Below are 72,089 nucleotides of genomic sequence, written 5' to 3'. Positions count from 1 at the left end.
TTTGGGGTTTTTTTTTAGGCAGTTGGGGTTAAGTGACTTGCCCAGGGTCACACAGCTAGTAAGTGTCAAGTATTTGGTCTGAGGCCAGATTTGAACTCAGGTACTCCTGACTTCAGGGCCGGTGCTCTGCTGTGGCCACTAGCTGCCCCAGACAGTCAGTTGTCAAAGAAAGAAATTGTAAGCTATCAACAAATATTTCAAATCACTAATAATAAGATAAATGAAAATGTTAGCAAATCTGAGGTCCTGTCTCACACCCAGAATGCTAGAAAAGATAATAAAGAGAAATATGACAAATGTTGAAGGAGCTATGGAAAATAGGCACATTAGTCCCCTGGTGGTTGAGCTGTTAATTGTTCTAGCCATTCTGGAAAGCAATTTAGAACTATGCCCATTAAGTATCAAATTGTTCATACCCTTTGATCCAGCTATATGACTACTTGGCCTATATCTCCCAAAGAAATCAAAGAAAGAGGGAAAGGAGATATACAGATATAGATATAGACATAGACATAGACATAGACGTAGACGTAGACGTAGACGTAGACATAGACGTAGACGTAGATATAGATATAGATACATGTTTATAGCAGCTCTTTTCATAGTAACCAAAAATTGGAAAATAATACCCCATTGAGGTATCCTCTAATTAGGGAATGGTTAAATAAATTGTGATATATGACTATAGTGAAATATTATTGTGCCATAATAAATTATTGAATGGACAATTTAAGAGGAAAGTGAGAAGATCTTTATGAATTGATGCAGAACAAATGAATAGAACTAGGAGTACAATTTGCCAAATGATGAAAATATAGAGAAAAATAACTTTAGAAGATTTTAGAACTCTGATCAGTGCAATAGTAAGCCATGAGTCCAAAAGAATGAAGATAAAACATGCCACTCATCTCCTGACAGAGAGACAATTAACTTAAAATGCAGAAAAAGACACACATTTTAAGATGTGGCCACTATGGGAATTTGTTTTACCAGACTTAACGGCTGTGTGTTGAGGGAATTATTTTTTAAAAATTTGCTCATTTCAAGGCAGGTAGTGGGAGGGCCAAATTTTTTTAAAGAAAAGAAAAAACCGGGGTGAAACAAGGATGTCCTTTATCACCACTGTTGTTCAATATGGTACTGGAAATGTTAGCTTTAGCAATAAGAGAAGAAAAAGAAATGAAGGTATTAAAAAAGGCAAAGAAGAAAAAAAGCTATCACTCTTTGCAGATGATAGGATGATATACTTAGAGAATCCTAGAGAATCAAGTAAAAAACTGCTTGAAATAATAAACAACTTTAGCAAAGTTGCAGGCTATAAAATGAACCCACATAAGTCATTGGCATTTCTATATACTACCAACAAAGCCCAACAGCAAGAGGTAGAAAGAGAAATTCCATTTAAAATTACTATAGACATTATAAAATATTTAGGAGTCTACCTACCGAAACAAACACAGGAACTATATGAACACAATTACAAAACACTTTTCACACAAATAAATAATTGGAAAAACATCATTTGCTCATGGGTAGGCCGAGCCAATATAATAAAAATGACAGATCTACCTGAGCTAATTTACTTATTTGGTGCCATATCAATCAAAATACCAAAAAATTATTTTATGGAATTAGAAAAAATAATAGCAAGATTCACTTGGAAGAACAAAAGGTCCAGAATATCAAAGGAACTAATAAAAAGAAATGCAGGGAAAGGTGGCCTAGCCATTCCAGATCTTAAATTGTATTATAAAGCAGCAATCATCAAAACTACTTGGTAGTGGCTAAGAAATAGAGTGGTGGATCAGTGGAATAGTACAGTATGCAAGACACCATAGTCAATGACTATAGTAATCTACTATTTAATAAACCTAAAAACCCCAGCTTCTGAGAAAAGAACTCACTATTTGACAAAAACTGTTGGGAAAACTGTTAAAAAAGTATGGCAGAAACTAGGCATAGACCAAAATCTCACACCATATACCAAAATAAAGTCAAAATGGCTTCACGATTTAGATATAAAGGCTGGTACTATAAGCAAACTGGGAGAGCAAGAAATAGTTTACCTGTCAGATTTATGGAGAACAGAAGAATTCATGACTAAACAGGAGATAGAGAACATTATGAAATGCAAAATAGGTCATTTTGATTACGTTAAATTGAAAAGGTTTTGCACAAAGACAACGCAATCAAGATTAGGAGGGAAGTACGAAAATGGGAAAGAATTTTTACAACCAGTGTTTCTGATGAGGGCCTCATTTCTAAAAAATAGAGAGAATTAAGTCAAATTTAAAATTATAAAGAATACAAGTCATTCCTCAATTGATAAATGGTCAAAGGACATGAACAGGCAGTTCTCAGATGAAGAAATTAAAGCCATCTATAGTCATATGAAAAAATGCTCTAAATCACTATTGATTAGAGAAATGCAAATCAAAATAACTCTGAAGTACCACATCACACCTATCAGATTGGCCAACATGACAAAACAGGAAAATGATAATGTTGGAGAAGATGTGGGAAAATTGGAATACTAATGTATTGTTGTTGGAGTTATGAAATGATCCAACCATTTTGGAGAGCAATTTGGAACTATGCCCAAAGGGCTATAAAAATGTGCATACCTTTTGACCCAGCAATAGCACTTCGAGGGCTGTATCTCTAAGAGATCATACAAATGGGAAAAGGACCCACATGTACAAAAATATTTATAGTAGCTCTTTGTGTGGTGGCAAAGAATTGGAAATTGAGTGGATGCTCATCAATTGGGGAATGGCTGAACAAGTTGTGGTATATGAATGTAATGGAATACTATTGTGCTATAAGAAATAATGAGCAGGCAGACTTCAGAAAAACCTGATGCTGAGTGAAGTGAGCAGAACCAGGAGAACATTGTACATAGTAACAGCCACGTTGTGTGATGACTAACATTGATAGACTTAGCCCTTTTCAATATTGCAGGGAACTAAGTTATCTCCAAAGGTCTCATGACGGAAATTGCTATCCACATCCACAGAAAGAACTATGGAGTTTAAATGCAGATTGAAGCATACTATTTGCTATTTTTTTCTTCTGTTTTGTTTTATTTCCTCTTTCTGGTGGTTCCTTCTATTGGTTCTAATTCTTCCTTACAACATGGCTAATGTGAAAGTGTTTAATAGGAATGTGTATGCATAGCCTATATCAAATTGCGAGCCATCTTAGGGAGGGAGGGCGGAGGGAAGGGGAGAAAAATTTAAAACTCAAACCTTATAAAAGTGATTGTTGATAAATCAAAATAAGTTAATAAAACCTTTTTCAAAAAAAAAGAAAAGAAAAAACCCATAGGTTATTTATGCTATGATATGCTCCATTTATTTCAATATAATTTATTGCTGTGCAGTGACATTGTTCTGAATTAAAACTCAGGCATGGAACCACATTATCAAAGAGGAATGGAAAAAATACATGGCACCATCCTGCTTCGGTATTTTTTTAACTGCATTGGTAAGACACATATGTTGTATAATAAAATAAAACGTTTTTTAAATAGAGTTGCCTGGGACACTGAGAGGTTACATAATTTGCAATTATGTGTCATATTATGTCATAATATGTCCTATTATATATTATAAGCGGGACTTGAACCTAGGACTTCCTGACTATAATTCTGAGGCTATCTACTGCATCATATTGTTTCTAATACATATATCTAGCAACAGAAAATAGTCTTCATAAGAAGTCAAGTGCATTTATATGTTCTAATGAAAGCTCAATGCTGCCAATGGAGCTTTGAAACATGCAGTAGGCCCAATTTTCAAACCTTACCTAAGGTATATAAATACTTTGTCCTGTCTCTACGTACACTTACTTTCCAGACAACACCCTTGGATCTGGAGCCTTCTCTGCCTGAGCATATATTAACATATAGTCAATTGAAATAAAGTATAGACTTCATTATTTCAGAAGTTTGTTTCCATTAATGTTTAGTCCCAGATTATCATATTCTGAAGAACACTCACGAGGCAACAATGAATAGTCCCTTTCTCCCATCCTTACATGACTAAATCCAAATCATGGAACTCTCTCCTGTAAGTTTTCTGGGCCAGTAAGACAACAAAAAACCATTGTGAGAATGTTGAAAATAACTTGACGACACAAACCAGTAGAAATGCACATCTTGGCCCAGCTACCTTGGCCTGTATTCATATCTCTAAATCTTGACACAGTTCTGAGGGAGGTTAGGAGGGTCAACATAAGGAGAGAAAGTCATTTTGACACAGTATGTCAGAATACTCGTGGGAGTCATTGTACCTATACCACAGCAGTTGCCTGACATGCACCTAAATGGATTAAAAGGAGCTAGTCAATTTTTGTCCCTGGAGGGTGATTGAATATGGCACAATATTTAATATCACTAACAGCCAGCCAAGACTTTGGAGCCAGTCTCAAGCCCATACCTCTGTAGCCATCCAGAACAACTTTCCCTTTTGTCCCCAGTGACACTAATCCTACTTTTTACAGCAAGTTTAGATGTTTTTCCCCTCCAGCACTCACTCTAATTTATGGAGCATATAAAACCCTCACAAAAAAGGTGAGTTTCAGGAAATAACTTTTCCATTTGAAGCTATAATGCACACCTTTGAAAAAGAAAAAGCAGCTACCCTCTGTCAAGGACCCGGAGTCTGCTCTTCTACATACACTATATCTATTACAATAATAAGATGTGGCACCATATACAATAGTTAAGCTCCCAAAAATTGCCATGTAGGATAGTCATTGTGACTTTCCCCTCTGTATATGGAGTTCTCCAAGTAGCTAGATGCAGGGCAGAAGGGGATGATCCAACTGCGTCCCTTGGACAGGTTACTTTCTCTCTCTAGGACTCAGGGTCTTTATATGACAAAAAAGATCTCTGTGGCTCCTTAACATAACATTATACTATTTGATGAGTTCATAGGCCCAGAAATCTGTGTCTTCCAACTTCTATGTCTAACATAATGGTTGCAACCTTAGGAAAACACTTGTTATCTCAATTTTCTCCATCTTACCTCAAAACGTCAAAGATCTGAGGTTCAATGTGGGAACAACCTCCTTTGACAGATCAGCAACCCGTTTATAACTTCTAGAGTTGCTTAAGGCTCAGAGAAATGAAGAGGTTTGCCTATGGCTACAGAGGTTTCAGAGGTAGTATTTAAACGGCCTCTTTTTTTCCTATCCATGGAATGGGAATATTAGTTCAAGTGCCCAGGAAATCCATTGCAGGCTTAGAGGATGCTTCCAGAGGGAGATTTTCTTTGTCCAGTGAAGTATAGATCTTGGGGAACAGAGGAAAGACATGATAGAAATGATTGCCATGTCAATTATGAATAATAGAATAATTGGACACAATCACTTAATGAACTAATCAATCAACAAGCATTTATGAAGCACCTGCTATGGAAGGCACTTTGCTAGGCATGGAGCATACAAATATAAAAATTAAACAGTCCCTGATATCAATTAATTTAAATTCTATCGGAGAAGAATACACATGCATTTATAGTTTTAATACAGTTGTCCCATGAGGCTGGGGATCCCTCTCCAACTAAAGGGCCATGGCTCTGAGCTTGTGTGGAATAGGTTCAGTCCTGGGGAAGTCTAGCCTCAAATTGGGACTCTTCTGATATTCTCCAGCTCTGCAAATTCAACCTTCAGAGCCCCGGGAAGATCACTTAAAACTTAGCTTTGGCTCAATTCTAGAGACTCCTGAAAAGGGATTGACTGAGTCTCTTCTAGAAGCTGTATTAAAGTATATTAGTTATAGGACAGCTATTCTATTTCCTCCACAAATAAATCCTTGAAACACAGAAGACTCATAAATGTACATTGATAAAGGCTTAAAAATACAATAACTAGTAATTCCTATTATACTCTTCCAGGATGCAGACACTTAAATATTAAAACAAGAAATATCCTATGGGACCATTTCAAGCATTTCATTTTCACTTTGGTTCTGCACTGTCTGTAACAAGATCCATGTCTTTTGTCAAGCCAAGGCATGGCTTGGATTTATACCCTTGTCAGTGGTTGTAATCATTGTATTAAGAAACACCTTCAATTGCCAGTCCCCTGGACTCCTCAGTGACCACAATCCTCTGAAGTCCACAAGGTAGTGACCAAGTCTAGAAACATCAATCTCAGGATTGCTGTTAAGGAGTCACCTGTGCTCAAGGAGAGAAATGCAAAGCAGAAGAGGTAGCTAAGGTTTTGAGAGCCAGCCTCAGGCTTACCTAACTTGGCCCAGAACCCATGTTTGCTGCCACTTACAGGCAGTCACCACTACTGCTAAGGATGGGGAGGGGAAGAACAAATCCCCTCCCCACCCAACCACAGGCAGTCCAAGTCCCAAGCCACTTATTCAGAAGTGAGGAAGAGATGAACAAGAGTCAAGTTGTATCTCTTTAACATCTATTGAGTGGGCAACTCTTGTACCTCAATGGCCAATTCTCTTTGGCAGAGTTCCATTCCTTACCCCTACCACTATCACAGAGACCATAATACCAATAAAGGGATTACTTCATCATCCCAAAATACGAGTCCTTCAGCACTAAGCCAAATATACTACCAGAAATGGCCAGGGGAGCTCAATTCACCTCCATGAGATGGCCCATCATAACATCTCCCCAACTTCATGGGAAGGGGAATAAAATTTCATGGGGAAGGAGGAAGGGGAGATGATAGAGCAGACCAAACTGAAGGCACTGGACCTGGTGATTTCCAATATTCTCTACCCCCACACTCCCAGCCTATGGTTCTCAGAGTTCCAAAATCTTGGACAAGACCCATAATTTCTCTGAGTCTCAGCTTCATCGTCCATAAAGTAGAACTAATGAATATATGAATATGAATATATATATATATATACATATATATATATATATGTATATATATATATAGTATGAATGTAGATTCACATTATATACCTCACAAGGCCATTTTGAGAATCAAATGGCAACGTGGAAGAGAATTGCTTCAGAACTATCTGATGTACTGCAAAAATGTCAGCTCTTATAATCCATCTAATTTGTCTCACAAGAAACAAAAGCTAGCATTTGAGGACTGAATCACATCAGAAGTACTTAAACATACATCTTTTAACATCTTTGACAATTTTCTGAGTATGAGATGAAAACTCAGATTTCTTCTGATTTCTTTTTTCATCATTAATACCAATTTGGAATATTCTTTCAAATAGCCACTAACAGTTTTAAATCCTTCTTTTGAAAATCCTTCATTTATATTCTTTGAACATTTACTTATGGTCTGGGTTTTATATTTTTCTATTAGTTGTCAATTATATGTATTGAATATCAGTCCCTTATTGAAGATATTTGATGCAAAGATTTTCCCAGTCTTTTTTAACCTAATTTCACTAACTTGTTGATGCAAAAGCATTTTAATTTTATGTAACCTAAATTATTTCTTTTGTGCTTTATAACTGTCTCTATCCTTTGGTTAAGAATTCACCTTCTAGCCATAATAATAATAATAGCTAACATTTGTATAGAGCTTACTATGTGCCAAGCATTGTGCTGTTTTATAATTATTATCTCATGTGATCCTCACAAAAACCCTGGGAAGTAGGTGCTATTGTTATATTCATTTTACAGATGAAGAAACTGAGACAAACAGAGGTTGAGTGACTTGCCCAGGGTCACTCAACTGGTAGGATGTCTGGAGATGGATTTGAATTCAGGTCTTCCTAACTCCTGGCCTGGACTTCTTTCTACCTACTGCATTATCTAGCTACAATGTAGTTTGCTAATGTTAATTTTCTCTCAATAAAACAAATGTACTTAAAAAATAATAATACATCCTAAAAACCTGCTAGGAATTAGTCAAGTTCACTGGTCCATAACTTAGAGATTCCATTATTCCATTCCCTTCCCTTCCTCCTTTCCTCACCTTCCTTCCTTTCTCTCTCTCTCTCTCTCTCTCTCTCTCTCTCTCTCTCTCCTCTCTCTCTCTTTCCTTCTCTTTCTCTCTGTCTGTTTCTCTATCTCTTCTCTCTTGAGTCTCTCTTCTCTCTCCCTGTCCCTATCTCTGTCTATCTGTCTCTTCTCTATCTCTCTTCTCTTTGTCTCTTTCTGTTTTTCTGTCTCTTCTCTTTTGCTTCTCCTCTGTCTCTCTCTCTCTCTCTTTCTCTCTCTCTCTCTCTCTCTCTCTCTCTCTCTCTCTCTCTCTCTCTGTCCCTGCCTCTCTCTGTCTTTATCACTCTGACTCTGTCTCTCTGTCTGTCTCTTTTTCTGTCTCTCCCTCCCTCTCTCTCCCTTCCTCCTTCCTTCTTTCTCTTCCCTTCTTTCTCTTTCTCAACACTGAGACATTTACTCTCCTTCCTATAAACTAGTGTGGCCAAACTGGCCGTTTTACTGTTACTCACACATGATAGTCTATATCTTGTCTTTATGCCTTTACACTGGTCATTCCTTGTGCCTAGAATGTACCCCCTACACACTTCTGCCTTATAGAATCCCTTACTTCTTTCAATAGTTCAAGCACTAGCTTCTACAGAAAGCCTTTCTTGATTCTCTCCTACTGCAAGTCTCCCCTTCTCTAAGCTATGTTTTCTTTATTTTTATATTCATTCTGCATGTACTTATTTGTAAAGATCCACTGGCTCAGGGGGCTGAGGTACCCTCCCCAATAAAGGGCCCAAACTCTGGGATCCTACCATCAGACTGAGTCCCCAAGGAGAGGATTCAGAATCTTCTCACCCTCTCGGATTCCATATACTCTCACTCTGGTGCCCCAGGAGAAATCATTTAAAGATTAGGACTGTCTCAAGTCTGAAGTCTCACCAAAAGGGATCAGCAGGTTCTCTTCTAGAAAGGTAGAGTAGATAGATGTAGAAATTACTCAAGGTATATCAGATATAGAACAACTATTTCTTTCTTCCCAACAAAATAAATGTTTAAAACCCAAAAGATTCATGTTCCTCAGTGACGAGGACTTAGAATACTACACAATAACTTTTAACTCTTACTATACTACACTAACAGGACAATATTGAAAACATGAAAGACTTTGTAGAACTGCTTAAGAGTTACTTCACCCTCACCTGAGCTTCTTGTTGTTCACTTCCTCAATGCCTATATTTCCTGGCAAGCCAACACACGGCTTGGGCTCATCCTTCTGCTGATAGCCATCTTCCCTGAGAAGGGTGTAGTTAAATTGTTTCCAGTTATCACTAGAACTTGAGCTCCTGAGGTAACCACGACTGGACTCAAAAAGTCCTTAGCTCATAACTAATGTTCGGTCACCTGTGCTCAGGAAAAGAGACAAAGCGGAAGAAGCAGCCAGAGGTTTGAGGTCCAGGCTCAGACCATGTAGTGCCACACTTTGTGCTCACTGTCACGTGTGAGTTGTGGCTATTGCTATTGTTGGTTGGGGGAGGGGAAAGAAGGAAAGGAGAACTTCCCCAACTGATGGCAAGTTGGAAAGAGAGTTCTCAGAGTCCCAAGCTACATATTTAAAAGAGAGAAAGAAGAGAGTGAGAGCAGAAGTCCCTTCCTTTAAATTCTACTAAGTGGGTAGTTCTTGCTGATCAATGGCCAATCCTCTCTGGAGCAGGATCTAACCATCACCACCACCACCACCACCACCACCACTGTCACAGTGACCAAGAAAAAAAAATAAATAAGGATATTGCTCAATCATCCCAAAGTCTAAATCCTTCAGAGCTGAACCACACATTTCACAAGACATGGCCAAGGAGCCAGCTCAGCTCCACACATGCTTCTTGGAGTGTTCTCTAACCAGAGAAAATCAGTTGGGCTCTCCCAATTACCACCATTACAATAAGATGAAGGAAATTGTGCTCACAAAGGTAAAGTGATTTGCCCAAGGATAATGATGATGATGATGAAGATAACAATAGCTAGCATTTATATAGCATTTTAAGGTTTGCAAACTGCTTTACATTATCTTATTAGATACAAATAACCTTGGAAGGTAGATGTTATTATTAGTGCCATTTTACAGAGAAGAAGATGGAGGAAGGCAGGTTAAGTGACTTGCCCAATGTCAAACATAATCATAATAGCTAGCATTTATATAGCACTTCAAGGTTTGAAAATATATTATATAAAATATCACATATGAATATAAAATATATAACTATATTAATATGTTAAATTATTGGTTTATTTTATGTTTGTTGATAGCCATTAAATTAAAATGTATTGTTACCATATTAAATAAATATATTAATAAACAAAATATAATGATTATATGTTATCTTATTTGATCCTCACAATAACCCTGGAAGGTAGTTGTCATTAGCCCCATTTTACAGATGAGGAAACAAGAGGCAGGCAGGTTAAATGACTTATCTAGGGTAATACAGCTAGTTAATGTCTGAGGAAGCATTTGAATTCAAGTTTTCTCTCCTCCAAGTCTAACACTCTATGCACTATACTGCCTAGAGATATTGAGGTCTATGAGCAGAGGGAAATGAGTAGGGACATCAAAAGCTGAGCTGGAAAGCATCTGCATAGCACTGGTAATCAGCAAAAAGAAAAAGAGAAAGTAGGACTGAGTTGTGGGAGAGAAGAGAGAGAGAAAGATGAGCCTCCAGCCCTACCAGGTACCTTGGAGCAGAAGACCGTGGGCTGACCCCACCACTTGTACCCACCTCCCCAAGGACCAAAGGAAGTTCCAAGAAAAGATCTCTTTTTCTCTCAGCTTTTCCTTCCTGTCTATTAAAAGATACTGTAGTACACTCTGCTGTTTTCTTTGCCCAAATTTTTCCAGTAACCTGAATTAAATCTTAATCACAAAGAGACCAGGAGTTAGATAGAGATAAATGTAAATGTAAATTAAGGCAGAGAGCCAAACCTCTGCCTAAATATTAGGAACTTTTCTAACTGAGGGTTCAGAGTGTTTGTGGGTTCATTTCTAAACTTTTTGTTTAATATAAACTCCCTGAAGCAGCAGAACAAAGAATCATATGAAACTAAGGCGCCATTATAATGCCCCTTTTCTTAAAAAAAAATTATTGTAACTTGATGTTACAAGTGTTATAGGACCATGTAACTACTATTACAACCATAGCATTAAGTAGCAAATCCTCAAAGTAGCAAAGACTCAAACTCAGATCTTCTCTGCCCTTATCCAATGATCTCTCTAACATTCCATGCTGCCTCTCATCAATTCAATTCAACAAATGGCTAATGTACACTTAACTTGTGAAAAGTATTGTTCTAGGTTCTAAAGGGGATGAAAAGTTTAATTAAAGGTAATTCTGTTGCTGTAAGAGGCTAGAGTAGACAACAGTTTCTAGCCAATGTGCTGTTTGCCAACGCTACATATATCCAGGGATTCTAGAATCAATTTCCCTAACCTTCAACTCTGGGAATTCCAGGCCTTGAAAGGCACCACCTCCCCACCCCACCTCCCTTCAATTCTTCCTTCTCATCTTAGAACAGACTTTCTCCTGAGTTTCTGACCTATAAGTGACTCCATCACCATAAATCTGTTGACTATGGGTCTCCCAGGGTCTAGGAGAAACCCTCTTCTTTGCCTCCTGCTTCCCTGAATGAAAAAGATCTTTCCCTCTTTTGGAGTCTCCCAAATTTTTCCCTCTGGCCTTCAAGAAGCAAGAAACTTATTGCTTCCTCCTTTGCCTCAAGGGTTCCAAAGATTTTAAAGACCCCTTTAGCTATCTGGTGAAGACTGTGGACTCCCCTGAATAATGTTTAAATGCAGAAAATAAAATGCAGATATCAAATTCTTTTTAAAAGTTCAGAAAACATGCTCTAAATCACTATTGATCATAGAAATGCAAATTAAAACAACTCTGAGGTACCACCTCACACCTATCAGATTAGCTAAAATGACAGAAAAGGAAAATGATAAATGTTGGAGAAGATGTGGGAAAATTGGGACACTAATGCATTATTGGTGGAGTTGTGAACTGACCCAATCATTCTGAAGAACAATTTGGAACTATGCCCAACGGCCTATACAACTGAGCATATCCTTTGATCTAGCAATACCACTATTAAGTCTGTATCCCAAACAGATCACTAAAAAGGGGAAAGGACCCACATGTACAAGATGTTGAAAATTGAGGGGATACCCATCAACTGGGAAATGGCTGAACAAGTCATGGTACATGAATATAATGGAATACTATTGTGCTATAAGAAATGATGAGCAGGATACTTTCAGAAGAACCTGGAAAGACTTACATGAACCGATGCTGAGTGAAGTGCGCAGAACCAAGAGAACATTGTACACAGTAACAGCAACATTGCACAATCATTGATTATGATAGATTTAGCTCTTCTTAGCAATGCAATGATCTAAGGCAATTCCAAAAGACTCATGATGGAAAATGCTATCCACATTCAGAGAAAAACTACGGAGTCTGAACACAGATCGAAGCATACTTATTTCACTTTTTTTGGTTTTTGTTTTTTCTTTCTCATGGTTTTTCTCTTTTGTTCTGATCCATCTTTCACAACATGGCTAATGTTAAAAGATTATTAATATGATTGTACATGTATAACCTATATCAGATTGTTTGCTATCTTGGGGAGAGGGAAAGGGAGAAAAATTTGGAACTCAAAATCTTATAAAAGCTAGTGTTGAAAACTAAAAAACAAAATTAATTTTAAAAAGACAGAGGGAAAAGTTCAGAGACTCCAAGTTAATAACCCCTGTGTCTAGGAGACCTTTAACCTTAGAAAATGTCTTCCATCTTTACCTTGACTGTCTTCTACTGATTTTTTTTTAATGAGGCAAATTCATCAACTATTTGTAATAGTCGGTTTCTTATTTGTGAAGGTGTCTTCTCTACCCTAATTCCCTAAACTACCATCTAGAGCCACTCTTCCTTGGAAGTTAGGAGGGCCCGGCTCCACAAAAATGTAGGTTACAAGCATCCCCTACTTTGAGCCTAGCCTCTCCATGCTGCCGAGAGTGTGGAGTCCCCTCCCAAACTTCCCTTCCATTCTCTTTCTAACTCCCAGCCTCTGACAGCCTTTCCACTACATTCCCTTTCTCAAGCCTTTCCTAACTCCCAACTTATTGGATGAGTGGTAATAACAGGCACACCCTGGGGCTAGTCAAGCCTGCCCACCTTTTCTTGACCCTTCCATTTTTTTGCTTCCTTCTTCTCATCACAGACTAATGGCTCATGTCCTTCCCCTGGGGCAATTGCTGTCTAGACTCCAGGTTTCAATTACAACAACAACAACAACCACAACCCAAAAAAAATTCTTTTTCTTTAAAAAAAAGAAAGGAAAGCGTCTTTAGGATACTCATCCAGACATAGAAATAGGTCATCGTTGGCAGGGAGGCCTACTCAAGGTCTAGGTTCAAACAGAGAAGAGCAAACGTATACTGCCTTCTTAAGAAGTGGCACTAGCCACTGCCTAGATTACAGTTATCTTGAAATAAGGTTCCTGTGTTCTGTGAATGGGTCAATCCTATGCTTTTGAATTGCTTTATTTTATCTTTTCCTCTACTATTTGGCACAGTCTTAAAGACACACACACACACACACACACACACACACACACACACAATTTTGTGTCTGGTGAACTAAGGTTGATACATACCCAATCTAAGAATTAGAGCCTTAGAGTAGAAGCCATGTGTAGTGGTAGCTGCAAAGATGTCCAATGAAAGAGTGAGGATGTCTGAAAATAGAGACATATGAGATTTGACTCTAAGTCCCATTCCTCTTGTTCCTATCTGAGGTACTATCTTATACCACCACAAGGCAATGTTTAAATGGAAAAAATGACTAAAATTCTGGAATAGGAGGCTGTGAGCACATTTCCCACTTTTGAGATCAAGGACCTGCTCTCCCCTCACCATGCCCATCCTGTACCACTGAGAACAGGCAGTCTTCCAGCTCTAAGTCACTGGTGGTGGCACTATTGGATAAGGAGATTTAAGGAGGAAAAGATTTAAGGTGCTGGGGGAAGGAGGGGAGGCAGGAACTCCAGGACACTACAAAGAGTGAAATTCTGGAAGAAAAAGACCAAATATTAGAGGAAACCTTTAGGGACTCTTCCAAATAACTCTCCAGTTACTCCCTTCTTTGCCTTCCAAGAGTGCCAGGGGAAAAAGCACCTGCTTAAATCCCCAGTGTTGCCTTTCAAAAGGGTTTCACTTGTTTGCTGGCTCACTGCAGAAACAATTTCACAGCTTCTCCAGTTTTCTATCTCCCTTACAATGTCACTCTATTCAGGGAACCATGTGACCCCAAAAGAGAAGAAAACATATAGCCCCAAAGATGCCAGCAGGGAGAGATAACAGTGGAGAGGTAAGAAATTTTTATAGTAGAGAAAGTCTGGGACCAGGTCTTCTGTAGAGTAGAAAAGGAGGTCTGGAACAAGGTGAAGTACTAGGACCAAGTTATACTTGTAATAATAAAATAAAACTAGTGTTTATATGTACATATGTATACACACACATACATACATATACTTATCTGTGTGTTATATATACACATCTACACATGTATACACATGTACATACATATACACATATACATATAGATATAGATGTAGATGTACACACTTTGGGGCAGTTAGGTCACACAGTGGATACAGTACCAGCTTTGAAGTTAGAAGGACCTGAGTTCAAATCCAACCTCAGACACTTACTAGCTAGGCAAATCACTTAACCCTGTTTGCTTCAGTTTCCTCATCTCTAAAATGAGCTGGAGAAGAAAATGGCAAACCATTCCGATATCTTTGCCAAGAAAACCCCAAGTAGGGTCACAAAGAGCTGGACGCAGCTAATTAACAAAACAATATGTAACAAATGTTATTTTATCCTCATAACAACCCTGGGAAGCAAGTGTCTTTAATACCTCCATTTTCTAGATAATGAAACAGAAGCCAAGAGAAGATAGATGATTTTCCCAGGGTCACATGGCTAGTAAGTGTGTAAGGCTGCATTTGAACTCAGACTTCCTGACTCCAGGCCCAGTACTCTACTTCATCACCTAGCTCCAGGACCAAGAAGGAGCTGTATCCAAAGAGCAGCAACGGACACAGCCACAATGTGGAGGAGCAAAATCAGTCCTTATATTCCCGTAGCATGGCAAGTTTTGCATGTTGAACCCGTCTACCTAGAGTCAAGAGGTGGGAAATATGCTTTATCATCAGACTTTTAGAGCTTTGATTGGTCATTGTAGTGATCAGAATTCTTAAGTCTTTCAAAGTTGTTTTCCTTCACAATATTGTAGTCATTGTACAAATTATTCTTCTGTTTCTGCTCACTTCACTCTATATCAGTTCCTACAAGTTTCCCCATGTTTCTCAAAAAAAATCCCTTTTGTCATTTCTTACAGCACAATAACATTCTATTATATTCATATATCATATTTGTTCAGTCAGTCTCCAATTGATGGAATTTTTTCCCTGATTTTTTCGCTAGGAAAAAAAAAGTGCTGCTATAAATATTTGTGTACAAATGGGGCCTTAAGGTATACGTTGTGGCATTGTTAGGCCAAAAGGCATGCACAATTTAGTGACATTTGGAGTACGTGTTTGGGTCATAAATTGCTTTCCAGAATGGCTGGGCCAATTCACTTCACCAAAAGTGGAATAGTGGGGCTTTTTTCCTTCAGTTTCTCCAACAATTGTAATATTCCTTTTTTTATCCTCTTTGCTAATTTGATAAGTGTGAGTGGAACTTCAGGTTTGTTTTAGTTTTTATTTCTCTTATTACTGATTTAGAACATTTTTTCATATGCTTATTGATAGCATAAATTTCTTCTTTTGAGAACTGTTGGTAGGGGCAGCTAGGTGGCACAGTGGATAGAGCTTGGGCCTTGGAATCAGGAGGACCTGAGTTCAAATACGGCCTCAGACACATGACACTTACTAGCTGTGTGACTCTGGGCAAGTCACTTAACCCCAATTAACTTGCCAAAAAGCCCCCCCCCAAAAAAAGAGAGAACTATTGGTTCATACACTTTAACTATTTGTCTCTTGAGGGAATGGCTCTCATTCTTATATAGTTGCATATCTTACATAGCAGACCTTTATTAGAGAAATTTCCTTCAAATATTTTCCCTAATTAAACATGGGCTATATGATGATGTTTTCACGGAGAAAATCCTAGATGGAGGCACGAGCCAAAGAAAGTAACTTGTGATATCCCCCCAAATTGAGCCTATTTTATATAAATCCAAAGCTGTGACTCTAGATCATGTATGCTAATGGTAGTGGATCTTTGAGTAACTGAAGGACTGAAGATTCATTCGTATTTTGGAAGAAAATGAAACTTGGCTTACTCTAGGCATTTTGACACAGGATCTGGTTTGAGGGAGTAGAGATTCCATAATTTGGTGGTCCAAGAAGAAGCCCCAATATCAGATTGAATATACAAGTCTTCTCTACTCTAGATTTAGGCAGTTAAGTTTTTAAACCCAAATGCAGGAATTTATATTATGCTTATTAAACTTCATCTTTAAGCTCATCATTCTAACTTGTTGAGATCTTTATGAACACTGATTCTGTCATTCAATGTATTAGCATTGCGTTACCTGTAAATTTCACAGGAAATGTCTTCTTGTTTTGTTGTTGTTGAATCATTTCAGTTGTGTCTGACTCTTTGCAACTCCAATTGAGGTTTTCTTGGAAAAGATACTGGAGTGGTTTGCCGTTTTCTTCTCTAGCTCATTTCATATATGAGGAAACTGAGGCAAACTGGGTTAAGTGACTTGCCCAGGGTCACACAGCTAGTTAGTGTCTAAAGCCAGATTTGAATCCAGGTCTTCCTGACTCCATGCCTGGCACTCTGTCTACTACACCACCTACTTGCCCCTTCATGTCTTCTTTATCTTATTTATAAAAATGTTGAACAAAAAGGCCAACAACAGAGCACTAAAATACATCAATAGAGACCTTTCTCCAAACTGACTATTATCCTTTAATCAACGTTCTTCGTAACTAATCCAGCCTTTAGTCCACCTCACAGCCTACATTTCTCCACATTGTCCACAAGGATGCCCACAAAAAGTCTATTGAAATCAGAGTACACTTTATCTGTCATTCCCCTGACTTACCATACAAGAATAGTCTTCATCTCTAAAAACCCTGTCTAAATGTGAAATATTATATGAAACCGGCCCAAGGTGACATTCCTATCACTACTATTTGACAGTAAATAGGGAGATTCCTAAGTGCATGGCCTTATGTTGGAAAGCATATACAAAATAAGTGAAGAAAGCCTCATTGTTGCTCACTGAAGCTTTTATTCTAGAGCATCAGTTCTTAACGTTTTCTTTGTCACGGACCCCTCTGACAGTCTGGTGAAATCTATGAGCCCCTCTCATTATAATGTTTTTTGGTTTTTTTCCTTAATTCATAATGCAAGGAAATGTTAAATTTCATTTAGAAGTTAGTGAAAATAAGGATGTAATTTTTTCCCATCCAAATTCACAGATGCCCTGAAATCTATCCCAGTACCCCTGTGGTGGACTCCAAGTTAAGAATCCTTGCTCTAGAACTTATTAGGGGCCTTTTATTGGCACCTAGAGCAAGCAGCTGTAGAAAAGTGTCATACTAGAAGTTAGAGCTTATCCTGGGCCCATGACATAATTGTGCTTCATTTTATAGAGAAGATGTGTCCAGAAAAGTTGCTACTGACCCTCTATGATAGGTATACTTAGAAGAATGTGCTGGATGGCTTATTTCCCTTACTATTATCATTGGTATCATTACTTCCCCATCACCAATGGTAACAATTTCTACATCACTTTTGAAATCCAAACAATCAACAAAAGAATAAATCAAACCTTGATTAGGCTTTGCCAGTTTCTGAAATGAGCTAGAAGTCTTCATCACCTCTCCTGGGGACTGTTGCAAGAGTTCCTAATCAGTCTCCCTCTCTCAATCCTCTCCCCAACCTCAATACTCCCTTACACAGCTTCCAAAGTGATTTTCCTAAAGAACAAATCTAACTACGTCATTCCCTAATGCAACAAAATCCAGTAGCTCCCTGTGACCAATAGGCTCAAATACAAACATCTCTGTGATTTAAAGCACTTCATAATCTGACCCTGATCCACCTCTCTAGCTTTATTACATGTTAGTCCCCTTCATGTACTCTTCAATTCAGTCAAATTGGCCCTCTCTCTGTCCCTCACACATGCCATTCTGTCTCCCATCTCTGTGTCTTGGCACTGGCCATCCCCCATGTCCAGCATGTAATTTCTCCTCACCTTCACCTCTTAGAATCCCTGCTTCCTTAGAAACTGAGGTCAGTTACCACTTTCTCCACAAAACCTTTCCTGATGCCCCAAGATGCTAGTATCTCTCCCCTGTCCCACAATAGTCCTATACAGGTATATTTTGTATCTCCTTTCTAGATTACAAATTCCTCAAGGGTCCGAATCATTTGTCATTGTTTCCCAGGCACCCAACACAATGCTTAAATGTTTGTTAAAAGATTACTACTTGGGCCTAACGGGGGTGGAGCCAAGATGGTGGAGTGAAAGAAGTGACTTGCTTGAGCTCTCCTCCAAACCCCTCCAAATACTCATAAAAAATGGCTCTAAACAAATTCCAAAGCAGCAGAACTCACAAAAAGACAGAATGAAACAAATTTCCAGCCCAAGACAACCTGGATGATTGATCAGAAAGGTGTATCGCGCCTGGCTGGGAGCACAGTGAGGCATGGGCCGCAGGTGCAGCAAACTTGGAGCAGGCCTCAGAGGACTGAATCGCAGGCAGCTGTGGAGGTTTCCAGACTCCTCAATCCACCAATGCCAAAGACAACTTAGAAGGTCAGTGGGAAAAGTCTGTTTCTGCAGTGCTGAGACAGAAAGGCAGGGTCTCAGCTCCATTCCCCAGGAGCCCGGGAGGGGGGGGAAGGGGTAGCTGCTTCCTGGCCTTCCGGCCCATAGACTGAGGGGCAATCCAGTGGCTGATCAGAGAAGGATTGCAGGGATCTCTTTGCCAGTGCTGAGGCAGGAATCTCTTGCTTTGCGCATGTTTGGCTCTGGGTCACAGTTCTGGGAGGCGGTGGTTGGGTGAGGAGGAGCGCTGGTGCGGTGGAGCTTGTAGTGCCTGTGTAGAGGAACCCCCTCCTCACAGTTACAGGACAGAAAAGAGTACTTGTGGTCACAGGCCAGGAAAGGAGTAAACACCTCACCCCTTATCATACCACCTTGGAAGAACTGAAAATTTACAGGTCCCTGCAAGTATCTCTGAAAACAGCTACACAAACCCCTGAAGCTTGGGACAGTATATTCTCCCCATTGGAAGCAGACTCTTACCTTAACAAAGAGTTTAAAACTCAAGTAATTGGCCGGAATCATGAGCAAGCGCGCAAAAAGAATCAGACTATATTACCTTACTTTGGTGAAAAAGAAGATCAAAATATACAACCAGAAGAAGACAACAAAGTCAAAGCTCCTACAGCCAAAGCCTCCAAGAAAAATATGAATCAGTCCCAGGCCTTGGAAGAGCTCAAAAGGGATTTGAGAAGCAAGTAAGGGAAGTAGAGGAAAAACTGAGAGTGATGCAAGAAAATCATGAAAAACAAGTCAACAGCTTGCTAAAGGAGACCCAAAAAATACTGAAGAAAATAACACCTTAAAAAATAGCCTAACCCAAATGGCAAAAGAGGTCCAAAAAGCCAATGAGGAGAAAAATGCCCTAAAAAGAAAAATTGGCCAAATGGAAAAGGAAGTCCAAAAGATTACTGAAGAAAATACTTCCTTAAAAATTAGAATAGAGCAATTGGAAGCTAGTGACTTTATGAGAAATCAGACACAAAACAAATCCAAAAGAATGAAAAATTAGAAAACAATGTGAAATATCTCATTGGAAAAACAACTGACCTGGAAAATAGATCCAGGAGAGAGAATTTAAAAATTATTGGACTATCTGAAAGCCATGATCAAAAAAGAGCCTAGACATCATCTTTCAAGAAATTATCAAGGAAAACTGCCCTGATATAGTAGAACCAGAGGGCAAAATAGAAATTGAAAGAATCCACAGATCTCCTCCTGAAAGAGATCCCCAAAGGAAAACTCCTAGGAATATTGTAGCCAAATTCCAGAGTTCCCAGGTCAAGGAGAAAATATTACAAGCTGCCAGAAGGAAACAGTTCAAGTACTGTGGAAACACAATCAGGATAACACAAGATTTAGCAGCTTCTACATTAAAGGACCGCAGGGCATGGAATATAATATTCAGGAGGGCAAAGGAGATAGGATTACAACCAAGAATCACCTACCCAGCAAAACTGAGTATAATCCTTCAGGGGAAAAATGGTCATTCAGTGAAATAGAGGACTTTCAAGCATTCTTGATGAAAAGACCAGAGCTGAATAGAAAATTTGACTTTCAAATACAGGACTCAAGTGGAACATGAAGAGGTAAACAGGAAAGAGAAATCATAAGAGACTTATTAAGATTGAACTGTTTACATTCCTGCATGGAAAGATGATATTTATAACTCATGAGACCTTTGTCAGTATTAGGGTAGTTGGAGGAAAAAAATTATATGTATGTATATGTAGATAGATAGAGGGCACAGGGTGAGTTGAAGATTAAGGGGTCATATCTGGAGAATAAAATTAAGGGATGAGAGAGGATTATACTCAGAGAAGAAGAAAGGGAGAGGTAGAATGGGGTAAATTATCTCACACAAAAAAAACCAGAAAAGAAAAGTCTCTTACAGTGGAGGGGAAATGGGGGAAGGTGAGAGGGAATGAGTGAATCTTATTCTCATAGGATTCGGCTTAAGGAGGGAATAACATACACACTCAATTTCGTATGGAAAATAGGGGGAGACAGGGACAAGAGAGCAGGGGGATGATAGAGGGGAGGGCAGATTAGGAAAGGGGGTAATTAGAAGTAAATACTTCTGAGGAAGGACAGGGTCAAAAGAAAGAATAGAATAAATGGGAGGGCAGGATAGGATTAAGGGGAATAGAGTTAGTTTTTTACAACATGTCTACTATGGACGTGTTTTGCATAACTGCACATGTACAACCTATATTGAGTTGCTTGCCTTTTCAATGAGGGTGGGTGGGAAGGAAGGAAGGGAGAAAATTTGAAACTTAAAGTTTTAAAAACATATGTTTTTAAGTTTTAAAATTTGAAACCTAAAGTTTTAAAAACATGTTTAAAAAAAATGTTTTCACATGCTACTGGGAAATAAGAAATACAGGAAATGGGATACAGAAGTTTATCCTGCCCTACAGGAAAATAGAAGGGGAAGGGTATAAGAGAAGGGGAGAGAGATAGGAGAGAGGACAGACTAGGGGAAGGGATATTCAGAATGCATGCCATCTTGGGGTGGGGGGAGGGGGAAGATGGGGTGAAAATTTGGAACTCAAAAACTTGTGGAAGTGAATGTTGAAAACTAAAAATAAATAAATTTATATTAAAAAAAAGAAAAAAAGATTACTACCTGTGTAACCTTGGGCAAGTCAGTTAACCTACAAAGGAGTCAGTTTTCTTATCTGTAAAAATGAGAGTATTGGACTAGAGGCAAAGGTATATATCAGCTTGGGAGAGCTGATTGTTAAATTTTCAGTGAGAGTATTTACACCTCTGAAATCCACAAACACGAATCGGGTTTTATTTATTGTTGTGTCCGATTTCTAGACTTAAAGTGATTGGAGAAAAAAGGGGAAAGTACCTATTTGTACAAAAATACTTCTAGCAGCAATTTTTGTGGTGGCTAAGAATTGGAAATCAAAATGATGCCCATCAATTGGGGAATACCTAAACAAGCTGTGGCATATGATTGGGATGGAATATTACTGTGCTGTAAGAAATGACAAGCAGGATGATTTCAGAAAAACCTGGAAAGACTTAACAAACTGATGCATAGTGAAATGAACAGAACCAACAGAACATTGTGCACAGTAACAGCATCATTGTTCAATGAAGAACTGTGAATGACTTAGCTTTTCTCAGCAATACAATAATCCAAGACAATCCCAAAAGCCTAAGGATGAAGCATACTATCTGCCTCCAGAGAAAGAACTGATATTGTTTGAATACAGACTGAAGCATGCTATTTTTCACTTTCTTTATTTCATTTTTTTCTTTTGAGTCTTCTTGAGCAAAATGACTAATATGGAAATATTTTATGTAATTAACACGTATAACCTATAGCTGATCACTTACCATCTCAAGGAAGGGGGAGGGAAGTGAGGGAGGAATGGAGGAATAGAATTTGGAACTCAAGACCTTAAATTAAAATGTTACTTTTTTTAGAAAAAGTAATATAATAGCAGAAGGAATCAATAAAAAATATTTTAATTAAAAAATTAAAGTGATGGAAAATATGTTGTAATGCTAATGTAGATTAAATTTTGTTGTGTACTTTTTTTTTGGAGAGTTGATTGTTAAACATTTACCAGCATATCCCTAATAAATGACCACTGAGTTTCTCCTCAGTTCTACTGAGTTGTTCTCAGCTAGAAGAGACTTTAAGTGGAGTTTTAAAGTGACTCTCTCAAGTCCCATGCTAATCATTAGAAAGAGGTGGGAACAAATGTGCAATGGACTTGGTGAAGCCCTCATTCAGGAGAAAGTGTGGCATAATGGATAGAATGCCGGTCCTTGGGACAGGGAACATCTGAGTTCAAAACCCCATTCAGACACTTACTGGCTATGTGACCCTAGGCAAGTCATTTATTTCCCTGGCTCTCAAATTCCTCTTCTGTTAAATGAGGGAGTAGGACTCAGTAACTTCTGAAGAGTCTCTCTAGTGCTAAATCTGTGATCCTGTGACCTCCTACCAATGTGGTCAGAGGACAATCAAACATTTCCGTGATCAAGAGATGAAAAGGTATCCCTTCTCAAAAGACCAAATAGTTTGACAGCGGCAGGAGCAAGATTTATTTTCAAGAGAAAATGAAAGAAGAAAGAAGAAAAAGAGAGAACAATGGTGAGGTGAAGTTAATTTCCAGGATCAAGATGTTCTAAAAAGGAAACGTTATTTCTGTCTGATTGTTCTACCAAGGGCTGAAGAATTCACCCATCAAGCTACTCAAAGACTGCAGGCTTGAAATCACAGCATGTTCCTGGTGAAGCCAGATGTCCTATAGCAGAAGATGATTTCTATTTCTGTAGCATTCATGGTGGGGAGGGGGAGGGAAAGAGAAATGACACATGCTAAGAGGTCTTTTAAAAGGCAGCGTTTTGGGGACTGTCCCTTTAAAGAATTCTTAGTTCAGTTTGGATTAGCTTTCATTATCTATTATATTCAAAGAAGATTATAATCAGCCACTCAGCTGGTGGCTCATCTTTGGCAAGCCCTAGCTCAGCATACAAGTGTGGGCACCCATTCCAAGGGGCTGCCTAGCCTAGCTGGTTGCTGGGGCCCGTTGGCTCAGCCTCTAAGGTTGGATCCACTCCCATTGGCTGGCAGGCTACTATATGGGATTGGCGCCAATCACATCTTGTTCTCCTTGGACACTTGTCTCACTCAGGCACTATGGCAAACAGCTTCACAGCTGCAGGACTGTGGGCCTTCCATAGATAAATGGGCAACATGTTAGACTGACTGACACCAAAGGTTTCTGGTCAAAGAAATCCAGTTTCCTAGTATTTCAAACTAGAAAGGAATCTTAAGGATCATTAAGTCCAACCCTTTCATTTTGCTGATGAGGAAATTGAGGTCCAGAGAGGATAAAAGGTCATACCCAAGATCACACAAATAGGGAATGGAAGAATGGGAATTTGAACTCAAGACTTTTGATGCCAAATTCATTGCTCTTTTCACTCTACCATTAGTCTTTTAAGAGTCGCTGCCTCTCAACCGATACTGCATCAGCTAAATCATCTGGGGTTAGTTAGTTTGCTTATTGTTCCTTTCTAGGTCATTTGTGCTAAGGGCAACCTCATTCTTCTCATCTTCTTGGATTCTGCTCTACCACGACCAGTGACACATACATGACCTGTGAGGCTGGCTTTAGGCAATATTGCAAAGGAAAGGGCAGTCTTTGGTGCCCTTGCTCCTCATCTTTTGCCCTGGTGTCCATGTCCTGTGATTGTCCAAATTCTCCCTCCAGCCCCTAACAAAGTGAGGAACTCCATCCAGGTTTGTCCTCTTTCAAAAATTACCCTTACTCCAAAATCCTTTCCACTTCCCCAACAAAACTCCCTTCCCTCTCCACCCCCACCCCCTTTAAACTCAGCTAGTGTTAAGATTCAAATCAACTAATGGTATAAATGGCTTACTCTTTAGATTTTGAAGGTATTTTGAAGGAAGATACTCGGTAACTCAAGTAAATCTCGGATTTATGGGATTTAGTCAATGTGCCTCAGGGGCATGAAAATTTCAGACAATTGAAAAGGTTCTTAAATGGCAAGAGGAACCTGTCCCAATCCCTTACCTCAAACCAAAGGGATTCTGCCTATAGGCAAAGCTAGTCCTGATAACAATGCAAACAGAAGAAAGAGTTCATTTCCAAAAGGTTCTTCCTCTCTAACGATACATATATATAATAGTCTGTATGCCCTAATTTCCAGGCAGACCTTTATGAAATCCTTTGCATTTATACACTATCCACTATGACAAAAATGGGAGTTCCTACCTTAAAATGAGATTTGTATTTGTAATTGATAGACTTAATTCTGGGAGCAAATTCTAAGGAAGTAGGAGGGTGGACCTCATAGGAGGCTAACAGTCTCCACTAAGGCTGGGACTACTATTATATAACACTCTCCCTTTTCATTTGTTGTGTCCAGTATATGAAAATTAAAAACAAAAGTATTTTCCAATCTTATTTTTAAAACCCTGCCATTCACCTTTTGGTCTTATTTCAGCCACTAGTTTGACAATGAGGGGAACTGATGCCACTTTTATTTTAACTAGTATGTTATTAACAATTTGCCACCTCTTTTTTCCCCATCATTAAAATGGGGACAATAATAATACAGTGTCCTTCATGGCTATGAGGAAGAATAAAAGAAATTATTGCAAAGCACTTTGTAGACATTGTTATTGTTATAACTATTCTCCTTTTCAGCAGAAAGGTGATAGACAAAGGGGAAAAAAAGGAGGGAAGACACAATGCTACAAAAAGCAAAAGAAAAGTGAAAAGGATGAACAAAGAAAGAGAGGGGTCAACATGGCAGACTGGAACAAAGAAGGAACAAAAATTCAGTGAAATAAATGTTCCTGGCCTCTAGCTCTTCCCCAAGTGAAATTCTTGAGGGCACTCAGTGGTCTGTCTCCTATTTCCCCCCCTCTTCCCTACACACACATTATAGTATCTTGCCAACAATACTCCCCAGCCTGTATTCATGCTGTGCAAATTGCTATATCAATGCTAAATAATAACAGTTCTGAGTTGGTTAAAAAGCCTCCATGGAATGAATGTATCCCAACCCTTCAGCCTTGTCCTCCGTCTCCCTGCCTGTCCTCCCCACCCCCGTTCCAAAATTTTCCAACACGTGTCTTCTTCAGGGTCAACCATATTGATTTGGCTCCACACAGAAAGCTGCCTGAGTCTCCTCACTTGGAGCAGCCAGACCCTCAGTGAGGCTGGATGGTACGTGCAGAACCACGGCACACTGTGGCTGCCTGATACAGAATCAATGTTGTCAAGCAGATTGCATTTGTCTTCACAAATTGAAGTGGGGGGGGAAGGGGAATAGAAATGGTTTCCTTACTGGAAAACGCTTTTAAACAATGAAATTCTCCCTTGGTGATGCACTTCTAGGGTGGGGCAGTTTGGATCTTTTTAGTCAAAAAGCATAAACAGAAAATTTCTCACTCTGGGGTTCAAGACAGTCATGGATCAGCTTACCGCTCACAAATCTGCAGATTCTCCCAATGAATTGGAGCAGACACTGAGCAGGCTTGAACTTTCCCCCTGTTCTTCAGAGGATTTCCATTACATCACTTTTTAGGAAAACTTTAATAATGGCAGACAGTTCAAACTTCTCAGCTCAGTCTTCTTCCCTTTGTAGACTCTTGGTTTATTAAGAGTGCCAAGGCTCAGGAACTTCCCACCAAAACCTTATCCTTCCAATAAATAGTCTCTTCTCAATTCTTATTATTGAAGAATGGTATATAAATAGATTACAAAATGGTTTAGAAAAATGAGAGGCTGCTAAGTAATAATGGCTTAACCCTGATCTCTCTCTCTCTCTCTCTCTCTCACACACACACACACACACACACACACACACACACACACACACACACACTCCTTTTCTTTTTCCTCCCTCCTACATTCCTCTAGTCCAATACATCCAACTGCCTCTGGATATTTCCCCACAGTTGGCCTGCAATCACCCCAAATTTGTGCGAATGTCTAAAACCATCACCTTGAACTCACCAAAAAGACCTCTTGCCCTGCATTCTCTCTTTGGCAGTCTGGTGAAGTCTATAAACCCCTTCAAAGAAAAATGTTTCTAAATGCAGAAAATATATAAAGAATTAACCAATAATGCTGAAATGCAGTTATTAAAACTTTTTTTTAAATTTATAAACTACAGACTAAGAATTCCTGCTTTAAAAGATACCATTATTCTCCCAATTGCCCAGGCTAAAAACTTAATTTCACTGATTTCCTCCTTTCTCCCTCATCTCCCACATCCAATCTGTTACTATGTTGACTTTCTTTACAAAGTCTCTCAAATCCATTCTCCCCTGTCCGTTCCTACCCTAGTGCCCTAGTGCATGGCCAGATGAATATAATAGTTTCTGTTCTGGTATTCCTACTCCCAAACTCTCCCCTTCTAAACCAGCCTACACACTGCTTCCAGATTAATCTTTCTAAAACAATGTTTTTATCACTCCCTTACTTAGAGACCTTGAATGACTCTCCTTGAAATGACAAAGCAAAGTCAGCACCCCTTGGTCTGATATTCAAGACCCTTCAAAATATGACCTCAAACAACCATTCTAATCTTTTCATTACTGCTCCTCTAAACAGACTCTCTGTTCCATACATCTGATTTATTCACTGCTCCATGTGACAGCAAAATACACCCTTCCTCCTTTGCTCCTTTGCTTATATCATTCTTCTTGCTTGGGATACCCTCCCTCTTCTCTCTACCCATACAAATTCTATGCTTCCTTCAAGGCACAATTCACATTTCCACTTTTCCTTGAGTATCCCAGTCAGAAGTAATCTCTTATTATAGTCTTTTGTGTTATTGATTTTCTTTTCAATTCTATCCTTGATTCTGACTTTCTCTGCCTCTCTGCTCTGTCTCTGTATGAAAGACAGCATAGCATAGTGAATAGAGAAATAGCCACTGACTCATACTAAATTGTGTGACTCTGACCAAATCATTTGACTTCTTGCTGTCCCAGGTAATGCTCTGAGACAATAAGTTGTAACTGATTGTCACATTTAGATGTGACATTTAAAAGGTTCAAGAGAAGATGGAGGAGAAAAGACAGGAAGTTGCCTGAGCTCTCCCCAGTTTCCCTCAGAAACAACATTAAATCAAGCCTCTAAATGGATTCTTGAGAAGCAGAACCTACAAAAAGACAGAGTGAAACAATTTTCCACCATTAGATAACTTGGAGGGACTTAAGGAAAGGTCTGTCTCACTTGGGTAAAAGGGGAGCTCAACCCAGCATAGATGGTGTCCAGGTAAGCTCTTAGCTACAGCAGGCCAGTGGCATAGCAGGCCAGCTATGAGGACTCCAGCCCCAGCCCAGAAGGCAAATTGCTAGATCCAGAAACCCAGCACAGCAGGCACAACTAGGCCAGGCCACCCCAGTGCAGTGGGCAAGCTGCCAGCCTCTGAAGCCCCAGCACACAAAGCCAGTGAACAGCCCTCTGGAGCCCAGCACAAGAAAGTTGGGACAGTACCCCTGTGCCCTAGGAGCAGAGATCAACTTAAAAAGCCAAGAAATAGGCTAAAAAATGAGCAAGAAACAGAAAATAACCTTGACCACAGAAAGCTACTATGGTCACAGGGAAGATCAAAACACGAACTCAGAAGAAAACAGTGTCAAACTGACTACATGCAAAACCTCAAAATGGAATATGAATTTGTCTCAGATTCAAAAAGCCTTCTTGAAGGAGCTCAAAAAGGATTTTAAAAAATCAAATAAGAGAGGTAGAAGAAAAATTGAGGAAAGAAATGAGAGGTGTGCAAGAGAGGATCAACAGCTTGGGAAACAAAGGACAAAAATTGACTGAAGAAAACAATTTCTTAAAAAATACAATTAACCAAATGGAAAAAAATCCACTGAAGAAAACAACTATTTAAAAAGTAAAATTGGCCAGATGAAAAAGGAGGTACAAAAGTTAACTGAAGAAAATAATTCCTTAAAAATTAGAATTGGGCAAGTGGAAGCTAATGACTCTATGAGATATCAAGAATCAGTCCAACAAACATTAATGCATTGTTGGTGGAGTTGTCAACTGATCCAACCATTCTGAAGAGCAATTTGGAACTATGTCCAAAGGGCTATAAAACTATGCATACCCTTTGATCCAGCAATACCATTACTAAGTCTGTATCCCAAAAAGATCATTAAAAAGAGGAAAGGACCCACAGGTGCAAAAACATTTATAGCACCTCCTTTTGTGATGGCAAAGGATTGAAAACTGAGGTGATGGCCATCAATTGGGGAATGGCTGAACAAGATATGGTATTTGAATGTAATGGAATACTATTGCACTATAAGAAATGATGAGCAGAATGCTTTCAGAAGAACCTGGAAAGGCTTATATGAACTGATGCTGAGTGAAGTGAACAGAACCAGGAGAACATTGTACACAATAACAGTCACATTACATTAAAGGATCAGAGGGCTTAGAATATGATATTCCAGAAGGCAAAGGAGCTTGGATTACAACCAAGAATCAACTACTGAGCAAAACTGAGCATAATCTTTCAGGGGAAAAAATGGATATTCAATGAAATAGGAGACTTTTAAACTTTCCTGATGAAAAGACCAGAGCTGAACAGAAAATTCAATTTTCAAATACAAGACTCAAAAGAAGCATAAAAATGTAAACAGGAAAGAAAAAAAACATGTTATTCAATAAGGTTAAACTGTTTACATCACTACATGGGAATATAACACTTGTAACTCTTTATTAGGGCAGTTAGAAGGGTAAACATAGAGGGTGTAGGTATAAGTTGACTTTGATGTGATGATACTGAAAAACTTAAACGGTGAAAAAAAATAATTTTACTGGGAGAAGAGGAAAGGAGGAGACAGAATAGGGTAAATTACATCATAAGAAGAGGCTCAAAAGATCTATTACAGTAGAGGGAAAGAAGAGGGGGTGAGTGTTATTTAAACTTTACTCTCATTGAATTTGGCTCAAAGAAGGAATAATATTCAGTTGAGTAGAGAAATTTATTTTATCCTATAGGGAAGTAGGAGTGGAAAGAGGAAAGAAAAAGGAGAGGGAATGGATAGGAGGGCAGACTGAAAGAGGAAGTGGCCAGAAACAAAACACTGGTAAGAAGAGAAAGGGTGAAAGGAGAGAGAAAAGTATAAGCGGGGGGGAATAGGATGGAGGGAAATACACAATTAGTAATCATAACTGTGAATGTGAATGGGATAAACTCTCCCATAAAATGGAAGTGGATAGCAGAGTGTACTAAAAACTAGAATCTTACAAAATGCTTTTTTTTTTTAACAAGAAACACTTTTGTGGTGGCAAAGATTTGGAAATTGAGGGAATGCCCATCAATTGGGGAATGGCTGAACAAGCTTTGGTACATGAATGTAATGGAATACTATTGTGCTAAAAGAAATGATGAGCAGGATGCTTTCAGAAGAACCTGGAAAGATTTACATGAACTGATGCTGAGTGAAGTGAGCAGAACCAGGAGAACATTGTAACAGTCACTGTGTAATAACTAACTTTGATAGATTTAGCTCCTCTTAGTAATGCAAGGATTAAAACAACTCCAAAAGACTCATGATGAAAAATGCTTTCCAAATCCAGGGGAAAAAGAAACCTATGGAGTCTGAATGCAGATTGAAGCATATTATTTGCTCTCTCTCCTTTTTTTGTTTCTTCTTTCTCATGGTTCTAATTTTTCTTTACTAATGTGAAAATAGGTTTAATATGAATGTATATGTTGAGCCTAAACCAATTTACATGTTGTCTTGGGGTGGAGGGAGGGAAGAGATGGGGAGAAAATTTGGAACTCAAAATCTTATGGAAATGAATGCTGAAAACTAAAAATCAATGAATATTTTTTTAAAAAGTCAATAGAAAGATAGATTAAAAATTAATTGGAAACTAAATAATCTAATCCTAAAGAAGGAGTGAATTAAACAACAAATCATAGAAACAACCAATAATTTCATCAAAGAGAATGACAATAATGAAACAATGTACCAAAATTTATGGGATGTAGCCAAAGCAGTACTTGGGGAAAATTTTATGTCTCTAAATGCTTACATGAATAAAATAAGGAAAGAGGAGATCAATGAATTGGGCATGCAGTTTTTAAAAGCTAGAAAAAAAAACAAATTAAAAACTCCAATTAAATACCAAATTAGAAATTTTGAAAATCAAAAGATAGATTAATAAAATTCAAAGTAAGAAAACTATTGAACTAATAAATAAAACTAAGAACTGATTTTATTGGGAAAAAACACTAAAATACTTAAACTTTTGGTTAATTTAATTTAATGAGAAAAAGAAAGAAGAAAAACAAATTACCAGTATCAAAAATGAAAAGTATGACTTCATCACCAAAGAAGAGGAAATTAAAGCAATAATTAGGAGCTATTTTGCCCAACTGTATGCCAATAAATCTGATAATCTAAGTTAAATGAATGAATATTTACAAAAATATAAATTGCCCAGATTAACAGAAGAGGAAATAAAATACTTAACCCCAGTTTAGAAAAAAAAATTGAATAAGCTATCCATGAACTCCCTAAGAAAAACTCTCCAGGGACAGATGAATTTACAAGTGAATTCTGCCAAACATTTAAAGAACAATTAATTTCAATACTATATAAACTATTTGGAATAATAGGCAAAGGAGTCCTACAAAATTCTTTTTATGATACAATTATGGTGCTAATACCTAAACCAGAAAGAGCCAAAACAAAGAAAGAAAATTATAGACCATTTCTCTAATGAATCTTGATGCAAAAATTTTAAATACAATTTTAGCAAAGAGATTATAGCAGTTTATCATAAGGATAATACACTAGGTGGGATCTATACAAGGAATGCAGGGTTGGTTCAATATTAGGAAAATTATCAATTGACTGCATCAATAACAACACTAACCGAAATCATATGATTATCTTAATAGATGCAGAAAAAGCTTTTGACAAAATACAATACCCATTCCTATTAAAAACACTAGAAAGTATAGAAATAAATGGAGTTTTCCTTAAAATGATAAGTAGTATCTAACTAAAAATCATCAGCAAACATTGTACATAATGGGAATAAACTAGAAGCTTTCGAAATAAGATCACGGGTGAAACAAGGATGCCCATTATCACCACTATTATTCAATATTGTACTAGAAATGGTAGCCTGAACAATAAGAGAAGAAAAAAAAATAGAATAGGTAATGTGGAAACAAAACTATCACTCTTTGCAGATGATATGATGGTATCCTTAGAGAATCAACTAAAAAACTACTTGAAATAAGTAACAACTTTAGCAAAATTGCAGGATATAAAAAAACCCATATACATCATCAGCATTTCTATATATTACCAACAAATCCCAATAGCAAGAGATAGAAATTCCATTTAAAATAATTGTAGAGGATATAAAATATTTGGGAGTCTACCTGCCAAGACAAACCCAGGAACAATATAAACACAATTACAAAACACTTTTCACACAAATGAAGTCAGATCTAAACAATTGGGAAAATATCAGTTGCCCATGGCTAAGCGGCTGAGCTAATATAATAAAAATGACAGTTCTACCTAAATTAATTTACTTATTCAGTGCCATACCAATCAAACTACCCAAAAAATTATTTTATAGAGCTAGAAAAAATAACAAAATTCATCTAGAAGAACAAAAGGTAAAGAATATCAAGAAAATTAATGGGAAAAAAATGCAAAGGAAGGTGGTCTAGCCATGTCAGATCTAAAACTATATTATAAAGTGGCAATCAATCAAAACTATTTGATACTGGCTAAGAAATAAAGTGGTAAAGCAATGGAATAGGCTAGGACCACAAGACACAGTAACAAATAACTATAGTAATCTACTGTTTGATAAACCCCAAAACTCTAGTTTCTTGGACAAGTCACTATTTGACAAAAACTGCTGGGAAAACTGGGAAAGAGTAAGGCAGAAACTAGACATAGACCAACATGTGTGTGTGTGTGTGTGTGTGTGTGTGTGTGTGTGTGTGTGTGTGTGGTGTGTATGTATATATATGACACACTTTTAAGTTTAAACTGCATTTTTAATAGTCTCCATCACTTTCTTAGGTCTAAACAATCAACAAAACAATAAATCAGGTCCTGATTTGCAGTGGCTGCCAATTTCTGAGGTACAAATGCTCACACTGAAAATTGAGCACATCTCTGCAAGAAACCCATTTAGGACAATTATGGAGCAGCAGCTTCGACAAGCATTTGTTAACCTCCACTGGATTTACAGCAATGTTCTGCCATGCTACATTCCTGAGGCCTATGAGTGTTTCCAGCAAAGAGAAGGACATAGCAGTCAATAACCTGTGTGACTCAATGAATCTATAAAATTTGGTTGTTTAAGTAGAGATTTTCTAAGACCCTCAAAGTCTGCAAATCTATTATTCAAATGGTCTCAATAGCTATATCTATTTTATAGGCTGTTTTACTAGGATCAAAACAGAAATGAAAAGCTTCAGATCAGCACTGAAGTGAAATTTCATGTGAATAAATGTAAATTCCTGCATTTAGGTTCAAAAAGTCAACTGTACATTAATAAGATTATGGAAACATGGCTAGAAAATGAGCTATATAGAAGAGGCTTGGGGGTGGGGGGCCTAATGAACTGTAAGTTTGATATCAGCCAATAGCATGACATGACAACCCCAAAAACTAATGTGATTTTACTTAGGCTGCATTAATAGCCACAGAGTGTTCAAAATGAAGCAAATTGTAGTCCTACTTTGCTCAATATTGGTCAAACCACTTCTTATATATGTTGTTCAGTTATAGGTACCATTTCATAGGCTATTTATAAGATGAAAAGTATCCAGGGAAGGAGGAAGAGGATAGTAAGAACTTTTGAAACCATGTCCTTTGAGGAGAACTTGAAGGACTTGGTGCTATTTAGCCTTGAAAAGACATAGAAGGGACAGGAGAGCTGTCTCCCAGTATTGAAATAGTTATAATGTAACAGTAAGATAAGACTTTTTCTGCTTGGCCCTAAGAGAGCAGAGCTCAGACCACAGGATAGAAGCTATGGGATATAGATTTCAAATTCAACACAAGTGAGGGGAAAACTTCCTAACAATTAGATCTGTCCAAAACTGAACTGGGCTGCCTTCTGGGGTAGTGAGTTCCCCATCATTGCAGATTTTCAAACAGAAGCTGCAAAACCATTTGTTGGAGATTTTGTGACTGGGATTTATGATTTGAGCAGGGATTGAACTAAATGACAGAGATCCCTTCCATCATGGTCCATGATGCTATAGCAGAGATTTTTAACCTTTGTTTTGTCATGAACCTTTTTGGCAGTCTGGGGAAGCCTACTGACCCCTTTCCAGGATAATGTTTTAAAATGTATAAAACAAAATATATAGAATTACAAAAGAAATCAATTATATTGAAATAAGTGTGTGGTTTGATTTTTTTTTCCCAATGCAGTTCACAGATTTCCTAAACTCTATTTACAGATCCTTCCATGTTTTTGTTGTTCAGTAATTTCAGTCATGTCCAACTCTTCATGGGTTTTCTTGGCAAAGATACTGGAGTGGTTTATCATTTCCTTCTCCAGCTCATTTCACAGATGAACAAACTGAGGTAAATAATGTTAAGTGACTAGCTCGGGGTCATACAGCTAGTAAGTGTCTTGGTCCATATTTGAGCTCAGGAAGATGAATCTTCCTAACTCCAGGCCTGGCACTCTATTCACTGCGCCGCCTAGCTATCCTTCCTTCTATGTACCCCAGGTTAATAATCCCTATGCTAAGATAAAGAAAATGGCAGCAACCAAGATGAGTATGTAGATAGAGTCATAATGACCACCTACACATTATTAGTATTGATGTAATTACTTACAGTTGGACATCATATAGGCTATTCTGTAGTTCTTATATCTTTTCAAGAGTTTCTCTGAGCCGCCAGGCTAAGTGGAAGTGGAAGTGGAAGATTACTGCCAAAAGATTATAATTTGGGTGGTTAACAAACTTAAATTATCAGAATAGTTGTCCAATTTTGTGTTTAAGAATTGTAGCACTGGCAGTAACTATAACAAATATAATAGTAATTGTGTCATCTCTATACCAATGGACCTCATTGGGTCAGGGGAGGATGGCCAAGAATGGTGGCAGAGAGTGTGGTCTCTAGAGTACAGACTAAAGAAGTAGGTTTGGAATGTATTTTCCCAAAGAGCTTTGCAAAGTTAGGCCTGCCTCTTGTTCTGCAGAACTGTCAAATTATTGATGCTAGTGCCTTGCCCTACAAGCGAAGTGAACGATCAATCTTCTCAGTGAATCATCTCTGCATCACATGAATGATATTTTGTGGACATGAACCTAGATTCTTTCATGCTGAGTAATAATTTATATAAACTTACTAATTCTCACACCAATCATTTATAAACCTGATATCCTTTCTGAAATCTTTGGCATCTCACCTTCTCTCACAGTTGTGATTTAATAGCTGGACTCTGAGGTGAAGGTTCACATTATTAAAGCATCATAACTTCTTCACACATTTTTAAGACAGGAAGTGATGCTTCTGCTTGTAGGTTAGGCACTTGTATGTACTCCGTTAATTCTTTCAGGATGCTGGGGCTTCTTATAGAGTTTAGAAATGGAAGTGACATTGGAGATCATCTAATTGTAACCTCTCATTTTACAGTCTAGGAAAATCAAGCCTTAAAAAAGCAAAATGGCTTTCCTAAGGTCACAGAGATGGTAAGAAGCATAGGTAGGACCCAAACACAGGGCTTCGCACTTTAGGGTTCATTCCAGTATACCACACTTCCTTTACCCCGTTCGGTTATTTTTCAGTTGTGTCCAAATCTCCATGACCCCATCTGGGGTTTTCTTGGCAGAGATACTAAAGTGGTTTTGCCATTTCCTTTTCTAGCTCATTTTACAGATGAAGAACTGAGGCAAACAGGGTTAAGTGATTTGCCCTGGGTTCACACAGCTAGTAAGTGTCTGAGGCCAGATTTGAACTCTGGAAGATAAGTCTTCTGACTCTATGCCCCACTGCTCAATCCACAGCACTGTCTTTCCTTTACCCTAACCTGTGGAAAAGAGTTGTCTCCTCACTGAGACCATGAATGCTCTGTTTGTACTCAATCTCATCCCATTCCACCTCCCTCCAGCAGATGGTCTCTGAAATAACCCTCTCTCTCTGCTCTTCTATCTTTCCTATCCAGTGGGTCTTTCCCTACTGTCTATAAACATGTTCCATACTAAAAAACAAACAAACAAAATCTCACTTGACTCTACTATCCCTTCAGACTCTTGTTTTATGTCTCCCCTTCTTGTCTCAGAAGATGTTGACTATACTTGTTCTTTCCACCTCCTTCCTGCCTTGCACCCTTTTCTCAATCCCTTTCGATCTGACTTTAGATCTTCTGACTCATGTGATACTACTCTCCCCAAAGTCGTCTAGGATCTCCTAATTGTCAAATCTGATCAAAGCCTTTTCTCAATCACCCTTGCTGACTTGTGTGTGTGTGTGTGTGTGTGTGTGTGTGTGTGTGTGTGTGTACGTACTTCTTTGGATTTCTTCCCATGTATCTGACCATTCCTTCTCAGGCTCCTTTACTGCATTATCAGGCATGTCCCACACCATAACTGTAACTCTGTTCTGATCACTTGGCTTGGGTTCAATTATTTTCCCCATGTAAACAACTCTCAGATCTATATGTCCAACTCTTAGATGAGCTCTAGAACCACATCAACAACCACCTGTGAGACCATAGGCATCTCAAACTCAACATGACCATCCTCTCCCAACCCACCCACCCCAGCCCCCATTCAAAAAAAATCTCACCCATCTCTTCATTATTTCAATTGATAAATCATTCTTCCAGTTATCCAGGTTCCCAACATCTAAGTCAGTTCCTCATTCCCTTTCATTTCCCATCTAATCTAGTCTACCAACATGGAATCTTATATCTCCCCTCTTATGGATACCATGCTAGTTTAGGTCCTCACAATCTCTCACCCAGACAACTGTAATGGGCTCCTAACTGTGCTTTAGTCAAATTGACCTATTTAGTACTCCATACACAACATCCCTCTCCTGTGTTGTGCTTTGTAAAATCTGTTTCCCCATGATAATACTATATTTCCTTCTCATCTCTTCACTTAGAATCCCTAGAGCCCTTCAAAGACCAGCTCAAGAACCAGATCGAACATGAGGCCCTCCCTGATTATCCCAGTGGACCTAAGCGACTCCATCTGAAAATCACTTGAAGTAAGTGGATTGTTCAGTTCTATAGACCTCCATATGAAACAATTTTGCCTAAGGACTTAGAGAAGGAAGGGAGAGGGGGAGGGAGAAAGAGAGGCAGGAAGGAGGCTTCATGGGCCAGTGGATGGAGGGGGCTGCTACACAGTTCGAGGACATGTTGAGGCTGGGGACAGAGAAGCAAGAGCAAGAAGAAGCACCTTTGTGCTGGGTCCAGTCATATTGGGGGTCTGTCCAGAACCAAGAGGAAGAACACAGTGAAGGGAGGGGGGAGGCAGATATGTGGGAAACCTGACACGCTGTGGGTGGATAGGCAAAAGTCTCTTGTGGTGCTGGAAGTCTCAAGCAAAGCCCCCTTCCCGTGGCAGCCATGGTGGTCTCTCTGTGCATCCCTTCTTGTGCTTTCACACCACTTGGGGGGTTTTTTGGGGAGGAGTAGGAGGAGTGAGAGGCCAGGGAGTGCCAAGTCCAGGGACAGAAGTGAAGAGAGAGAGCACAGTACTATACAGTAAAGTTAAATATGTGGGTTGTTTTTTTTTTTAAATAAGGATATCTTTCAGAATTCTTTAAGTGAAGTCTAATTTACCTAATGTGAATTTACATAAAACAAGAGCTGTCTGTACCCTGAATTTGCTTTGTATTTATTTTGTATTTACATGTATGTATACATGTTGTTTTTCCCCAGTACAGTAAGAAGTTTCTTGGGAGCTTGGAATGATTCATTTTTGTCTTTGTACTCTTAGTACCTTGCACAGTGCCTGGCATATAATTACATAATATCAAGAATAATAAATGCTGGTTGATTGATTGATTGCCAAAGCAATATTTTTCTAAATGGTGCCCTAGTGTTCCCAAAGTACCTTAATTCCTAGAAAACAGTTTAGACATGGATATTACCATCCTAATAGGCTCCAAATTGGTCTCTCTACTTTCAGTCTCTTTCTTCTGTAATTCATCCCCTATATTCCTAAAATCAAGATCTGCCCATTTGCCTCCTATTCAAAAGTCTTATATAGATCCCTTTTGACTCTAGGATAGGACAGGATATTTAAAGCTCCCCACAATATGACTCCCTCTCCTACAGGATATATTCCCTCTCCCTTTTGAAATTGTTTTGTGTAACTGTTTATGTAATAATAATAACTAACATTTATATAATGTTCACTATTTGCCAGGCACTGTTCTAAGTGCTCTACAATTATTATATCATATGATCTTCACAATTAAGTTAAGATACTATTATTATTCCCTTTTTTTAGATTAAGAAACTGAGGCTAACAGAGATTAAGTGACTTGCCCAGGCTACATAGTGTCTGAGGCTGGATCTGAATGCAGGTCCTTCTGACTTCAGGCTCAATACTCTGTCCACTGAACCACGTAGCTGCTATGTGAAAGGTGGTCTTTGTCCTTCAGTTTCAAAGCAGATCGATGGTAAAATAGTGGATGATGATGAGCGATGTCTTGATTTGTTTTAGGTGAGGCAGAGTTTCTCAAAGTCATTAGCCTCACTCTCTTCCAGAGTCATCAAAGACCAAGACAAAAGTCAACACAACTGGCAATGGCCTGGGATGCAGTGGGTGACCTTGGCATCTTTGATGTCTAACCAAGTGTTCTACTGTTCCTGCTTCAGCCACCTTTGTGGCTGTAGGAACAAATTGTTCTCATCTGCCCATTCCTTTGAGGGAAGTATTCACATTCTTGAGGTAGACACCCTCCTAATTCACCAATGGGTTTGAGACCCGCCGGTTACCCTGGTTTAGCCCAGGGTGTGGCCATTGTACGTGCTACAGCTTCTTAGAACCACAGGTGAGAGTTGGGTAATGGTGGAAACCAAAGGTGGATGAGCAGTGCCAAAAAGGGCTTGGCAAGCCCTCACACCAGAGGTGCTACTCCTACTTGAACACCCCATATACCCACAAAAAAAACCAACCTGGTGGCTTCCCCCTAACTCTCCAATGTGAAAGGTAGTAAAGCTCTGATGGATAGAAAGTCAATCTGGGAGTCAGGGAGACCTGTGTTCAAGTTCAGCTGGCTGTGTGATCCCTGGATGTGTCACAACCTCTCTCCTCCAGGCAATTCTCTAAGCCAGTAAGTTGTAGAACCTTCTTTACTACATCAATGAAATCACAAGTACCTCTTCCCTCTTCAAAAAAAAAAAAAAGACCAAACTTTTCTTGTCTGAATATCCTCCTAGCATAATATAAGTTCCTCAGGGATAAAGACTATTTCACATATATGTATATCCAGCATCTAGGACAATGCTTTGCACATAGCAGGTACTTAATAATGTTAAATTGAATTGAGAGCATACAAAAGAATATGGAAAATAATTTCTAAAACGCATTTATCAAAATACATAGGCATTTCATGTTGAATGGTAAAGCAATATAGATTTTTGTTCTATATGCCTTGGAGCAGTCATTGACTTCAATACCCTTTAGTTTCCTGATCTATAAAACGAGAGGGTTGGACAAAATGATTTCTAAAATCTTTGCAGCAAGTTCCTCTGATAAATGTCTCGTACCCAAGATAAATAAGGAATTGATTCAAATTTGTAAGAATAAGAGCTAGTCATCAATGTCAAAAGGATGTGAACAGGCAGCTTTTGAAAGAAGATATCCAAATTATCAATTATTGTTGCTGTTCAATAGTTCAGCTGTTTCCTTGGACCATAGCATGCCAATAATGTCCATGGGGTTTTCTTGGCAAAGATACTGAAGTGGTTTGCCATTTCCTTTTCCAGTAGATTAAGGCAAACAGAGTGACCTGTCCAGGGTCACCCAGTTAGTTCATGTCTCAGGCCACATTTGAACTCAAGTCTTCCTGACTCCAGGCCCAGCACTCCATCCAGTGAGCCCCTAGCTGCCTCTAATTATCAATAGCCATGTTAAAAAAAAAACCCAAACAAATAAAAACTTCAAATTACTAATAATTAGAAAAAACACAAATTAAAGCAGCTCATAGCACCTATCTCCTGGGGTTGTTTTGAGGATTTAATGAGCTAATATGTATAACGCGCTTGGTAGAGTGTCTGACGCGTAGTAGGCATTATATAAATGTTTATTCTCTTCCCCTTTCCTTCATAGGTTCCACTTCATACCCTTCAGACTGGAAAAGATAACAAAAGAGGAAAATAACAAATGTTGGAAGGATTGTGGGAATACAGGTACATTAATGCACTGTTGGTGGGACTGTAAATTGGTCCAGCCACTCTGGAAAGCAATTTGGAACTATACCCAAAAGTCATTAAACTGAGCATACTCTTTGGCACAATACTAGGAAGAAAATCCATGGAGATGAAAGAAACAGGAAAAGAACCCATATGTAGAAAAATGCTAATAGCAGCTCTTTTTATAGTGGCAAAGAACTAGAAACTAAGGGACCATATATCAAATGGGAATGGCTGAACAACATATACTAGAATACTATGACAAAGTTTCAGACAAAATTGTGAAGACGTAAGTGAACTGATAAAGAGTGAAGTAAGCAGCACTAGGAGAACAAAATTGCTCTATACAATAACAGCACTATGAAGACAAACACCTTTGAAAGACGTAAAGAACTCTGATCCATGCAATGACTAAACACAATTCCAGAGGACAAACAAGGAAGTATATTACCTACTTCCAGACAGAGAGGTGATGGACTCAAGATATGGAAGGAGACACATTTTTGGACATGGCCAGTGCAGGAATTTGCTTTGCTTATTTGCACATATTTGTAACAAAGTTTTCTTTTATTTTTTTTCTAGAGGAGAGAGGTAAGAAAAAGAGAAAATAAATTTTGCTTAATTGAAAAGGTCAAATAAAATGGAAGTTATATAAAAACTATATAACAAAAAATTTTCTCTAATACCCTTTTTAGATCTAAAGTATGATAATCACCTTATATGAGGTCACTGGTTTGGTTTATATGTTTGTGAGGTTTTTTTCTAGAGGTTTGTTTTAAGAGTAGTCTCTTAGAAGAAAAGTTTCCACTTAAATAAAAAGAAAATTTAGCCCAGAATCCACATAATTTGCATTTTTTGAAAGTGTCTACCCATCAGGAAACCAGATTGGGGAAATACTGTGGTACAATAATTATAGCAATTAAACTTAAACAATGTTTTGTGATTTACAAAGCAATTTACATCCCCTCTCCACAATTTACTGGCTATGTTAGGCTGAACAAATGACTTACCCTTTCCGAGACTTAGGTTCCTTGTCTGTAAGATGAAAAGCATATGAAGAAGCATCACGGGGATAGTAAACAGAAGGCTGGTCTTAGAACCAAGAACATCTGGGTTCCAGTCATGCTGATTCTGACATATACTAGCTGCATGACCATAGGCAAGTCACTTAGCTTTTTATTGTTCCAGGTAACTCTAAGATTTTAAGTGAAGGAAAGGTCATATCTTCAAATTTGAAGGAACATTCTATACAGGGAATTCTCCATATTAAACCAAAGGTCTGGAACCGAAAGAAATTAGGATAGATAATGCTTGCATTTCCTGTGTCAGAGGGTTGTCATCAAGAAAGTAATGGATACCTTAAAGCATTAAATGAATGTGACTTTTTAAAAAAGGATTAACAGCTTTTGGTTTTATTACTAAATCTATTCCTTCCTTCTCCTCTCTCTAAGGAAACTTTCCTTGTAACAAAAATCAAAAATGAAAGAGAGGGGGGAAAAAAGCAGTTCAACAAAGTTAACAAATACATCATGTCCGATAGTATTTGCAGTGTTCTACACCCATAGTACTCCACTTTTGCAAAGAAAGAGGGGAGGTATATCTTCGCATCTCATCTTCAGGGCCAAGTTCGGTCATTACCATTACCCAGCACTCAATTCCATGTTTTTATCATTCTTTCCATTTACATTGTGGCAGTAATTAAGCATACAGGATATCCCAAAAGTCTTAATGCAGTTTTAAGCTTAAAACTTACTAAAGCTTAAAAGTGCACTAAGGCTTTTGAGGCACCCTGCATGTACACATAACATATATATCATAGAGTATATGTCTATACTCTTAAACATATATATCGCCTCCATGGTTCTGTTGACTTTGCATCAGTTCATGTAAGTCTTTCCCATGCTTATCTGTAATCTTCATATTCATCGTTATTTATAGAGCAGCAATATTCCCTTAGTTGTACACCATGATTTGTTTAGTCATTTTCCAATCAGTGAACATCTCCTTTGTTTCCAGAAGAATGTGGCTTATTATTATAGGTAATGGAAAGTGACTTGTTATTGAAGGTAAGAGAAATATTGTCATCCCTTATTTTACAGAGAGAAGTAGAATGAATAGGGGGTGAACTCAGAGCCCTGGTAACAGTGGTTCAAGGCTCACCTCAGATACATATGGACAGTGATGCTAGGTAAGTGAATTAATAATCTCTCGCTGACCAAGGCAATTTTCTAGGATTTTAAGTTGCTGCACAACTGTAGAACTGAATTTCCTCAAAGTGACAAAATGTTTTTTAATTACAAATGAGGAAATCAGGGTTCAAAGACATTAAAGAACCTGCCTGGGGTCATTTAACTAATATCAGTAGCAGTCTTCCTGGAATCAGAAAGACTCATTTTCAGGACTTCAAATCTTGCCTCAGACAGCTTTGTGACCTTGGACAAGTCATTTAAATCTGTTTGCCTCAGTTTCCTCATCTGTAAATGAGCTGAAGAAGGAAATGGCAAACCACCTACAGTCAGGAAGACTCATCAAATCTGGCCTCAGACACTTACTAGCTGTGTGACCCTAGATAAGTCACTTAACTCTGTTTGCTTAGGTTTCCTCATCTGTAAAATGAGCCGGAGAAGAAAGTGGCAAGGCACTCCAGCAGCTTTGCCAAGAAAACCCCAAACGGGGTCATGAAGAGTCAAACACAACTCAACAATGATAAACTCCTTGATGCTTTTATAAGGGGAAACATCTTTACCTAGTTTCAGAAAGCAAAAGAGAGAGAGAGAGAGAGAGAGAGAGAGAGAGAGAGAGAGAGAGAGGAGAGAGAGAGAGAAAGAGAGAGAGAGGAAGAGAGAGAGAAGAGAAGAGAGAGAGAGAGAGAGAGAGAGAGAGAAAGGAAGGAAGGAAGGAAGGAAGGAAGGAAGGAAGGAAGGAAGGAAGGAAGGAAGGAAGGAAGGAAGGAAGGAAGGAAGGGCCAGAAAAAAAAAGAACAGAGCCAGAATTCAGTTCTAGCTCTCCAGATATCCAATCCAGACCTCTCTTCTACTAACCCCACAAGTACCAATGATATAAAGAAAAGGCTCAGGAAAAACCTGAATATGCAGAAATGGATAACCAAGCACAAATTATCAGACAATAGCAAACCTTCACATAATGTCCTATGTATACCATTGGCTACAATACTTTAACTGATGTGGAAGTAACTATGGAGAAATGAAACTTGGATAAAAGTGATATTTCAGGATATAAACAGGATAAAATCTGAAATTGACTCTATTGGGGAAGACAAAAGGTAGATCTGTTATTAGAATTCATTCCCAGCCATCCCTCCTTTCCTCAACCTATCCCCTCTAAAAGAAAAAACTCCCTTCATTTGGTAATTATTGCCTAGTAGTTGATACTTATTTAGAAAGACAGCGTGGTTCAGTGTTGGAAAGCACATTGGCTCAAATTCTGTCTCAAATACTCATCAGTTAACCTTACAGAGCCTCAGTTTCCTCGTCTCTAAAAGGGAACATTAAAATTTGCACTAATCATCTCATAAGGTAGATAGAAGACAAGTGCTTTGTAAACCCTGAAGTACTATACTGATTGTGATTTATTAAGCATTCCTCCTATGTAGTAAGCACCAATGGTAGAGAACCAGAAATAAATATCATTTCTTAACAATAATAATAATATTATAGCAGCAACAATAACTGACCTTTATATAATACACAGAATGTAATCTCCTTGAAAGTAAGGGTTGATTCATTATTTATATTTATATATATTTATATGCATAATACATAGTACCCACTGAATAAAGATCTATTTATTGATTGTATAAACATTTGCAAAGCTCTTTATGTGATGTCTTATTTGAACTTCAAAACAGACCTAAGAGGTAGGCTTTGCAGACATTATTACAGATAAGGAAACTGAGGCTCAGAGAGGTTAACAGGCAGGTGGCAGAGGTTAAGTGATGCAATGTGCAGTAGAAAGAGTGATGGACTTGGAGACAGCAAGATCTGAGTCCAACTATGGCCTCAAACATTTACTAGCTGTGCGACCTTAGGCAAGTCACTTACCTTCTACCTACTTCAATATCCTTATCTGTAAAATAAAATAATAATAATAGCACTTACCTCCCGGATTTGTAGTGAGCATAAAACAAGAAAATATCTCTAAAATGCTTTGCAAACCTTAAAATATTACATAAATGCTAGCTATTATCATTATCCATGGTCACACAACTTGCAAGCCTGGAAAACAAGATTTGAACGCAGGTCTGTCAGACTCCAAGTCCAGCATTCTATCCACTATTACACCACCTATGTATGTAATAGAAAGACAGCACATTATTTGTTCATTTGCCAGATAGACAACTGATATATCCCCTATCTGGCATTATTCTTTCATCATAATGTGCTTCTTAGGTTTTAAAAATGGCTACAAAACACTACGTATTTATATCAGGCTTGGAATTCAGGAGATCTACATTTTAATCTCTGGCCTGCTATGAAATCCCTGTGCAAGCTTTGGGGAACCACATTTCTGATCGACCCCCTGGTTTTTTCCTCTATAAAATATGAACAATTATAACCACCTACCTGGCAAGTATGTGTAATGAAATTAGATAACATCTGTAAAGTGCCTTGGAGGGCAGTACTTTATCATCATTGTCTACTTGATTAATCTTAAAATAATTGCAGTTAGGGGCATTTTGTAGATTTTTTTTTCCATCCTTTATCAGATCTGCTTCTGCCAGCCCTGGGAACAGAACAAGAACAAAGCAAACACACCTGAAAGCCTTCCTATTTTCTTTCTTACAATCAGAGATTTTAGAGCTATCAGGGACATTAGAGATTATGCTGTCCGATCCTTTTGGGTTTAGTTTTTTTCTTTGATACCAAATTCACACTGGGTCAGATTTCACTCATAGTGGCAGCAGCAGGAAGATGAGGTTGCATTTTGGATTTGCTTCATTCCATCTCTGTCATTCAGTCATGCCATCAACTGCAAAGACAGAATTCTTCCATCTCAGTGCCCTACACTAGCACCATTAACACCTACTTCAACTGACTCCCACCAACTCCTCTCCATCACACTTATTTTCTATTCCTCTTTCCTTCCTCTGCTTCATATAAATGGACACAGCAGCTTGCAAAAAAAAAAAACCTATAGTTTCTTGTTTGTTTTGTTTTTGCTAGTGAATGGGGTTAAGTGACATGCCCAGGGTCACTCAGCTAGTGCTATGTGTCTGAAGCTGGAGTTAAACCCACATTCTCCTGACTCCAAGGCCAGTGCTTTATCTACTGTGCCACCTAGCTAACCCCTGATTATTGTTTCTTAATAGCGGTGTTAACTCATTATTAACAAACCTTAATGTGCTAGGAAGATGGGGAGTTGGGGAGGGGGGATGGTAGAAACACTATGGACACTTTCCTAGCCACTTGGCTCTGTTCTCCTCTGTTCTCTGTTCCTGCCCTTGTAACATTGTCTCACCTAAATCTGTGTTTTCATGGAAGCTTTCATTAGACAGAGGACACTTGCCATAAATGCCTTTTGGGTCTGGGACCAAGGGGTGTGCCAGTAAATGTTTAACAATTTTAGGTTTGGGATAGGATATTCAAGACACTTTTCAATTTAATTTGAATTATTAACACTTTCTTAAGTCTAGACAATCAACAAAGCAATAAATCAAGCCATGATTATTTGCCAATTGCTGAGGTGTAAATGCTCACACTGAAAATTAAACGATCTGTTCTTGGAAAAAGGTTCTAGCTGGCTCCAACATACCACTGGATAGGACTCTGATGTCTGCAGCACAATATAGCTTTTAAAAGACCTGGGTTCAAGCTGCACTGCTTACTAGCTATATGATGTTAGATGTCACTTAACCTTGCTCAGTTGATTTGGAAAGAATATGTATACTACCCACCTCACAACGTGAGAATCAAATAAGATGATTTAATTAAACTCAAAAAAATAAGTTCCTACTGTGTGCATGTCCTTGTGCCAATTCTGGGGGCACAAAGCAGAAAAACGATGCAGTCCCTAACCTCAAGGAGCTTATACACTACCAAGTGAGATATGCCATGTACACGCAATCGAGCATGATGCAAAGTAAAACATGATAGTGGAAAAGGAGAGATCCAACCTAAGTGCTCTAGGAAAAACTGGGGAGGGAGAGATCACTTTCAGTGGCTGAGATCAGGGAAGGAATCATTGAGGATGTGGCACCTGACCTGAGCCTTGAAAGAAGAGAAGGATTTTACTAGCCAGAGAACAAGAGGGAGTGCATTCCAGGTGAATGCACAAACGCAGGAGACAGCAGGATAAGATCCAGGAAGAGCTGTCTGTGCACTGGGACTGGAACATAGAGTACTGAAAGAGCCCAATTTGAAATAAGGCTAGAAAGGTAGGCAGGAGTCAGACTGTGTGTGGATGACCTTAAATGTTTTTTATCCTGCAGGAAACAAAAGTTTATGAAGAGGAATGTGTGCTTCTTATTTGTAAAGTCCTATATAAATCTAGACTTAATTTTTCCTGTTATTTATTGGTAGGCATCTATGTCAATGTATTTCTGTGAAGGACAAAAGATTTAAGAACATAAGAATTGTAATCAGATAATTAGATAAATTTAATAATCCACCTGTCCCATGTTCTATCTCTGAAAGTGACATCAAAGAACATTGGTCATTTTCTATAGCCCTTTGTAGGAGTTTTGGTGGCAGCAAAAGCTTAGGGATGTACTTCCGAAAAATATTGCTATTTATTTTTAATGACCCAGGAACTTGCCTGACTTTTAGGTACTAGCTGTTGTGACTACAGCAAGTCTTTTAACCTCACATAACCTCAGTCTGTTCATCTGTAACAGGAGGGCAATAGTATTTTCACTACATAAGGTGGTTGGGGGGGAAGTGCTCTGCATATCTTAAAGCATTTTATAAATGTGAATTGTTGTTCCTATTAGTTAAACTCTGCAAGGCCTAAAGACCTAGGAGACCACACTAACACCACTGTCACCACAACCACTCCAGCAGAATGTAATTGACCTGAGAGCAGGACATAGTGCTTCACAGATAAGTAGGTGATTAATAAATGCTTGTTGAATCTGAATTAAATTGGACTTATATATTTGGCAAGTGTTCTCAGAATAAGTAAAATATTTCATAAAGAAAGTATTTTTAATTGAATCATTTGGATGGTAGATTTAGACCTAAAAAGGAATTCAGGGGTCCACTATTCCTACTGTTCATTTTACAGATGAGTCAGTCAAAAAGCACTTATTAAGTTCCTTCTATGTGACAGGCATTGTCCTAAGCAATGGGGGTATTAAAAAAAAAAAAAGCAAAAGACAGTCCCTACTCTCAAGTTTAATGAGAAATTGAGGCACAAGGAGGTTGCAATTTGGCCAAGATCACACAGGTATTAAGGGGCAGAGAGCCAGGATTTTAGATCCTTGGATTCCAGAACTAGGCCTCTTTTCACTGAGTTTACCTATGACACATATATGTAAGAACAAATTTCCTTCTAAAGATGTTAAATCAGTGGATGAGGAGGCGGAATTAAAACTTCCACTGTACATTGAAACATTGGTTTCCTATAATCTTTGCTATTTCATAATTATTTTTTCCTTTCTGCCCTGATATAAGTTGTATACTGCTAAATTTTATCTTTTTCCTCCTTTCAGAAAAGAAAATTAAGTTCCTCCTCCCCCAAAAAAATGCCACATTTCTAACCAGTTAGAAACACACCCTTTTAAAGTGGAAATTTGCATCCCCACACTAATTATATCTGGACCTGATTGTCTCCAACCTATCTCCCAGGATAAGGATGAGCACCATATGTGGCAACACCAAATTCTATATCAGAATATTATGATTGCCACTTTCAATGTTGGGATTTGTATAGGCTCAAAATTTATGAAGGAACAATGGAATTCAGGCTACTCTCTGCCTTGAAAAAATGTCTGATTTGATCGACCTCATTCTCTAAAAAGTATTTCTTCGGTTTTGGTTATAAGAAAAAAAAACAGGCAAATTTGTTACAGATTTTAATGTAATGTAGATGCATCCTGTGCTTTCCCAGCACTATTTTTTGTGTTTGGGCCTCTTTTTTTAATTGTCTATAAAGCTACCATTATTGGGTCCACCTAGAAATGGTTTTCATATTCTAAGATCCTGTTTTAGAGATGGAATTCTACTTTTGGGTAGTGAGAGATTTTTTTTTAAGCCTCAGTCCACATTTGAAATTTCTCTTTGTGTCTATCTCTCCTTCCAGGTTGCTCTAGCCTTCCTTCCATCCCTCTCTTCCTTTCCTCTCTGTCCTCTCCTTTCTTCTCGGACATTATTGCCTTTTCCTCTCATGCTGACTGTAGTTGTCATCATTTTCATGTCTGGATTTGATTCCAGTCTTCTCTTTCTCTCACCCTTCCGTCCCCCAAACCCACAGCTTCCTTTCGCTGCTTTTTCATCTGTCTTCAAGTTCTCTCAAGACGAGACCCCAGACAACTCCCTCACGGGCTCACCTTGCTCCCCACCCTTTGGCCACCTCCTCCTCCTCCTTTCACTCTCCAGCTTGGCCCACAGAGGAGACGAGGACACCTGTCCCATCTTCTTCTACTCCTTTTTCCCCCCCTTTCCCCTTTCCTATCCTCCTCCCTTCTCTTCCTCCTCCTCCTTTCAGTCCTCCTACACCTCCCCCAAGCCCTCCCCTTCCCCGCCTCCTCCCTCCCACTTGGCTCCAGCCGGGGAGAGAGAGCCAGAGAGCTAGAGAGATAGACACATACACACAGACACACTCACGCACACATACACACACACGCATACGCACACTCAGACTCCCGGCGGCGGCGACAGCGACAGCGGCTGCGACTCCTACAGCTGTGCACCCCCCGCCAGGCGGGCGGCGGCCCCGCGGAGACGGAAGGGCAGGCAGACTAGGAGCCGGAGCCAGGAGGCTAGAGGGAGCAGGGAGAGCTCCGGCCCCAGTCCGGGCCCCGGGCCCCCGGAGGAGACAGCAGCCGCGGGGAGGGGGCCGCGCTCCACTCAGAGCTCCAGGGTTGAAAGGGGGTGCTGGTGCGGGGGCAGGGTGGGGAGCAACCGCTGTCCCCTGATTCCTCCACTGGCGGCGGCGTCAGCAGCAGCAGCAGCAGCAGAGGCAGGCGCCACCAGCTAGGTGACACTGCGGTCCATGGAAGGAGCTCCCCTGCGAGCTCCCAGCGGCTGCAGCGGCGGCGACAGCGGCGGCGGCAGCATCTCTGCAGGTCCGGGGACAGCAGCGCGAGGTAAAAGTCCGGGCAGCGAGCTACCGGGAGAGCAGGGATGGACGAAGGGGGGAAGGCAGTGCTTGGAGGCACCGAGCTATGTAGAGAACCACATACATACACATACACCCACACAATCACCCACTCTCTCTCCCCCCCGGCCCCCTCCCCCCTCACACAACATACACCAGAGCGCGGATGCGTTGTGTAGCTGTCACACCTACGGTAGCAGTAGCTATATCCATCCAAGTGGTAGCGTGGTGGAAGGCAGGTAGGGAGGGGGTCCAAGTCCGGGAAGAGATCAATCATAGTGGTGCTGGGCCGGGGTGGGGGGAAGGGGATGGAGAGAGGTTATGCTGGGTCGTGTTAGTTGGTTTTTGTTGTTTGGGGATGGGAGGTGGGGAGAGAAAAGAGAAAGGGGAAGAGTTGAGAAGGAAAGGAGATGGTTACAAGATACTGATACCGAAAGCAACGGGCCCGGGGCGGGGGAAGGGGGGCGAAATCAGAGGAGGTGGGGTTTGGAGGGGCATACGTGAAGAGGCAAACTGATCATAGTGAGGAGGTGCCGGTTAGGCTATTTACGGGGCAGGATTGGGGTACGCTAGTGCTTGGAGTCGTTGATGGTGCTATTGAGAAAGAAAAGGCAGCGGTGATTTAGGGGAGGAAATGTAGGGTGGGGAGTGGGTTGTCCTGTCATTTCTTAGAAGGTAACGTTAAAAGACCGACAGCGAGAATAGGGTGGGTACTTCGCAGGTTGTCTCTACTGACAGGTCGGCCCTCCAAAGGAGTGTGATGCTTGCTGGGGACTTAGGAATAGCCAACGTTCTGTTGGAACTGAAAGGCGGCTTTGTAGGGGGCTGCAGGGTGGGGCGGGGCGGGGCAGGGGTAGGAAAGTGATTTTTTTTGTGTGTGTGTAGTCATTTTGGGCAGATACTGAGCTAGAGGATTGGAGCAGGAGGCGGGTGGTAGGGCAGATGCAGCAGCGTTGGGAGTGAGTCATTAGTAATAAAATTGCGTTTGGGAAAAGAGATTGTGGAGCTGCAGCTTTTTTTGCCCCAACCGGAAGAAAATGATGCCTTCCAGGCTCCTTCAAAAAATGGATTCTATTGACGTATATCATGCCGCACTGGAAAGCTTGGTTGAAACTTGGATTCTGCCAAATCCCTCTTTGTGACTTTTTGCTAACACATAGAATCGCATACCTAGTCATAGGCCAAATCGCCCGATCTATGCTTATCATCCCCCTACCTTATCCCCAGATACAAACGTGATCTCTTGCCCAGGCACAAAATGCGTAGAGCTGAGACATACAGAATTTTGGGGTAACAGGGTTTCCCAGTTTGGGCTGTCTGCCATGTTCAGGGCTCAACAGCTTTACCGTTCCTTGAATTTGGATGCATTTCAGTTGTGCCTTTGATATGTCTTTTCCAGCCGAAGGAGTTAATTTCGTTTGTGTAGAGGTTTGTTTGTGGGGAAGGAGGAGAGAGAAGGTTGGGGGTTTTTTGGGGGGGTGTATTTGTGTGTGCGTGTTTTTCTTTTAAATCATGACTATTGTTCCACCGGTGCCGAAAGAGGTTTGCATGGTTAGTGAAATGAAATCCCATCACAGTTGCTGTTTAGGGTTAGAAATGTTGCCAAACAGCTGCTGCTTTGTGTTTCAATTGTGGCTATCCATGGAGTAGATTTTGGAGAGAGAGAGAGGGAGGGAGAGAGAGAGAGAGAGAGAGAGAGAGAGAGAGAGAGAGAGAGAGAGAGAGAGAGAGAGAGAGAGAGAGAGAGAGAGAGAGAGAGAGAGAGAAAGAGAGAGAGAGAAGAGAGAGAGAGAGAGAGAGAGAGAGAGAGAGAGAGAGAGAGAGAGAGAGAGAGAGAGGAGAGAGAGAGGAGAGAGAGGAGAGAGAGGAGAGAGAGAGAGAGAGAGAGAGAGAGAGAGAGAGAGAGAGAGAGAGAGAGAGAGAAGGTGTGTGGTGGAAAGGATTGTCACCCCGTGCATGGCACATATTTGGTCTCCCTCTGCAGCCTGCCAAACTTTTATGAATATTCCTTTTGTAGGAATGAAAAGCTTAATTGATTCAGTACACTTTCCAAGTGAGCAAGCATCTTTGCATTAACAATGGCTTAAGAACTTCAATCAAAAAGGGAGGGGGATGTGGTAAAAAATGAACAACATGGTTAATCATTATTAATTTTTATTAATTTATTAATAACTACCAGTCCCTACTGTATTTAGCTGTTTCTTCCAAAGTCAGGTAGAAGAAATGCATACAGAACCAGGCTGTATTTGCAGCAAAACCTAGGAATTTGTTGTCTCCATGGCAAAGATTTCTGGGAATGGAAATTTTCACCTCTCCTCTTTGTAATGGACCCAATGATTGCTTGCTCTGAACTAGGCAATCAAGGCTTATGGGCTGCTGCGTCAGTGCTCAGCGTCCTGAGCTCACATTATCTGGCATTTTAAAGTATGTGTAAATATTTTGCTGAAGATAAGCTACGTCAACAAAAAATACCCGGTGGAGACTGAGAGTGCAGTGATGGTAAATAGATATGACCAAGCAAAGTTTTGATAACTACTTATTCTCATGACCCTTTCTATTTCATTTTTCTTTGTTTTTGTTGTTTTAACATTATCTCACATCCTCTGGTATCATCCCCTTATTTAGCTGATTCTTGAAAGCTTATCTTTGGAACATGATGAAAAAATAGCCAGCAGGAAGAAAATCATTCTTAGCCTTTTCTATCATATATACTTCCCCTACATTTGAAGATCAATTTAAGTGCCTTCATATTCAGTATCTCCTATGATCTCTATAACAATCCTAGGAAGGACAGGTTATTATCTATATTTTACAGGTAACAAAAAACTGAGGCTCAAGAGGTTATAAGGACTTGTTCAAGATCTCATGGCTAGTTGATTATAACCAAGCCTTCTCAATCCTGCTTTTTTGCTGCTTGCACTACAGCACACTTCCTCTTCAGTTAAGTCATTTTGATATGTTTAAAAATAGAGTAATAAATGTATCTTTGTTACATCAGAGGAGAGCCATCTTTTATAGCTTATGTAATAAGGAGAAGGAAGGAATGAGAGACAGAGAAAGAAAGGGGGAGAGAGGGAGGGAGAGAGAAAGGGAGGGAATAATTTGTGTATGTAATGAAAATACTTTTTATCTTATCTCTTTCTTTAATGTTTTCTTTTCAAGTGTGAATGTATGGAGTTCTGACACTGTGGGGAACTGACAATGTTGCTGAAATCACAGAATGAGGCATATTAAGTGCCAGTTTCCTTACCCCACTGTAACAATGAACTTCCAGTCCTCTCCTGGGAATGTGCTTTAGAGCAGGTTGGCAGTTTTTTGGTTGCTTTGCAATATAGGCAGATGTCCACTAGGGGCTTCATTGAGACAGTTAAGTCCCATCTTGCATGTGGCCAAAGGCAGACTGGAATACTAGGGGAAGGGCAGCAATAAAACTGACTGACTCAAGGTGCCATTTTGCACCCAACCACAGCACCCTTTTTTATGCAAAGAAGCCACAGATTTCCAAGAGTTTTGTCAGGCTGGAAAGCCCAGTACCAGGAACAAAGAAGAAGATAATTTTCTAGGGCATGCTATTTGCAATAAGAGAATGAGAGATTGGAAAATACAGTTTGTGTTTATACTCACATGTAAGTTCTGAAAACAGTCACATTGGTCATTTGCCAGTTGCAGAAAAAATTGCATGACCTTACATGACAAGGGGGAAGACAGAGTAATATCAAATGGAATAATGACTGTAAACTGCTTTGTAAATCATAAACTGCTATGTGAGTATGAGCTATCATTATTATTGGTAGTATAATATCAGGAGATAGTCATTAAAATGCCTTGAAGTCCCTGGACAACTTGATGTAGTGGAAAATGGGCTGAATTTGAAGTTAGAAATATAAACACCTGCTCTGTCCCTTACTATCAGTATGACCTTGAGCAATTGTATTCTTCTCTCTGGGCTACAGTTTCTTCATTTATAAATGAGGCAGTTGAATTAGTTGACCAGTGAGGTCCTTTTTAACTCTAAATTTATTGAGCCATTGTGATTAGAACCGAATGTCATATCTGCTTTACAATGCAGTTAAAAAAATAAAACCTCTGTCTCTATAATTGTCAAGTGACTAGATGGCTGAAGTAGGAAATAGTGAGCGTCTTTTACCTTTCACCTTTTACCTTTAGGATAGAGATTAAAGAAGTCAGGCCAACCGAGAGCAATAGAGAATTCTGATATTGTCTCGATGACCAGAGTAGAAAAACAGTCCCACCCCACTCCCTTGGTAGGAGATTTATCAAGAAAGACATGTTTCCCTGAAAGGGAAGATGCCTTAAGTAGGCTTTTGCTTTCCGGCTCCTCCCCCATTTGCAGGATCTGGCCAAATATGTAGATTTTAATACAGCAGATAACTTTCCAATAGCCTGTCCAAATCCCAGTCTTTGCTGAAATTAGTTTAAAGAGGTGACATTCCCTCTCTATTTCCTCAAGCTGTCACTTTTTTTCCCCAGTGAGAGCATAGTTTCTGATCATTCAGCAAAAGAATATACTTGACTTAAAATAAAATTTCAGTTGGCTGATTTGAGATACTTTTGCCACATGGGAAGGCTAAGAATATGTTTCATTCAATTCTTCTTACGTTGAATAAAATCCAGATATGTTAGTTGGATATATTGTTATGTCAGATGATTGTGAATTACTTTCATAGGACCTTCAAGCTAGAAAGTATCTTAGAAATTATCTAGATCACTGTTTCCCAAATTGTATTTCCTAGGTCTCTGGTGTTCTGCACAGTGTTAATGGAATTTCCTTGAGAAAATGTCTGTGTTCGTACTATTCCTTCCTTAAGAAAAAAAATGAAAGATGAAATTACTTATTTATCAAAAGTGTTTATTGTGACATCAGTTTTATTTGGCTTAATTCTTTCCCTCTTATTCCAGAATATCCCTGATTCCTACTCCCTTTTTTGAGCCAGCTAATTACAAGATCTGTCGATATATTTTAAGCCAAAAATGTTCTATGATCAGATTGGTCTGGAAAATCTTGATCCCTTTTCTTTTACAAATGTTTAATCCCTCTTCTTCACAAATAAGGACAGCGAGGCATGGAGAGGTGAGATGATCTACTTAAAGTCACACAGTTAGTAAGCAGCAGAGCCAGGTCTTGAGCTTCCATTTTGATATTTTGATACTCAGAACCCTGTTTTCTGAAGGGCAACATTTTTAGCAACCGAGGCCTAGCAATAATGTGCTTCTACCTCTCCCAGCATTTGGTTATCCACACTGCAGGTTGAAAGATAGAAGTTGCTGGAATCCCAAATATATTCAATGCCTCAAGGGTCCTTAAATGACAAATCATTGTATTTATACCTGAGAGCTCTTGGAGTCCCAGGACTTCAAAAAGGAGCAGGGAAATGTGGACAACAAAATGGGAGCTGACAGAGGCTAGTTGAGAAATCATGATAACTAGATGACAGGAGAAACTAAGGGTAGGGGAGAAATGTTTAATCATGCTTTTCTTACGAATGAAAGTTTGTGCTAGGTCAGGTTCAGGATTAAGAATGATTTTTGGTTGAGGATTGGATTGACAAACATGAAGTACAGTGACAGACTTCACATTCCAAGCTTCACTCCAGCCCCCTCATCTTATAAATGAGGAAACTGAGGCCCAGAGAGATGAAGAGGTTTGCCCCAGATGACTCAGGTAACAGAACCAAGATTTCCTCCACATCCAGTGTTCTTTCTACTATACTGAGGTGTTTTCCAAAGAGTGCCCAATGGCAAGACTGGTAATTAATCTTTGGACGACCACACTCATAGTTTCTAATCCCCATTGTCTATCTTAAATCCAGTTACCTGATTATCTTCCTAAACTCCTGTCGTCTTGCAGATGATATCTATGACTATATGGCCACCACTCACCACCCTCTCAATAGACCACCAGTCTTTCATTTTCGGGTGCTTGCTGGACTACCACAGCTGCCCACACATCGTGGCTTTGCTATCACTTCTATATAAATGTCTTGCAGATCTGTATCTCCTGTCAAAATGTTTCTCCTGAGTGCCAACTCCACACTCCCATCTGGCTTCAGGACCCTAGGGAGGCAGCATATGAAAGAGCATTGGTTTTGGAATCAGCATTTGGGTTCCAGTCCCCACTTCTGATGCTGACCACCTGTGTGACTTTGGGAAAATCACTTAACCTCTCTAGATGTCATCTGTACGTTGACCAGGTTGGCCTAGATTGCCTCTGGTTTCCCTTCCAGCTGTTGCTCTGTAATCCTATGATTTCCACCTAGATGTTCTACTAATACCTCCAACCCAACATATCAAAAACTGAACTCATCTTTTACCCCAGATTTGCCCCTTCATTTCTTTCTTTTCATTGATGTTATCTCCATCCTCCCAGTCATCCACATGCTTTGGTTTTCTGCTTTTTTGGACTCAATTTCCTACATCCAAATCTGTTGCAAAGTACTGTTGATTCTCTCTGGTCAGTTTCTCTCACATCTGTCCTTTTTCCCATTTCCATTGCTATCATTCTAGTTCAAACCCTCATCGCCTCTCGAGTGCTGGGTTATTGTAATAGCCTCCTAACTGCCTTTCCTATCGCTATTCTATCCCCTTCTCTAGTCTATCCTCTTCCACTGTTAACATAGTAATATTCCTATAACACTGTTTTGTGAATCTCTACTCAAGCTTTTCAGTGGTTCTTCACTAGTTACCAAATAAAATGGAAACTCCTTAGCCTGGAATTTTAGGGTCTCCACAATTTGGCTTCAATCTACCACTCAAAACCTTCTCACACTACTTATATACACTAAGCCAATTGTATTACTTACTCCAGCTAACTGAACTGCTAATAGCCCCATATTGTTGCCCTACCCTCTCCTATCTCAGACCCAATATTGAGAATGAATTTCTTACTTCCACGTCTCCATCTTTGAAAATCCCAACCTTCCACCATCTCCTTTCCCAACCCTATCCCAGTGAAAGTGATATCTCTCTACCTTGAAATTCCCCTTATCACATATTGCTTTATGTCATAGTTGCACACATATATGTGTGTTGTTGTTCAGTCATTTCAGTTCTGTCCTCTCTTCATGACCCCATTTGGGGTTTTCTTGGCAAGGATAATGGAGTGGTTTTTCATTTCCTTCTCCATCTCATTTTACAGGTGAGGTACTGAGGCACACAGGGTCAAGTGACTTCCCCAGGGTCACACAGCTAGGAAATGTCTGAGGCCAAATTTGAACTCAGGAAGATGTTTTCCTGCCTTCAGGTACAGCATTATCCACTGGGCCACCTAGCTGCCTCTGTGTGTCTATATGTATACACACACGTGTATATGCTTATATGTAAATATATTTATGTATATGTGTATAGATATATGTATGTGTATATCTGCATTATGTAAACATATGCAGATTATATCTATATCTATCTATCTATCTATATATGTATATACATACACACACACATATGTCTGGTCTGTCCCTCTACAATGTAAGCTACTTGAGAACAGGATCTGTGTCTCATTTCATCTTTGTATACTCAGTGACTAGCACTTTAAAATTTTCTGTGGATTTAGTTTTAATGTAAGCAAGACTTGATTGTAAGTTCCTTTACTAGATTATAAAATGGGGTGTCAGGAAAGGTGAAGCCACACATTATTTATCTCTGCATTTATCCTAGAGACTTAGCAAGGCACTCTGCACAATAGATACCTAATAAATGTTTGTTGAATGAATGAATGGCTCAAGATCCCTTATTATGTGATTTGAAATTATTGATTTAACTCAACTGGAACACTCCTATATCACACACCTCTAGGTACCCTAGGCAGGATGATTATAACAGCTAGTAAAAAAATTAAATTGGCAGCAGCAATAGTATTTCTGAGCTTCATACATGATCGTTCTTATCATAGACCAGGAACACAAACGTGGGTTCAGGCAGGCACACACATAAGCATCCATATGCCTAATTTAATAATGTTTCCTGTATCTGGTTCACTAAATTAGATTGTAAATCTGTAATTGTCATTGAAATAATTTGGATGAATTTGGTGATCATCTGTCACAGATTATTGTCTGAACAGCTAGGATGGTAGTGGACCAGGATCCTAACTCTATCTACCATCTTAGAAACAGTTCTCCTAACACAGGAACAATTACAGCCACTCAAAACCCCCATGTCCCTGTTGTTTCACTATATTCCATGATGCAGGGTGTCTTTTGGAAAGTACACTAATTTCATTCAACAGCTGAAAAATCAACAAGCATTTATTAAATACCTATCATATGCAAAGCTCTCTTCTTGATTCTGGGAGTACAAGGATAAAACACAGTCTCTGCCTTCATTCTACTCAGGGTATGTAACACGTACATAAATAAGTAAATATGTAGTTTATACAAAGTTATTTCAGGAGGTGCAGAACTCTAACAACCGAAGGATGACATGCATACACACGCACACACATATATACATACATATATATATACACACATACACATATATACACACACAATTTATTGATAAGACCAGGACTTTGAGATATTCCAATTCATGATTCAATAAGTGAATTTTGGACAGTACAAAACTCAGACTGTCATGTCCCTCCCTTCTTAGCATCAGTATGACAGGTAGGCTGTTTTCAGGAACCACAACAGCCTAAAGCCTGTTGGTTGTTGGTGAGTAGAGTGGGGAGAGTGGGGTGTCCTGTTTAAGGTATAAACAGAATTTATCTACTTCTTCCAATTCTGTTGGAGATACACTGCTTCAAAAATATCATGCAATGCAGAGAATGGGTAAAGGGAAAGGAGGAATTTTACAGCCCATAAAAAATATTCAAATGATATTTTGAAAGTCTTTGTCCTGCAAGTCTCTATATTTAGAAGCTGGCTGAAAAAACTGAAGAGATTTTTCCAAAGGTCCAATTCTGACCATATCACTCCTTTCTCAAAAACCTTCAGTAGCTTTCTGGTCTCTAGGATAAAATGCAAACTCCTCAGCTTATCATTTCATCTCTCCTCACGATGGCTCCAATCTACCTTTCCAAACCTATTTCCTACTACTCTCCTTCATGCAGTCTTGCATAGTCCAGTCAAATTTGGACTATGAACTGTTTCCCCAATGCAACATTCACTTTCTTTCCCTCAAGTATGTGTACAAACAGTCCTCTTTGCCCAAAATGAATGTCTTCTTTGTCTCAGCTTCAGAATTCTTATCTTCCTTCAAGACTCAGTTCAGGCTCCATTTGCTTCTCCATTTATATGACTACCATTATGGGCCAGGTCCTAATCAGCTTTCACCAGAACTAAGGCAATAACTTCCCAGTTAGGTCCCCTGTTTCCAGTGTCTCCCTTCTCTCTAATCTTCCCCTACGCACCAAATATCGAAACAATCTTTCAAAGGCACAAGTGTGACCATGTTACTCAAAAATCCTCAGTGCCTTAATAATCTTAGGAGGCAATATGGCCCACTAGAAAAGACCCTGCCTCTAGATCTGGGTTGAAATCCCAATCCTGCCATCTTTATAATTTTGGACAAGTTCCTTTGCCTCAGTTTCCTCATCTATAAAATGGAAGTATTGGAGCAGATGACATCTAAAGTTCCTAATTTTATCATCTTATGATCTATGGTCCTTATTGGCTCTAAGATAAAATACATATTCCATCAGTCTAACATTCTCGTCCTCAATTATTTTATATTATTCCTTTCCATGCTCTTTTTTTTAAAAAAGAAAATTTGTCTATTAGCTTGTCCTACAACGCAATATTCCCTTGCAGAACCTATCTCCCATACCCAGAATATACTTTGTCTTTGCCTCCTGCCTTTTAGACTCTCCAGCTTCCTTTGAGACTCAGTTCAGGTGTCACCTATTATGCAAGCTTTTCCTAATTCCATTCTCCTCCCTACCCCCAGTTGTTAGTGCTTCTTCTTCAAAATATCTTGCATGTATTTATCTGGGTCCATAATGTATTTCTTTCTTAGCATGTAAGCTTATTGAAGGCAAGGACTACAGTTATCCCTTCCACATTGCAACTTTCCCCATTGTGTTTTCAATATATTACAGGTTGGCATAAGAAATTAAAAGGGAATATTTGGGAAGTTTTTTGGAAGCCAAAGACAACATGCAAAGGCTAGCAGAAAACAGAAAAAATTTAGAAACTCAGAAATGCATAAAACATATGTATGGTGTTGTATAATGTAACATTTTATATTTTAATACCATAATAATTCAGACTTCCTCTCTGGTACGAAGGGGGGCCAAAAAATTTTACACAGATTTTCCAGATTTCGAGGTGCCATGCCCCTAACCCCAGCAATGTGGATGGGATAACTGTATTTGTTTCTTACATTTGGTTTCCTAGGGCTTTACATACTGTAGGTATTTAATAAATGCCTGTTGAATTTAATTCAGTTGAACTTCTCATTTCCCCATGATTTATCAGGAAAGTTACAGTTTCCCAGACCTCTAGTCAGCTTCTGGCCATTTCATAACTTATAATGACTCATAATTTAAAGCTAGAAGGGGCTTAATATTTAAAGATGGAAAGAGCCTTAGACTTCATCTAGCACAGCCTCCTCATCTTGAGTGAAGACCTTGTAGCCCAAAGAGAAGAAGGCCACACAGGTAAGTAAGTGGCAGGATTTGAACCTAAAACCTCTGGCTCTACATCCTGGGCTGTTTCCACTATGCTTGGAGGCTTTTCAAAGAGTAGGCAAGGCTGATCCACAGCAAATTGTGAAATAGCCAGCCTTGCCTCAGTTAGGAACCCCTTCCTTCCACAAAGCCCACTAGTGCCCTCATGCCCCACCCCCAATCAAAAACCTGCTCCTATAACTTTCTTAAACATTAAAATACTTGCTGCTACTTGCTGCTGTTTGTGCTTCGTTCTCCACGAGGACCATGACATCAGGGAGGTGATGCCATGGCATATGAGCGAAATGGATTTCAGTGAAGGAAGGCATCACTTTCTCCTCCAGAGTCATCTGGGTCCAGTGGCCAGATGTAGACCAGGACAACTGGAGATGGATGGCCCAGGATGCAATGGGGGACTTGGCCTTTTTAAGCTAAGATCTTTAACAGGTCTCATTAAAATAGCAATGAGCGTTTAAAGTGTTACCCTTCCCAGGGGGAGTGAATAAGCATTTGTAGAGTACCTACTACATACCAGCTAAGCACATTGGAAATATTTTCTCATTCCTTGGGATCTTTGCATTTTGATAGTAACCAAAGTCTTACAATTAAGAGATAAAGATCTGTGGGCAAAACCTTCCAGCATCTTCCAGTAAGATGAAGATGGAAAATGTATGTGTTTAGTGGGTGGGGGTGGGGAAGAAATGACCATAGAGGTCCGCCTTGGAGAAAAGAAAAGATTAAAAAAAACAACTAACAGCTCTTTTCTGTCAACTTTGGTCTTAAAATCCATTTTAAATAATTGACATTTATACAGTGCTTTACATACAGTATCTCATTTGATCCTTGCAACAGTATAACATGAATTAGCAAGAAACATCTTAGAGATAGTAAGTGATTTGCCCAAGGTCACACAACTAGTCTGTGTCAAAGGTAGAATAGGAATTTTAGTATCTCCTTATCCTCAGTTCACCCTTCATTCCCACACCCTATTGCTTACACTAGGGGAACACTGAGACTTATGTCCCATATATAGTTTCTGGATCATCTGTGGCTTTCCTTTTTCTGGGCTCTCCCCATCCTCCAGTATTACATACAAGGGAGACTTGGCAAAAGGCAAACTTAGAATTTGGGGGTCACTCCCATGAGAGACTTTTCCAGTGGGTACTTGGTATGAGTAGAAAACTCCTGGGGCCTTTATTCAGTGTGGGGCCCCCTTATATGAATAGATGCAATAATGAAATTGGGATCAAAGATGATGATTGATAAGGCTGGGTGAGTCCTGGGGCTCACAGATCACATAGGGAGCTTCCCCCAAAACAGGAACTTTGGCTGACCTCACCCAGGCTTGTTGGAAGGAGGTCATTTTCTTTCCCATGGCAAAGGCAGATTGTTTACAGGAGCACACGAAGAATGTTGCATTCCAGGGGAAAAATAATTAATTAACAGCCAGAGCTCTGAAAAGCCTCTCCAGCTGCACTCCCTCAACTGTTCATTTTCAGCATCTGAGTCAACCCTGGGTGGCAGGAAGGGTTCTTTTATTGGTGGTGGTGGTAGTGGTGGTGGTGGTGGTGGTGGTGGTGGTGGTGGTGGTTGTTCTGCTTTTAGTGAGGAGGGGGTTTCTTCCACCACCACTCCCCTCAGCCCGTAGCCTTTGTGTGTCTGACTACTTTCCTTCGAAATTCAGAGAAAGGAATGGTGGTCTCGAAAGGCCCTTGACAGTTTTGTAGCATAACCATCAGGCACTGCCTTTCAGAATCCTTTGTATTTTCAAGGGCCAAGTTGTAAGATGATGGCGCACCCTGGGCATTCAGCAGCTGCCAACGCATTCCTCTGGCACGTCTCGGCAGAGAGAACACTGACAATTCATCCTGGTGCAATATTCTAGAGCTGAAGGGGGGGCTTTTAGGAAATCGCTAATAATGACCTTGCTTCTGCCCCTAAGAAGCTTTGAAAACAGTTTATTAAAGGAGAAAACAAAACAACAACAACAACAAAAAAAACTCTCCAGCTCAATCTAATGCCTAGCCTTAGTGCTCTGAATTCTTTTTGCCCACTATTAAATGAAACAGGGGAGCCAAATTATGCAAGCCATTGTCTTAGCATCAAGAGCATTTGAAAAGTTAGAAAGGCAGAACCAAAAGAATGGGCTTCATGTATTGCAGCCCAAAGATGGATCGGTCTGAGGGCACCAGCAAACCTTCTGAGACCTAGCAAGGCCTTCTTGTTTTGGAGGGTCCCCTTTAAAATGATAGTCTTTGAATGCTGAGAGATGAGTGCCCAGCTAGACAGAGTGGGTAAAGATGACATTTCCCAGGGCCAGTGTTTTTTCTGTAATTGCAGGCTAAGCAGAAAAGAGCAGAGTATTGATCTTGGTCTCATACGGAATTGAATATAGAAATATTTTATTTTGCCATATATTAATTTCTGTCTCATGAACCGTGTAAAGGGAAACTTTATTTTTTTAATTAATCCTTCCTTGCCCCCAGTGATACTTCCTCAGAGCATCGATTACCCAGTGAGAACCCATTTCACCTCAGTAGAAAGGAGATAATTATTATTTGTTAGTTTCTCATTAGACCAGCCATCGATTTCAAAGGAAATAGGGTCTTCACGTAGTGAGTGCTCATAGTGAGGATCACACTCAGGAAGGTCAAATATTTGGACTTTATTCAGAACAGTATTTGGTCTCTGATCTGTGATTTTATAAATTGAATTTAAAGATTAATATAGATTTATTTAATATACCCTTGTATACAATTTTTTAGTATGCTTATTAGGATCATAAAACTTTCGAATTACAAGAGTCCTTAGAAATCCTCTAGTCCAAACCTCTCATTTTACAGGAATTAGAAACTCAGGCCCAGACTGGTTAAGTAGCTCTCCCACTTAGTAACTGGCCAATGGAGGATTCAAACTCAGGCACTGAGTCTAACTTCAGTATTTACTCCATCGTATCACCCTGATGTATTTGTGCACTTAACTTGTACCTAACTATATTAAAATTTTGGTAGATGTGTCTAGAAGACTGTGTTATCTGGGTAGTTGTTAGGTTTTTTTGTTTGTTTGTTTAAGCAGATAATTGCATAAATAATTGGTAATTTCTAGAACAAGCTGCTAACTTAAGTTTCCTCAGTTTTGTCATATAGAAGAGACTTTTCCTTTTGCAATTCTTTTTATACTCTTGATTCAAATCCTTACACCCAAATCATCTGACATTCTTCTTCTGTTTCTCCTATTCCATACACTATCGTTTCTAATATAATGTTCTCTAAGCTTGAGCCAATTAATTTAGCCCTTTAGTGTACTTGAGAGAGATCTGATCAGAAGACAGTAATAGCCTTTCTTCAGATTTTAGCATCTCTTTTACCCTCCACTAATTTCTAAATTTTACAGTCCTGTACTGGGAAGATAGAGATATTTTACAAAATTACTAGAAATTGGAACTTTTTTTTTCTAAGTAGACTTTTCTTTTTTAAAATTTGCTTTTATGAAGTAATTCTCTTTAGGTCATAACTTTCTGGGATATTCAATGTCAGTAGAGATTCTCAGATCTACCAACTGGGACCCAATAATTATTTGATCAAAAAATGTTAACAAGAAAATGCAATTAGTATATACCAATAGTTATCTACAAATTTGGCTTTGTTTATTACATGAAACTCCAGGGCTTTTTTTCCCTAAGCGTCTAAGGCTAACAAAGAAAGGCTGATTAAGATGATCCATGTCAATATGGCCCAAGAAGCCAAGTCCCTTAATTTCAGGGAGCAGACAGCTTGAGGCCTGGGGGGTGGTCTCTTAGAGATGTCTGTTTATTTTTTAAATAAGCCAAGGGAAGGACATCCTTTCTGGAACTGTCCTTTAAAAGTCTAGAATTTAAATTTTTTTAAATCATATTTATATCTTTCTTGTTGTTGTTTACACCACCTTCATTTTAGGATATGCCAAGGATGTACTGGTTATTCTTTAACAATCCACTCTCTGAAAATGTACCCATGACAACTTTTAACTTTTAAATTTAACTTGCATTATTAACAATTTCCCCATCATTTTCTTCAGTCTGGACAATCAACAAAATAAAAAACCAAGCCTGGATTTATACAGTTTTCCAATTTCCAAGATGTAAATGCTCACTGAAAATTTAACAATCAGAATTGGTCAGAGCTGGCTTCAGCACACCATCAAATAGCCTTCTCTGCCACTTCCCCCTTCCTCCTTACTCCCATCAGTGATCCAACTTTTATAGCAAAGATTTAAGAAGACATGGAGAAAAAAGTTCAGCAAAACCAATATATCGACCATGACAGTCAGTAAATGCAGTATTTCACACCCATAGTCCCATAGCTCTGTAAAGAGGAAAATGCATTTCCCCCCCAGTTCTCCTTGGTGGTCAAGCTTGGTCATTATAATTGCACATAATTAAGTTTCAGATTTCTGCCAAAAATTTTCACTAGACTCAAAACTTAAAAGCTGTACTTCTCCAGGCTTAGCTTGTATGCAAGGAAACTATGCTAGAGGAATCGTACACACACACACACACACACACACACACACACACGCACACACACACACACACACACACACACGTGAGAGGCCAATCAATGCATTATCTGAGTGTCAAAAGAAGTAGTTTTAGTCTCTAGCGTTGCAGCTAAAAGGGAGGTTTAGAATTCTATGTTAAAGGAAAAAGTATTTGCAGTATATTTAGTCCAGGAAGATAAATAATTGATTAAAAACATATGACATTTGGTAATTCCTAGGGTTCAGTTGCTAGCAGATCTCAAGACAGGGCTCATGTGATGGATGCGACACTGCTAAAGGAAACAGGACCATAAATCTAGGGCCTAAATACCAGTTCCATGGGATAGAGCATTGCTGCTGCTGCTGGTGCATCTAGACACAGGAGGAATGGTGTGTTGTTAGTCAAAATAATGGCAGTGAGAATGACTGTGAAAAACATTTAGGTCCTTGTCATAAAAATGCAAACAGTCTTCCTGCAATAGGAATAAGCTAAATAAACTATTGCAGCTGTATCAAGTAGAAACAGATTTGAATTTGGACCTTTTTAAATTTTTTTTTTGAGATGTTTATTTATAGCAGGTTGGACAAAGTCTGCCACTATCTTTCACAGTCCTGGAAGAGTGTTTCCCAGATGGTGCTTACTATGGGTGCCATTATTAAGCTTGGCTGAACCTGTCCTGACTTTGAACAGTTCATGGTGACTGGAGATAATCCCGGATTTATTTTTGCAGATTAAAATGGCCATGGATTGGTTAACAAATTGATGGATGGGAATAGTATTAGCCCATATGATGAATTTTTTGTTTTATTTTATAAATTATTATACATAGTAGGGATAAGTGAAGAAAATTTGAAATAGAGGCATACTCAATTGATTTTAAACATTTTCCCCTGAGCATTTAAAATTTTAACATGAAAAAAATTAATAAGATAGACATGCAAAAATTAATTGATATTTTTATTTTGATAAAAGCAAATTTAATAAAATTTTAATAAAAGAGTCATCTGTTTGCTAGGATTCAGAAACAATTCTATATTTTTAAAAAAGCTATCCAGGAACATTTCAAATTGACTATAGCAACAGATTTCTTCAAAATCTACTCACTTTTCAGATAATAATATCTTTAAATGTTAAAATATTCAGGTCTGAAAGTTTGCTTAAGGATCTTTCATAGTTCATAGTTTGCAATTTAAGAAGGTTTCCACATACCTCCAGTTAGTAATGTCAGCAGGACAATGCTTGTCCTTATTATTCATACCCAGACTAGGAACCTTAAGCTTTACTTTACATGATTATGATATGCGTTTGATTCATTCAAACGTGTACCAAGTGCCTCTGTGTAGAGCACTGTGCTTAGGGGCTGAGAGCAATGGAAAGTTTCGATAAGACGCATTCTCTGCCCTTGAAACTTGCAGGCTAGTAGGAGGATAAGGCACATACACAGATAACTATAATACATGATAAGTGCATTAAAGTGGTACAAAAAAATGTGTGGTGAGAGATGGGGGAGGGGGAAAACTGTTACCATGGAAGGTCAGGAAAAGCTGGATAGATGGAGTAGTATGTGAGCTGGGTTTTAAAAGTAGGTTAGTAATTTGGCAAGGGAAAGGAAGAAGGGACGCTATTCTAGCCATGGCATAAGAAAAGCACAGAGGCCAAAAAATATATATAATATGTCCAGGCAATGCCTCAATTTCCTTACCACCTATTCCCTTTTTTTCTTTTTTTTTAAATTTTATTAATTTATTTTGATTTATCAATAATCACTTCCATATGCTTTTGAGTTTAAAATTTTTCTCCCCCTTCCTCCCCACCACCCTCCCCAAGACGGTGCACAATCTGATATAGGCTATACATTTACATTCCTATTAAACATATTTTCACATTAGTGGTGTTATAAGTAAAAATTAAAACCAATAGGAGGAACCATCAGAAAAAGGAAACAAAACTCAACAAAAGAGAAAAAAAAATAGCAATTCAGCTTTCATAGTTCTTTCTTTGGATGTGGATAGCATTTTCCATCACGAGGCCTCTGAAGATGTCTTAGTTCCTTGTATTGCTAGGAAGGGTTAAATTTATCAATGTTAGTCATCGTACAACATGGCTGTTATTGTGTACAACATTCTCTTGATTCTGTTTATTTCACTCAGCATCAGACAATACAAGTCTTTCCGGGTTTTTCTGAAGTCAGCCTGTTCATCATTTCTTATAGCACAATAGTGTTCCATTACATTCATATACCAAAGCTTGTTCAGCCATTCCCCAGTTGATGGGCATCCTCTCAATTTCCAATTCTTTGCCACCACAAAAAGAGCTGCTATGAATATTTTTGTACATGTGGGTCCTTTTCCCATTTGTATGATCTCTTTGGGATATAGCCCTAGAAGTGCTATTGCTGGATCAAAGAGTATGCACATTTTTATAGCCCTTTGGACATAGTTCCAAATTGTTCTCCAAAATGGTTGAATCACTTCACAACTCCACCAACAATGCATTAGTGTTCCAATTTTCCCACATCTTCTCCAACATTTATCATTTTCCTGTTTTGTCATGTTGGTCAGTCTGATAGGTGTGATGCTTACCACCTATTCTCTCAACAACACCTGTAATTTGGCTTCTGTCCCTACCTGTTCATTGAAGTTATTCTCTCTAAGGTCACCAGAGGCCTCTTAATCACCAAATTCAAGAGCAGTCCAATTTGTCTAAACTCAAGCATAGAGTATAGAGGAGTATAGTGTGAGATAAGAATAGAAAATTTATATTAGTGATAATAAGAATAAAAATAGCTCATATTTATATAGCACTTCAAGGTTTGCAGAGCACTATAGTTAGATAGATAGATAGATCATGTCCCAAAAGTCTTAGAGTAGTTTTAAGCTCTGATTGCACTAAGAAAAGTTTGGGAATACACTTTATTGTCTCATTTGAAAGGTAGAATGGCATCGGATGGTGAAGGACCATGAATAAAATAATGAAGTTTGAACTTTGTTCAGTAGGCACTAGGCCAGGGAGCTATTGAAGCCTTGGGAGCAGAGGAGTGTTCGAACAGGATCTGTGCTTCAAGAAATTAGCCTGGCAGTGGTGTAGATAACAGGATGGAGGTGAGAAGATCTGTAAGTTCATTGCAATAATTCAGGCAGGTGGTAATGAGGGTCTCTTCTAAGTTACTAGTAGTAAAAATAGAGCAAAAAGGGGCAGATGCAAGAGAGTGCACTGGTTGCCTTGGGAGGACTTAACAACTAGGTAAAGAAGAGATAAAAGATAAAAGATGAAGTGAATGATGACAGAAATAGTAATATTGGAAGAAGGAATAGATTTAGGTAAAAAGTTAAACTCGGCAGAGTTTGGGGTGAATAAATGTATTTATTAATCCAGGCACTGTGCTAAGCACTTTTTACAAATATTATCTCATTTGATCCTCACAACAGCCTTGGGAAGTGGGTGTTATTATTATCCCCATTTCACACTTGAGGAAACTGAGGCCAACAGAAGTTAAATAACTTGCCAAGGGTTACATAGCTAATAAGTGAATTGACCAGGGCAAATTCATTGGCATATACAGAAGACAACTCAAGTGGTAGTGAGTGAACAGCTCTCTCTCTGTCTCTGTGTGTGTGTGTCTCTGTTTCTGTTTGTCTGTGTCTCCCCTCAGTATCCTCATGTAAAAGCTTTTATATATTTATAATTGAAATTCTTTATTCATTTCTGTTTGTTTCTATCCCTTGCTCAGTTAAGAATGCTCTCCCTAAAACATAGCTTTTTCCATTGTCCTCTAAGTTTTCTATGATGTGATCTTTTATATTTAGGCCTTATGTCCGTATGGAGCTTATTGTGGTATATGGTTTAAGTTACTTGTCTAAACCTAATTTCTGCCAAACTTCATGAAGGCAGCATATTAATATGTTAAATAAACTAATGAAAATATCAGCTGGCAGCCAGATTATATTTCATATTTATGAGATACTTGATGATGAAACAGGCTTCTTAAATTATGCATAAAAATTTTGCCATCTAATTTCTGAGGATATAAAAATGGCACAAACAAATAAACAACGAAACAGACAGACAAGCCAGAGCTAATATAGGGATCACGCAGTCAGATGCCGGCAAGATTAGACAGCCTAACCATGTCTTTTCAACACTATTAGGATCATGTGAAAATGACAAGAGACTGTCTTTTATTGTTCTACATAGTTGCTCTATACTGTCTTTTTTCTGGAGTGTGTGTGTGTGTGTGTGTGTGTGTGTGTGTATACATATGTGGAGGGATCATGTGGGCATAGAAAGTTATAAAATCCCTTGGGGGTCTTTCTGGTGAAAAACAATTCAAGACCTGCCAATGAAATATAATGATGCTTCCCTGGGGTGATAACATTAGAATAGAGGTTAAAGAAAAGGAAGAAAAAACCCACATACACACATATTCAGAAATGAGACTTACTGGACCTTGGGCCTACAGAATTGCAACCTTCCTTTGAGTCTCTCAAATTCAAATTCTGCATGAGAAATCCACTTATGTTAAGTTGCCACCGTAGGTGGTGTTAGAGAATGGGATGGTCATTCTGCTTTCCTGAGGGTATGACCAGTTGCATAAATACAAGTTGGAAATTGGGATGTAGTGACCCGTGTAAGCTGTGAGGAAAGACCATAAACCAAGAGAAAAAGTTCATTCCAAGAGTTAACTACCCATATATATATGTATATATGTGCATATATATATATATGTGTGTATATATATATATATGTATATATATATATGTGTGTGTGTGTATATATATATGTGTGTGTGTGTGTGTGTGTATATATATATATATATATATATATATATATATATATATATATATATATATATATGTATGTATGTATGTATGTATGTATCCTGATTCCCTGACCCCATCCATCACAAAAAAAAAAAAATCCCCACAGAGAATAGAATATTGTAAATCTTTGTCTCAGTGTTCTTGGACTTGGGTTTAAGGAAAGGCGTTAGTTTTTTTTTTTAAGTGACATAATTCAGTGCTAAGTTGTTGCTTCCTGTTATTCAACCAGTCAGTCAACAATATTTACCCAGCCCAGCTAAAGAGAGTTCAATTCACTAAAGTGAAATTGTGATATGCTCATACTCATTTCCACACTCCTTTTCCCTGGAGACATCCCTGTCCCAATCAGAACGCTTATTCAAGCAGCAATTTATGTCTGGTCACTCCCTTGGCAGTTGTTTCTTAATGCGTTAATTGTAATTATCAGGTCCTTGGAGAGAAGATGTAGAGTTAGGTTGTTTGAAGGAAAAGGCAATATTCCCAGCCACTGATTGGACATGCATGATGATTTATGAAAGCTTGGATGGAAACAACCTTTCCCCTCCTGCATCTAGTGTAGCCAATAAGATGAAAAAAAAGCAAGACGTACAACTGGGAAGAAAACGTCAAATTAGCAAAGAAATGGATAACATAGCTATGGTTTGTTTCTTTTTATTCAGTGTATCCAAAGGACATCTCTCTTTTAGGGGTGTAGTGGGGTGAGGAGAAGGATAGAGGTGAAAGGGTGGATGATGGGAAGAAAGAACAGGGAAAATGGGAATTTGATATTGGCTACTTCAGCTCAATAAACAATATTGAACATCTTTTGTCTGTTGCTTGAAAAGTGACTGCAGTGTTGTAGACCAACACCCAAAATGGAAGTCAGGAAATGTGATTTCTAGTCCTGGCTGTGACAGCAACCGATTGTGTGACCTTGAATAAGTCACTCAGGATAACAGATTGAGAGCTGAAAAAGATCTCAGAGGTCCCCTAGGCCAAATACATCATTTTACAAAAGAGGAAGCTGAGGCCCAGAGGCGCCAAGTGCCTTAGTCAGTGTCACAAAAGGTAATTGTAGAAGTAGCAGAGACAGGAGTTGAACTCAGGACATTTGATTCCCAATCTAGAGCTCCTTCTGCAGTACCACCTGGGTTCACCTCTCTGGGTCTCGGTTTCTTCATTTGTTAAAATAAGAGAATTGGACTGGACAATCTTTAAAGGTCTTGCTCTGGGGCAGCTATTTGGCACACAGAATAGTGCAGTGGCCCTGCAGTCAGGAGGACCTGAGTTCAAATCCGGCCTCAGATACTACTAGCTGTGTGACCCTGGGCAAGTCACTTAATCCTGATTGCCTCCAAAAAATAAAAAATAAAGTTCTTTCTCTGACATTATGTAAGAGAAGCTGTAGTGGGGCAACTAGGTGGTGCAGTGGATAGAGCGTCAGGAGGACCAGACACTTGACACTTACTAGCTGTGTGACCCTGGGCAAGTCACTTAACCCCAACTGCCTAAAAAAGAAAAAGAAAGAAAAAGAAAAAAAGAGTAGCTGTAGTGCATCAGAGAAAAGGATACATTTAGGATTGGACATTGAGCTATTTTAAGAGCATTTGTGGAATAAGGGGTGAAAGACTGTGAAACTAACTGTACCTTGTTACTATTTGAAAATCAGGGGGATTGGACTTCCACACATGAGAGTAATAGGCTTATTCTCTAGGAATTAGAAGCTGATCCTATTCTAAGATCATGATATTTGTGGTGTTTATCTAACAAACTCATTTACACCTAGCCCTAACACTGCAGTACAATGAGGAACTCTAGTTTCTAGCTTTGAATGGACATTAATGTAAAGAACAGGCTGTGCTTTTATCAGTGTGAGGGGCCTCCATTATGAAAATTCCTTTCACCAACATACAGATCCTAGAGAGTTGCCTGAGGCAGGGACATACCAGTAAAATGACTTGCATGGGATCACACAGCTAGTAATGATCAGAGCCAAGACTTCAACCTGGGTCTGACTAACTCCAACTCCAGCCACCTTAGCCTGTTGCCTCTATAACTCTGAGATTATCTTCTTTGAAAAAAATCATTTTAAAAATAGCATGGAAGTCATCTACTATATTCATATGCAAATCCATATTCTTTTCATAACACTTGAGTTTCATAGGAGCAGTGGGAAACTAGAGGTTTTCCAGTGTAACTTGGGTACCTAGCAAGTTCTTGAACAGCACCAATACAATTAATTTTTATGATGACAAGCCCCAACCCTCTCTGGCCAGTATTTCTTTCATTATATTTTATTGGTCATTAGGTATTGAAGTCATATTCCACATCTCCATGGCAGAGCAAAAACCTATGTAAAACAATCCTATTCTACCTCATTTCATAGAGAGCCCTTCCCATATTATCATCTGAATTATTATCTGAAATATTGCTGTTACCACCTCATTCCATCCTCATTCCCTCACATACTCTGGAGGTAAAATCTCAACTCTTTTAGGTTACCATGTAACATCTAATAGACCCTGAGATTTCACCTCATACCTAGCAAATTGGCAGAGATGATGAAAGATGGAAACAGTCAGTGTTGGAGGGTTTGTAGAAAGACAGAAACATATATCTTTGGTAGACCTGTGAACTGATTGAATCATTCTGGAAAGGAATATGGAATTATGCAAAAGGGCGTATCAAATGTCCATACAGTTTGATCCACTGATTCTACTGCTAGGCGTTGACCAAGAAGGTCAGTGGCAAAAAGAAAGGCATCAACATATTTATAGCAAAAACAAATAATTAAATAAATATTTATAGCAGCACTCGTTATCATAGCCAAGAACCAAAAACAAAATAAAATATGTCCATTGATTGGAGAATGTCTAAATTAATTTGGTACATGGATACAATGAAATATTATTGTGGTATAAGTAATAATGAAAACAAAGAAGAGGGGGAAGTCGTGTGTGGACTGATGTCAAATAATGTAAGCAGAATTGGGAAAATAATATATACAATCACTACTACAATGTCAGTGGAAAGGATAACAAAAACAATTTAAACTAAGTTGTTGTTGTTGTCCAGTTGTGTCCAACTCTTCATGACTCCATTTGGAATTTTCTTGGCAAAGATACTGGAGTGTTTGCCATTTCCTTCTCTAGCTCAC

The 72,089-nt window shown here is 39.0% G+C and overlaps 2 long non-coding RNA genes across 2 annotated transcripts; both read right to left on the bottom strand.

Annotated features, from left to right (window-relative positions):
- Positions 1–38,869: 38,869 nt before the first annotated feature.
- Positions 38,870–42,462, bottom strand: LOC144454328 (uncharacterized). The gene is made up of 2 exons (XR_013482717.1): positions 40,722–42,462; positions 38,870–40,289 (listed from the first exon to the last, which is right to left on the bottom strand). It is a non-coding gene; the product is annotated as an uncharacterized LOC144454328 (long non-coding RNA).
- A 1,832-nt stretch (positions 42,463–44,294) lies between these two features.
- On the bottom strand, positions 44,295–49,623 carry LOC144454327 (uncharacterized). The gene is made up of 2 exons (XR_013482716.1): positions 49,180–49,623; positions 44,295–44,454 (listed from the first exon to the last, which is right to left on the bottom strand). It is a non-coding gene; the product is annotated as an uncharacterized LOC144454327 (long non-coding RNA).
- Between the last annotated feature and the right edge of the window lie 22,466 nt (positions 49,624–72,089).

This window comes from Phascolarctos cinereus, unplaced genomic scaffold (genome assembly GCF_003287225.1).
Source record: "Phascolarctos cinereus isolate Bilbo 61053 unplaced genomic scaffold, phaCin_HiC Scaffold_726;HRSCAF=1367, whole genome shotgun sequence".
NCBI lineage: Eukaryota > Metazoa > Chordata > Mammalia > Diprotodontia > Phascolarctidae > Phascolarctos > Phascolarctos cinereus.
This window is presented reverse-complemented; position numbering and strand designations above follow the sequence as displayed.